The sequence below is a fragment of the Nycticebus coucang genome, chromosome 3, assembly GCF_027406575.1.
Source record: "Nycticebus coucang isolate mNycCou1 chromosome 3, mNycCou1.pri, whole genome shotgun sequence".
Lineage (NCBI taxonomy): Eukaryota > Metazoa > Chordata > Mammalia > Primates > Lorisidae > Nycticebus > Nycticebus coucang.
The window spans coordinates 58,587,040-58,659,128 of NC_069782.1; the positions used below are offsets into that span (position 1 = coordinate 58,587,040).

At 40.7% G+C, this 72,089-nt stretch overlaps 3 protein-coding genes and 1 pseudogene across 14 annotated transcripts in view; 2 read left to right on the forward strand and 2 right to left on the reverse strand.

Annotated features, from left to right (window-relative positions):
* Positions 1-3,090: 3,090 nt before the first annotated feature.
* Positions 3,091-3,690, reverse strand: MBD3L1 (methyl-CpG binding domain protein 3 like 1). The gene has a single exon (XM_053583426.1). The coding sequence runs from the start codon at positions 3,688-3,690 to the stop codon at positions 3,091-3,093; it is 600 nt and encodes a 199-aa protein (XP_053439401.1).
* A 52-nt stretch (positions 3,691-3,742) lies between these two features.
* Positions 3,743-10,011, forward strand: LOC128580959 (poly [ADP-ribose] polymerase tankyrase-2-like; annotated as a pseudogene).
* A 9,225-nt stretch (positions 10,012-19,236) lies between these two features.
* ZNF558 (zinc finger protein 558) lies at positions 19,237-52,921 on the forward strand. Of its 12 annotated transcripts, none has more exons than XR_008378951.1 (10): positions 19,293-19,472; positions 20,112-20,202; positions 23,946-25,469; positions 26,664-26,780; positions 27,328-27,416; positions 28,053-28,179; positions 47,522-47,617; positions 48,490-48,572; positions 49,064-50,983; positions 51,855-52,921. XR_008378951.1 is itself a non-coding variant. In XM_053585370.1 (10 exons), exons 5-10 carry the CDS (start codon positions 26,750-26,752, stop codon positions 49,844-49,846), a joined length of 1,209 nt encoding a protein of 402 aa, XP_053441345.1. In that variant the 5' UTR covers positions 19,293-19,472; positions 20,112-20,202; positions 23,946-24,214; positions 25,141-25,469; positions 26,664-26,749; the 3' UTR covers positions 49,847-52,921. The 12 variants fall into 12 exon arrangements, 11 of the variants coding, with proteins under 11 accessions (XP_053441342.1, XP_053441346.1, XP_053441349.1 ...); XM_053585370.1 differs by having other exon boundaries at positions 23,946-24,214; positions 25,141-25,469; positions 49,064-52,921; XM_053585372.1 differs by having other exon boundaries at positions 23,946-24,167; positions 25,145-25,469; positions 49,064-52,921.
* An 18,840-nt stretch (positions 52,922-71,761) lies between these two features.
* The window catches only part of LOC128582450 (proline-rich protein 23D1-like), a 2,195-nt gene continuing 1,867 nt past the window's right edge, over positions 71,762-72,089 (reverse strand). The window contains exon 4 of the mRNA XM_053586376.1: positions 71,762-72,089. This exon is cut by the window's right edge and continues 683 nt beyond it. The gene's annotated coding sequence lies outside the window, so the exon portion shown is untranslated.

Here is a 72,089-nt window from a genome sequence, read left to right on the forward strand (position 1 = left end):
ATAGCTGAAAATATTAACAAATGGAAAAACATACCATGCTCATGGCTGGGAAGAATCAACATTGTTAAAATGTCCATACTACCCAAAGCAATATATAATTCCAATGCAATCCCTATTAAAGATCATGCTCCACTGTCGTACTTTAAATATCTTGAAAAAATAATACTTCATTTTATATGGAATCAGAAAAAAACCTCGAATAGCCAAGACATTACTCAGCAATAAAAACAAAGCAGGAGGAATCACGCTACCAGACCTCAGACTATACTACAAATTGATAGTGATCAAAACAGCATGGTATTGGCACAAAAACAGAGAAGTAGATGTCTGGAACAGAATAGAGAACCAAGAGATGAATCCAGCTACTTACCGTTATTTAATCTTTGACAAGCCAATTAAAAACATTCAGTGGGGAAAAGATTCCCTATTTAACAAATGGTGCTGGGTGAACTGGCTGGCAACCTGTAGAAGACTGAAAGTGGACCCACACCTTTCACCATTAACTAAGATAGACTCTCACTGGATCAAAGATTTAAACTTAAGACATGAAACTATAAAGATACTAGAGGAGAGTGCAGGGAAAACCCTTGAAGAAATCGGTCTGAGCGAGTATTTTATGAGGAGAGCCCCCCGGGCAATTGAAGCAGCTTCAAAAATACACTACTGAGACTTGATCAAACTAAAAAGCTTCTGCACAGCCAAGAACACAGTAAGTAAAGCAAGCAAACAGCCCTCAGAATGGGAGAAGATATTTGCAGGTTATGTCTCCGACAAAGGTTTAATAATCAGAATCCACAGAGAACTCGAACGCATTAGCAAGAATACAACAAGGGATCCCATCGCAGGCTGGGCAAGGGATTTGAAGAGAAACTTCTCTGAGGAAGACAGGTGCACGGCCTTCAGACATATGAAAAAAATGCTCATCATCTTTAATCATCAGAGAAATGCAAATCAAAACTACTTTGAGATACCATCTAACTCCAGTGAGACTAGCCTATATCACAAAATCCCAAGACCAGAGATGTTGGCGCGGATGTGGAGAAAAGGGAACACTTTTACACTGCTGGTGGGAATGCAAATTAATACATTCCTTTTGGAAAGAGATATGGAGAACACTTAGAGATCTAAAAATAGATCTGCCATTCAATCCTGTAATCCCTCTACTGGGCATATACCCAGAAGACCAAAAATCACGTCATAACAAAGATATTTGTACCAGAATGTTTATTGCAGCCCAATTCATAATTGCTAAGTCATGGAAGAAGCCCAAGTGCCCATTGATCCACGAATGGATTAATAAATTGTGGTATATGTACACCATGGAGTATTATGCAGCCTTAAAGAAAGATGGAGACTTTACCTCTTTCATGTTTACATGGATGGAGCTGGAACATATTCTCCTTAGTAAAGTATCTCAAGAATGGAAGAAAAAGTACCGAATGTACTCAGCCCTACTATGAAACTAATTTAGGGTTTTCACATGAAAGCTATAACCCAGTTACAACCTAAGAATAAGGGGAAGGGGCAAAAGGAGGGGGGAGGTGGGTAGAGGGAAGGGGATTGGTGGGATTACACCAGCGGTGCATCTTACAAGGGTATATGTGAAACTTGGTGAACGGTCTGTGAAGCCAGTGAATGATGCCCCATGAATATATCAATGTACACAGCTATGATTTAATAAAAAAAAAAAAAAAAGGAAAAAAAAAAGAAAATGTCTTTGAACGGGGACGGGGGAGGGTGGAGTCAAGGCTAAGGTTGAGTCATTTTAAAGGCTCTTTCTTATCCATAATGCTTTGTGGGGACGTTGACAAGTGGATCCAAGATGGTGTAGAGAATAATGACAGGAATTGGACGAATGTTTTGTAACTAGATAAAAGTGGTAGTGGCACAACGTTGTGAATGTACTAAATGTCACTAAATTGTTCAGAAAATAAAAAAGAAATACAAAGTACAAAGGGCCTTCTTAGGTAACTCCTTTTGTGTAGATGGTCATGAATCTTATGACCAGTATAAACCCTTCTAAGCTGCCTTACTTGTTGCATAGCTCCTAGCATAATGGGAGGATTGTGCATGCTGAACCTGTGTCTTACGCATTGGATGATGTCATAGAGAAGTCTACCTCACTTGTCAGAAAAGAATTTAAGGCTGCACAAACAGACAGGAAGTGAGGATCTTACTCCCAGAAGAATTCCTGCCAGAGTGCCAGTGGATTCATGTCTTGACTTGACGTGAACACCCTGTATAAATAACGTCTAATAAACTCATCTGACTCGCCAGGCTGCACTCATCTGACTCATTCTTTGGTCTCTCAGCAACATCACAATCTGGGGGGAGGTTTTTCTATACCATCCTGAGATTTTCTCTAAACAAGGTTTTTAATCCTGTAACTATGGAGACAAAGCACTGAATAATTCCATGACTTTGATAACTTCCTATTTACTTTAAGGGAAATGAAATAAGCCATACAAAGAAGAAAATTACTGCATGACCTCATTTGTAGGCAGAATCTTTAAAAGTTGAATACCTAGAAACAGAGAGTAAATAATGGCATTGGTGTGGGAGGATGGGGACACACTGGTCAAAGGATGCAAATTTACAGTTACGTAGGATAAATAAGTCTAGAGATCTAAGGTACAGCCTGAGGACTACAGTCAACAATATTGTATTATGTAACTAATAATAAGTTTCGTGCAAGTCAAAAGTTATATGCAGATTTTTGACTGCATGAGGGCTTGGTTTCCCTAATCCTGGTGTTGCGTAAGAGTCAACTGTGCACAAACATCATGTCATACATCTTAAATATATACAGTAAGAGGTTTTGAAAATAAAGTGAAATAAAATACAAATAAGTAACATAAGTAGTAAATGAAATGGGAGTGTATCATGGATTAGAAAAATCTTCCTTTGCTCACCTGAAACCCCATCTCTCACCTCAAAAAGAAATTACTATCTATATTCTTTTATGCCATGCAAAGGCATTTAATAAAGAAAAGTATTAGCATATTTTAAAGTTTCAAGAGCTCAAAGCAGAAGAAAATCATTTACGGACACTGTGAAGAGATATTAATACATGGTCATGTTTCATCTGCACTATCTTCTCTTTTTTTCATAGTGTTTTTCGGGACACCCTTCTTGGTCTCGCATTTTCTCTGCCTGACTAGCAAGTCCATCTGCAATCAAAGCTATTGCCAGTCTCTCTCTTACTGTCTTCACTTTCCTTTCCTGTTTCCTAATATCCTCCTCTGTGACCAGAAATTGTTTGCACAGGATCTGTGAGATACCCAGACTCACTCTGGGAGTGATCTGTGCCAAATCTGAAGACTGAGCAAAGGTGTGCATGGGACTGGAGCACAGACCAGCAGCAAGAGCCCCTGGCAGGGATGCACCTGTGCAACCAGGTGCAAGCTTCTGCAAGGATTTGGCAAGATCCAAAGCACTTAAAAGTTCTCCCGAGCTGCTGTGGGCCTGGAGTCCTTGAAGTCTCTTCTGCCAGCAGACCTGTTGGGGCTTTTCCAGATTCTCTTCCCATTGGTGATATCTAACCTCATTGCCAGGATGAGATGTGATTCTAGTAACTGGTCTCTTGAATATGTAGCTGGACATTCTCAAAGGGATTGAGATGCTGAAGCCAGAATTTAGTTCGGATTGGTTTACACAGTCGCATTGCTTCCTCTGTGAACTTTTGGCCATCATCCTTCTTTTCCTCCTATGCTATAAAAATAAATCATGAAACTGAATCAAAATGAAAAAGATTCCTTTCTTCTCAGCTGACAATGATCTCAGCTCTTTTGGACTTCCATCCTTCCTCTTCCCTCTAGAGATAGGTCTGACCTGCCTCTTGCAACATCCTCAAGCAGATTTGTATAAAGGACATACAGCTCAAGGTCAAAATACCCCTCCACCATCCTGAAAGCCACTTCCTTGTTTGAGTATCATTTTATTCCCTTTTTGTCCGTATCACTCTCAAATTTGCAAGTCCAGACACCCTCTATTGTGACACACACAATATGTCTTTTTCTAAACATGAAACCCTGGCAGGGCACAGCTCAGGCCTGTGTATAATGCCTGCAATCCTAGCACTCTGGGGAGGCCAAGGCAGGTGGATTGCTTGAGCTCAAGAGTTCAAAACCAGCATGAGCAAGAGTGAGACCCAATCTTTACTAAAAACAGAAAAATTAGCTGGGCATGACAGCGTACACTTGTAGTCCCAGCTGCTCAGGAGGGCGGAGGCAGGAGGATCAACTGGGCTTCAGGAGGCTGAAGCTTTGAGGCTGCAGTGAGCTATGATGATTCTACCTGGGGTGATAGAATGAGACTCTGTCTCAAAAAAATAATCCTAAGTCCTGCCATTCTTGTGTGTGATTTGACTATTCATTTGATTAACCCATTGACCATCAGTGTGTGTTCATCCATAGTGAAATTATCATCTGTGCCACTCTTAGGGACTCACTATCATACGCCAGATATTGTCATCAGTCCAAATGGTCCTGCCCCAAAGTAAATAGTTCAGAAAGCTTACTCATCCTCCACAAGTGTCTACTCTCTACCTTTTTTATTCAAACACCCATGCAATAGATACACATTCCTCAAGAACAAAAGTTATGCCAGACCATCATACCTTCACCTTCGTTTCTCTCCTCCCATTCCTGTCACTCTTGGATTCCGTGATCTGTGACCTCAATAATTCCCTTGGAATAAGCCAACATTCCTTCCCACTCATCATATCTGCCTTGTGAACCTTGGGAGATCCCTGTTGATCCTCAACACTGTAGCTATAGCTGGTCTTATGATAACCACTGAAAAGAAAAAGCACACAACATGCTATTTTGGTACCACTATAAATACAAAATATTCAGCATTAACTGGGAAGAACTTATAATGCCTAGAAATTTTTACTTTCTTTTGTGTGTTGACTTACTATTAACTCCTTAATTTTTCCCCAGAGCCAGTTCCAAATGTTCTCCACTTTTCCTTTTTCCTGGTGTATATTAACTTGCCTGATACAACAAAGGGAATTGCTAACTACTGCGTTGAAATATTATGGGTCTAGTTGCCAAATCTGCAAATACTCCTGATAAGCTTCCTTAGCTTCTAATTTTCTCTAATTTTATTCAATGACTTTCCTTTATTCTCAAATGGTGAGAATACCTATCCCTTCTTCCTTCTTAGTGATCTTGTGCCTTCAATATTCCAATTTAGCCCTCATATCTTCAACTTCTCTTTTTCTACTGAATCTTTCCTTCAGAATTTAAATATGTTCAAATTGGTTGGGCATGGTAGCTTACGCCTGTAATCCTAGCACTCTGGGAGGCTGAGGCGGATGGATTGCTTGAGTTCACGAGCTTGAGAACAGCCCCAGCAAGACTGAGATTTTGTCCCTAAAATATAGCCAGGTGTTGTGCCAGATGCCGGTAGTCCCAGCTACTTGGGAGGCTGAGGCAAGAGGATGTCTTGAGGTTGTTGTGAGCTATGATGCCTGGGCACTCTATCAAGGGCAACAAAGTGAGACTCTGTCTCAAAAAAAAAATAAAGTTCAAATTGTTCCTAACTACACAGACACTGCTCACCTGACTTTCCTGGGACCTCTCCTCAACCACTGCTTTCTATTCCTTCCCCTTGGGTGTGAGCCATCTTCATCCTCTGTCTCTATCCCCTCACCTCCAAGCAATTCCTCAGTTCATGCCAAACTTCTATCTGCCTTTACCATTCCATAGATGTTTTCCCCACCAAGGCCACAATGTCCCCTCTATTACTAAATCCAAAAGGAACTTGTAAATATTCATCTAACCCGGCTGACTTTTCTATTTTTAGTAGAGACAGAGTCTTTCTTGCTCTTGTTCATGCTGGGCTCAAACTCCTGATCTCAAGCAATCCTCCTTCCTCAGCCTCCCAGAAGAGCCGTTACACCCAGATCTGACATGAATCTTTAAGTGGAAAGCTCTAGCAGGGGTCCTCAAACTTTTTAAACAGGGGACCAGTTCACTGTCCCTCAGACCATTGGAGGGCCGGACTATAGTTTAAAAAAAAAAAAAAAAACTCTGAACAAATTCCTATGCACACTGCACATATCTAATTTTGAAGTGAAAAAAAAAAAAAAACACAGGAACAAATACAATCACACCGCCTCATGTGGCCTCATGTGATGTGGCCCGTGGGCCGCAGTTTGTGGACCCCTGCAGTATGTTTGAAACAACTTGGATATGTGAGCCTTATTTTACAAGTGTGGATCTTTTCAAATCTAAATACAGAACAGATCCATCTGATAAAATCCAGCTCATGAATTGAGATGTGTTGTAAGTGGCAAGTACAAACTAGATTTCTGGAACGCAGTCCAAAAAAAGGAAAATACCTTTATATTAATTTTCACATTAGTTACATGCACAAATGATAATATTTTGGCTATAATTGGTTTAAAAATACTTTTAGAATTAGGGAGCAGGCAGAAGGGGCCTTGCCAGCCAGGGCTCCGGCGGCGCGCTCGCGCGGTCTCTGCCGCCAGGGGGCAGCCGGGGTGCGCGGAGCCAAGAGAGGGGTCCGGTTTGCTCCCGAGCTGGTCGAGGCGCGCCGGGACGCGAAACCTGTCAGGAAGCTGGCGACTCCGGTTGAACAGCCGCCGCACCGCGGGCAGGAAATGCATCCCGTTCCAGCTCGCCACAGGTTTGGGTCGGAAAGATATAGTTGAATATTTGCTTCAGAAGGGTGTAAAATTCCAAGCATATGATGGTGGGGGCCTTATTCCTTTTCCTAATGCATGGTTCTTTCGGTCGTGCCAAAGTAGTTAACCTCCTTTTGCGACACGCAGCGCACTCAAATGCACGAGATAATTTGAATTATACTCCTCTTTGTCAAGCTTCAATCAAAGGAAAGATTGGCGTTTGCACAGTGCTCTTACAGCAAGGAGCAGAGCCAACTATCTGAAATACAGGTGTAAGGACACCATTGGATTCAGCAGACTCGTCTGCCAAAGCAGTGCTAACTGATGAATATAAGAAAATGAACTCTTGAAAAGTACCAGGAGTGGCAATGAGGAAAAATGATGCCTCTGCTTACACCATTAAATGTCAACTGCCATGCAGGCGATCGATGGCAGAAAGTCAACTCCATCGCATTTGGCGGCAGGATACAACAGAGTAAAGATTGTACAGCTGTTATTGCAGCATGGAGCTGATGCTCACGCTAAAGAAACGGTGGTCTGGTGCCGTCACACAATGCCTGTCCTTACGGTCACTAGGAAGTAATTGAACTTTTGGTCAAGCACCGTGCCTTTGTAAATGTGATGGACTTGTGACCATTCACTCCTCTTCATGAGGCAGCTTCTAAAAACAGGGTTGAAGTATGTTCTTTTAAGAAAGGGTCCTTGATTGCATTAATGTACACAGCTATGACTTAACAATAAAAAAAAAAAGTTATAAAAAAAAAAAAGAAAGGGTACAGATCCAACACTGCTGAATTGTCACAATAAAAATGCTATATATTTGGCTCCTACACCACAGTTAAAAGGATTAGCATGCAAATTTAAAGGCCACTCACTGCTGCAAGCTGCATGGGCTGCTGATGTTACAGGAATCAGAAAGTATCTCTCTCTGTAAAGGGTGAATCCCAAACATCCTCAAACTCATGAAACACTGTGCTGCTGCCTGTCCACATCCCCAAAGAAAGTATGTGAGGGCTGTTGCTAAGAAAAGGAGCAAACATCAATGAAAAGATGAAAGGATTATTTTTTTTGGCCAGGGCCAGATTCAAACCTGCCACCCTTGCTATATGGGGCCAGCGCCCTACTGCTTGAGCCACAGGCACTGCCCCCAAGATGAAAGGATTCTTGACTCCTCTGCACATGTCAAAGTACTGGTGAAACATCAAGCAACGGTTGATGCTCTGGATAATCTTGGTCAGACTTCTTTGCACGGAGCTGCACATTGTGGTCATCTGCAAACCTGCCACCTACTCCTCAGCCATGGAGGTGATCCTAACATCATATCCCTTCAGGGCTTTACTGACTTACAGATAGGGAAATGAAAACATGCAGCAACTGCTTCAAGAAGGTATCCCATTTGATAATTCAGAAGCAGACAGACTATGCTGGAAGCTGCAAAGGCTGGAGATGTAGGAACTGTAAAAACAAAACAAACAAAAAAAATGTACTGTTCAGAGTGCCAACTGCAAAGACACTGAGGGGTGTCAGCCTACACCACTCCATTTTGCAGCTGAGCATAGTAGAGCGTCTGTGATAGAATATCGGCTGCAATGTGGAGTTGATGGGTATGCTGAAGATAAAGGAGTTCTTGTACCTTTGCACAATGCATGTTCTTATGGACATTATGAAGTTGCAGAGTTTCTTGTAAAGCTTGGAGCAGTAGTCTAGCTGATTTATGGGAATTTACACCTTTACATGAAGCTGCAGCAAAAGGAAAATATGAAATTTGCAAACTTCTACCCGAGCATGGTGCAGACCCTACAAAATAGGGATGGAACTACTTGTTTGGATCTTGTTAAAGATGGAGATACAGATATCCAAGATCTACTGAGGGAAAATGCAGCTTTGCTGGATGGTGCCAAGAAGGGTTGTTTAGCCAGAGTAAAGAAGTTGTCTTCACCTGATGACATAAATTGCCATGATACCCAAAGCCAGTGTTCAACACCTTTATATTTAGCAGCTAGTTATAATAATTTAGAAGTTGCAGGGTACTTGTTATAACATGAAGCTGATGTGAATTCCCAAGACAAAGGAGGACTTACTCCTTTGCATAGTGCAGTATATGATGGGCATGCAGATGTAGCAGCTTTACTAATAAAGTATAATGCATGCGTCAATGCCACAGACAAATGAGCTTTCACACTTTTCCATGAAGCAGCCCAAAAGGGACAAATGCAGCTTTGTGCTTTATTTTTGGTCCATGGAGCTGTTCCTGCTCTTGAAAATCAGGAGAGACAAATAACTTTAGATTTAGTGTCAACCAATGATGTCAGTGCTGTCTTGACAGTAGCCATGCCCCCTTCTGCTCACGTTATAAACCTCAAATGCTCTATGGTGTGAGAATCCCAGAAACACAAGCAGAAGCTCTCTCTTCTGGTCCATCCAGCCCTCCAAGTCTTCCTGCAGCCGGCAGACTTGCAACTTATCTGGGAGTTTATCAGAACTGTCTTCAGTAGTTAGTTCAAGTGGAACAGAGTATGCTTCCAGTTTGGAGAAAAATGAAGTTCCAGTTCAGCATATCTTAATTTGTAAGGAATCTTGGACTTGAGCACCTAAAGGATATCTTTAAGAGAGAACAGATCACTTTGGATGTATTAGTTGAGATGGGGCACAAGAAGCTGAAGGAGATTGGAATCAATGCCTATGGACATAGACACAAACTAATTAAAGGAGCTGAGAGACTTATCTCTGGACAAGGTCTTAACCGGTATTTAACTTTGGAACGATTCTCATAGCTCTGTCTCGTGATAAAGAGTTTCAGTCTGTGGAGGAAGAGATGCAAAGTACAGTTCGAGAACACATAGATGGAGGTCATGCAGGTGGAATACTCAACAGATACAATATTCTCAAGACTCAGAAGGTTTGTAGCAAGAAACTATGGGAAAGATATACTTACCAGAGGAAAAAAGTTTCTGAACAAAATCACAACCACGCAAATGAAAGAATGCTATTTCATGGGTCTTCCTTTGTGAGTGCAGCTATCCACAAAGGTTCTGATGAAAGGTATGCATACTTAGGTAGCATATTTGCAGCCAGGATTTATTTTGCTGAAAACTCTTCCAAAAGCAATCAATACGTATATGGAATTGGAGGAGGAACTGGGTGCCCAATTCACAAAAACAGATCTTGTTATGCCAAGGACAGCTGCTCTTTTACTGAGTAAACTTGAGAAAGTTTTTCCTGCAGTTCAGTACAATGAAAATGGCATGTTTCTCCAACAGTTTCTCCGATTGGTCACTGGTCAGCCCAGTGTAAATGGCCTAGCATTAGCTGAGTATGTTATTTACAGAGGAGAACAGGCTTATCTTGAATATTGAATTAATTACTAGCCCTGAAGTTATGGTTGATGGATAAATAATTGTTTTGTAAAGCTAATTCCACTGAACCTAAAATCATGGAACCAGCTAGTGGCATCTAAGATGTATTCCTTTGCTGAAAAAGATTATCTTGCCCACGGGCCCGCGGCAAAAGGATTAAAAAATGTGAAAGAATTTTAACATTCTGATTTGATGAAGTTTTAATAATGTACAGTGTTTTTTAAATACTTCCTGTTTTTCAGCACTTTAACAGACATCATTTCAGATTAAACTGGGTTTGTCTGCACTAAATTATAAGCACAGTTAACGTGAACCTTTTATACATTATCCGTTGATTCTAACAGAAACTGTAATGCCCTCAACAGAACTCATTTTACTAATACTAATACAGTACTGTGTTATATAAAACACAGCATTTACACTGAATACAATTTCATTTGTAAAACTGTAAATAAGAGGTTTTGTACTAGCCCAATATTTATTTACATTGCTTTGTATTATAGATCTCCTGTTTTGAAACTGCAGCGGTTTACAGAATTTTTTTCATATGTATTGCTCAGCTGTACTGTATCTTGCATTTTCATGGAGTGGTTTTTGCATTTGATTCCAGAGGCTGTGTTGAGTTATTTGCAGAAATGTAGTTGGGAAAGATTGATTTATCACTTTTAATTTACTGATGGAAGCCTTTATTGTCATTAGAAATCTTTATCATTTAAGAACCTATTTTATGAATACTCTGGGGATTTAATTTGTGATATCTTTGTATGCACAAGACTTCTAACTATGGTAGGTTCAAAAAAGTTGAACCTTTGTTCAACTTCAACCTTTGAAGTTGAACCTTCCTTTGTACAAAGGAAGTCTTTGTATGCACAAGACTTCTAACTATGGTAGGTTCTAGATATTAAAGAAGCTTCTTTACTGGCTTCGAACTCTAAATTGCGCATTGGGAAATTTTCTAATATGATTCTGTGAAAATTAAATCAAGTGCTCCTATTTTTTAGAGGGACTAAATCCTGCTACAGAACAATTATGGTGTTCTTTCTGCAGAATACAAATAGGAAGTTAAATTTCAGAGTTAGGAAGGGTGATCCCAGATAATTTCCCAGTCATAGTCTCAGTCCTCTCCTGGCCTCATGAATGGGCAAGTTCAGTGAGATGGGTGCTTCCTGCTCCTGGGTTACCTCTCCATGATGTTATTCCCAGTTGGAAATCTGTTTCCAGTTTGTACACCATATGGTGGCCAAGCCTATGTTCAGTTTGGCAGCTGCAAAAGGAAGTGCTATCCCATAAAATGCTATTCCTGACTATTTTCTTATATAAAACTCTTTTCCAAGAAGGATACTCAATTATCTTGGTACAGAGACATACATACATTATGGCTTGGCAATCTACTTTATTGATTCTAGCTCTCTCTAAAGGCAAGGAAAGATTTTTATTCATTTAATGGGAACATTCCCCTTCATTCTGTTCATCAGTGATATTGGCCTGTAGTTCTTTCTTTTCTTGTAGTATCTTTGGTATCAGGATGATGCTGGTCTTATAAATGGGTTTGGAAGTATTCCCTTCTCTTCAAAAGAGTTTGATAAGGATTGGTATCAAATGTTTGGTAGAACTCAGCCATGAAGCTGTCTTCATCCCGAGCCTTTCTCCGTTGTAGGTTTTTGATCACTAATTCAATCTTCATACTAGTTTAGGTCTATTAGTATTTTGTTTATTTATGATTCAGTTTTTACTATGTTGTTCCCAGAATTGTATCCATTTCACCAAGTTATCCAATCTATTTGGCATATAATTGTTCACAGCACTTTCTCAAAAGATGGAATAAAATAGTTTGGGGACTATTTAACACTTGTCATTTCTGCAAATGGCCTTACACTAGAGGAAGGTGATAGTGGAACTATTGGGTTTTGGTGTGGAATTTCAGCCTTATTATCTCTCTTGTGTATGAGGACCTCTGCCTATCTGATCTTTGCTCCTTCCAACCGTTTCATTCAATTTTCCTTGCCTCTTTCTTGTTCATTAATCAAAACACAGAATGGAATAGTTTATGTCAATTATTTTATTTTCAGGTTAGATAGAAGCCACTGGTTGTTTCCACTATATCAGAGTAGTTTGGCAAAAAGTGACCATTAGGGGGAAATGGGTCCTCTGATCTCAGACAGTCTATGAGAACCTGCCTTGTCTACAGGCCAGTGTGGGGTGCAGGGTGAAGGTCTTTAGCCTATATAACAGGCTGCAGGCAAAACTTTGCATCTACTTTCTGTCTTTCAGCTTCTGTTCACCATCACTGTGGACAGAAAGGGTCCAGGCCTCTTGTGATTGTTAAGCCCTGGAGATTTTTGTTTTGTTTTGTTTTGCAGTTTTTGGCCAGGGCTGGGTTTGAACCCACCACCTCTACCATATGGGCTGGCACCCTACTCCTTTGAGCCACAGGCACAGCCCAAGCCCTGGAGTTTTGTATTCCTAGACTTTCTGTGTTACAAGTGGGGACACACTGCCAGTTCCTTTCTTTAATAATTTTCTCATACCTAACAATATATCCTGCACATAATTCAATGTAACTAAATATACATTGAAATTATTGTTCTAATGCCTACAAATGGCATTTTGTACAAATGCTAAGACTTATTTAGCCATTGTTACTACCCTCCTTTGACAAAAGTTAGACAGCGAATCCTTTTTAAAACGTTTGGAACGTTTCTCTGATTTAGGTCATAATAAAATTACTGGTTTGAAGAATATGCACCTGTGTATGGTTTTTGGCAAACATTGCCAAGTACCTGCCATGAAACCAGCACTTTACAATGCTGATAGCACAGAGTTGGACCATCCATTTTGTAAAATCTTCCCAAACTGTATATTCAGTTTTTTTCGTTACCTGAAAGGAACCAATATAATGCCATCAATTTAATTTGTATTGATTTGTACTGAGATTAGAGAATCTCGATATGGTTGCCTCAGTTTATAGGCAATTGTACATCCTTGTAAGGGCACATGCATATTCATGGCCTTTATCTTTAATGGCATTTCTACTGGGTTGTTGGACTTCTGCTTATTTATCTATAATAGTCTTTATGTAATAGTGGTGTGTGCCCATTGACATTAATTTGATAAATATTTACACACATTATCAGTTTTACCAAGGAATTGTGTGATGGTGTGAAGAACTGAGAAGTGCTATTATTGGTAGTAATTTACCTTTCCACATTATTTAATTATATCAGCTAAAGCAAGAATTTATGTGTATGTGTCTATGTTGAGTTTTTAAATAAAATCCTTGCTACTATGTAGAAACAAAAATCCACTCCAGGTAACTTGCTCAAGATCAAGTTAATGGTGGAGCTGAAATTTGAAGTTGGGTTTGTCAGATATCAGAGCACTGGGCTCCATTGCCATGGTGACCCCACAGCATCTACCCTGCTCATCCGGGGCCTGTCCGGAACTGTACCTGAGTCTCAGGGTTCACTCTGACCTGTAGGATGAAGTGTGGGGCTGACAGCTGACCCCATGAGTTACTTCTAGGGCATCATTCACTCATGCCCAGGATGGAGAAATTTTACCTATTTAAAGTTTTCTGAATTATGTCCATAAGCATTCATGAGGAGCTCATTGGAGGTGTCAGTGGTGACCTACAACTGGAGCTACATGTCTAGACTTCCTTTTTAGACCATGGTCAGCAGAGGTTTCTGTAAAAGGCCAGACAGTAAATATTTTCATACAACACACACTTTGAGAAATGCTACCTTGGCACAGTCATGAGGCCCTGGACCCTTCTTAAGCTGTTGGGTGAATCTACACTATATTCTCGCCCTCACTGCTCTACACAATCAGGGACAGCCCCTAAGCCCTAGAGCCTGCTGAAATCATTCAGATTGGCCAATCTTAAGGCTGCTCCTCCTCACCTAACCCTTTGCCCACCATGGGAAACGCATAAAGGTGCTTGTGCACAGCTCACGGTCTGTCTCTCCCTCCCCCTCCTGACCTGCTGTGGTCATGCAGGCATTTGCCCTGCACCCCCAGGGAACGGTGAGGAGGAAGACTGAAAGTGGAAGACTCAGCTCTTCCCTCTTTCTCTACATATGGCCTCACCATCCCTCCCATTCCCTCCCCTCTCATAGGATGAAATGGTAGCAGCAGTCCATATGGTTTAGGTCACAGCTACTCAACTCCATTGTGGTGGTGATACTGTCCTTACAAACTGACATAGGGGTTCCAGGGAAACAACTAAAGACCCCTAGAACTCTGGGAAGAAGCAGGCTTAGCTCAAATAATGACAATAATCAACCATTGTGCCCTCATTTCTTTGGGAAGAATCACTTTCCTCTTATTTTAGAACATGTGCTGCTGAAGTGAGCACCCCCTTCTTTTTTTTATTGTTGGGAATTCATGGAGGGTACAATGAACCAGGTTACATTGATTGCATTTGTTAGGTAAAGTTCCTCTTATAATTGTGTCCCAACCCCAATTCCCCCACTCACTCCTTTCCTTTCTCTACTCTCACCCCCCACCCCACTCCCTCCTTTCCTTTCTCTACTCTCCCCTTCCCCCACCCTCCACTGTCCTCATATGAGAATTGAGTAGTACATGGGATTCTTGCTTCTCCATTCTTGTGATGCTTTACTGAGAATAATGTGTTCCACTTTCATTCAGGTTAATACAAAGATGTAAAGTCTCCATCTTTTTAATGGATGAATAGTATTCCATGGTATACATATACCACAACTTGTTCCATTCCTGAGTTGGTGGGCATTTAGGCTGTTTCCACATTTTGGCTGCGATAAACAGTCTAGTGCAAGTGTCCTTATCGTAAAAGGGTTTTTTTTTCCCCTTCTGGGTAGATGCCCAGTAATGGGGTTACAGAATCAAATGGGAGGTCTAGCATGAATTCTTTGAGGGTTCCCCATACTTCCTACCAAAAAGTTTGTATTAGAAGCCATGCATAGCTATCCATATAAGAACATCACCTGTTTGGAACCTAAGAGTACTTTTTGATATACCTCCCAAGTCCTGAATTCCAGGAACGCACCCAGCCACTCCAAGACACTGACTCAATTGCTCTTGGACACCCCACCCAAGCTCCTGCACGGTAGTAACGGACACTATTTACTGAAAAGGGGATCTTTCCCCAACAGTGTGTTCCTGTCACCTTTGTCAAGGATGAGTAGACTGTAAGGATGCAGCTTACTTTGAGGAGTCTCTACTCTGTTCCTGTGATCTGTGTGTCTATTTTTATGTAGTGCCATGATGTTTGGGTTGTTATGCCCTGAAAGTATAATTTGGAGTAGGCAATGTGATGCCTCCAGCTTTGTCCTTTTTGCTTGTGGTAGCTTTGGCTGTTCTGGATCTGGCTTTGGTTCCATAAGAATCGAGAATTCATTTTGATAGGGTTGGCATTGAAATTGTACATTGCTTTGGGCAGTGTGGTTGTTTTCATGCTATCAATTCTTCTGATCCATGATCCTGTCTTTTCAATTCTTTGTGTCATCTACAATATTTATCCTCAGTGTTTATAGTTTTCTTTGTAGAGGTCTGTCCCCTGCTTGGTGAAATATATTCCTAGCTATTTTGTTTCTTTTTTTTTTTTTTTTTGTAGAGACAGAGTCTCACCTTATCGCCCTCGGTAGAGTGCCGTGGCGTCACACAGCTCACAGCAACCTCCAAATCCTTGGGCTTAGGCGATTCTCTTGACTCAGCCTCCCAAGTAGCTGGGACTACAGGCGCCTGCCACAACGCCCGGCTAGCTATTTTTGTTTCTTTGGTAGCTATTGTCATCGGGATTTTTTTTTTTTTTTTTTAGCTTACACAAAAAAATTTATTTTCTCACAGTTCTGGAGGCCTGAAATCCATGATTAAGGATCAGTGGGTTTAGTTTCTCCTGCGGCCTCTCTCCTTGGCTTATAATCTTTTCTTGTCCTGTCTTTGTATGGTCTTTTTTTCTGTGCAAGCTCACTCCTGTGTCTCTTCCTCTTCTTTTAAAGACACCAGTCCTGTTAGATTAGGGCCCCACCCTTACAACCTCATATATTATGTATAATGTTGCTATGAACATTCATGTACAAGTTTTTGTGTAGACAAATGTTTTCATGTCTTTTGGGCATATACATTATTTAAAAAAGGTATATCATTACTTTGCTACATTTTTACTCTGATTTTATATTCATAGCCTACTAGACTTCTTGGTTTTAGTTTCTTATTCACATTCTTTTTATGTTAAAGTGAAAGCATAAATCGTTTGGCTATATCATTTCAGGCTTGCTAACACAACAAGCTATAAATCTCCTCTCAGGAAGATTTATGTGTCATGTTCAAAATTTTTTCTGATCCTAAACAGTCATTAATGCAGGTTGGTGTCCTTCTTTGGTTGGAGGGTAACTTGTCAAAGATCTTATTTTCTCTTCTCCACTTGATATCATACACTGAGAAGAACACATAATTTCTATGATTAGAAATAGGGAAAACATCATAACCTACATCAACTCCTTCAAAAATATTAGACAAATCAAATTGAGAGACATTCTAAAAAATTTGACAAAATTATTGGCCTTCAAACTTCAAAGATGCCAAAGTCATGAGAACCAAAGAAAGACTAAGAAACTGTCTAGATCAAGCGTCCTCAAACTTTTTAAACAGGGGGCCAATTCACTGTCCCTCAGATCGTTGGAGGGCCAGACTATAGTTAAAAAAAAAAAAAAAAACTATGAACAAATTCCTATGCACACTGAACATATCTTATTTTGAAGTAAAAAACAAAACAGGAACAAATACAATTTACACCACTTCATGTGGCCTGCAGGCCGCAGTTTGAGGATGCCTGGTTTAGATTAAAACAGACTAAACAGATATGACAATTAAATCCAAGGCATGATCCTGGATTGCAACCAAGAACATGAAAAAAAAACAGTCATAGAAGACATTATTGTCACAACTGGAAAATATGAATATGGATTATGTATTAGATAATACCACCATGTAGTGTTAAACTTCCTGATTTTGCTAATTACTATAGTTTCGAAAGAAATACAACCTGAAGCATTTGGGAGTAAATAAGCATAGTGTCTGCAACTTCCTCTCAAATGGTTTAAAAAAATTTACAAACAGTCTGATAAAGCAAATTGGACAAAAGGTTAACTTTTGATGAATCTGACTCACAGGTATAAGGGCATTATTTGTACCATTCTTGCAGCTTTTCTGTGAATTTGAAATCTTATCAAAATAACTTTCAAAAGAAAGCACTAAATATGTATGATGTCTGAAAACAAACCTAACAAAAGTCATAATATTTCATTAGAATTTAAAATCTGATAGCTTAAAGAAAGGACTATACCAATAGGGGTATGCCACTTTCAAGGATGAAAAAATTAGATGCTAATTCTCCCTAAATGGACACTGAAAAGTTAACATAGGGGGTGGCATCTGTGGCTCAGTGGGTAGGGCACCGGCCCCCATATACCCAAGGTGGTGGGTTCAAACCTGGCCCCAGCCAGCTAAAACAGCAATGACAACTGCAACAAAAAGAAAAAACTAAATTAAAAAAAAAAGTAGTTAACACAGTTACAATCAGCAGTTGCATGTCTTCCAAGACACCCATTACTGACAAACCTGAGTTTCCAAAAGTGCTTAACATAGCAAGTCACAGCCACTGCTGCCCATCATGAAAATGAGCAGCCTTTCACACTTGCAGCTGTTGAAAAGTCTCCAGCTCCCCACCTTGGGGCCCATCCCTGCACTCAATCCAGGTAAACACTGCATACTGAAAGGAGGAAAGGCTATGGCTGGTGGTCTGTCCAGCAAGAGCATAGAAAACAAGAGTGGGGCAGAGGACTCACTGTCTATGGGAAGCTAGATAGGGATCCCAGGGAAGAGAAAAAGCAGGCCAGGGGGGATCACTATAGACTATATCAACATCTAGCACATCCTATACTTTATCACACTCATTGTTCTCTCTCCCTGTCCAACTTACAAGTAAAATGCAAGTTTTCTGACAGCAAGGACTTTTACCTCCTTTGCCTGTGTTTGTGTTTGGTTTCTAGGTTTTTGCTTTTTGGTTTTTGTTTTACTGAGACAGGATCTTGCTCTGTTGCCTGAGTTAGAGTTCAGAGACTTAATCATCAGTCACTGCCTCAGCCACCAGAGCCGCTGAGCCTTGAGGTGCACACCACCAAGGCTAATTTTTTTGTTTCCTAGAGAGAGGGTCTCACTATGTTGCCCAGGATGGTCCCAAACTCCTGGCCTCAAGCAATCCTCCTGCTTCAGCCGCCCAAAGTGCTGGGATTATAACTGTGAAGCACTCCACCCAGCCACTTTTGCCGGTTTTGTTCAGCTCATATCCACACTAAAGCAGCGATTTAGGAGGGCTCAATACGTATGTATTCCATGAGTGACACACTATTCACGGACACACTATATCTGGAAGGAAAGAGGAAGAGAAAACGATGTTCGTTTCTGGACAAAAAGACTGACAGTGGTAGACGTGAGACTATTTTACTGACTTTGTACCACTGTCTGAAGTTTCCCTCCTAGTCTCCTCTTGTCCCCCAGAAATTCTTAAAATAGCGATGAAGCCCTATTTTCTGCCTTAGGAAAGCACGTTGTGGAAAAATGTGCGTATACAATCCAGTTCTACTGGGCTGTGCAAACGTGGAGAGGGAACACAAAACTTCGTTAAGCATCTTTCTCCGTGTTCGTTCAATCAAAGGATTCAAGGAAAGCCCCGCCTTCAGCCCCCGCCCCTGGAGTTGAGTTCCCACAGTTTCAGCCCCTGAGCATACGCCAACTACACCCCACAATTTACATCTGCTTTATTCGCACCTATAGCCCAGTCTGGCGACTGGCCTCTGCACAACTGGCCCCAGCCACAGCGCCGAGTTTGGTACCGCCCACATTCCCGCCCCAGAACTGATCTCCGCCCAGTAGGCCCCTCCCCCAGGCCCAGTGCCGCCCACACTCTGGTCCCCGCCTACATCCCGCCTCCGGGACTGCTCTTTCCGCAGGAGCAGAAGAGGTGCCGCCCATGGCGGGGTCCCCGCGCAGTCCCTCTCCCCGCTGGGGCCTGCTCACAGGACCAACCCTGCCCCCGGCGGCTGACTCAGCCCAGGGCCCGGCCTTGTACTCAGTAAAAAAACCTGACACCTGGGCCGCCCCTTGCTTGTCCGTTGCCTACGTCCAAAATCCCCCCCACCTCCCTGCCGTGGCCAGCCCGAGACCGGAAGCGGACGTGCGAGGAGGCCCGCCCGAGACAGGAAGCGGAAGCGTGGGGCGGTGCCGTGGGAGGGGCCGCGTGTAGCGCACCCTCAGACCGAGTCCCTCGGTCTCCGCAAGTGGGCTCTTTTGCCCCAGCGGGGGGGGCCGGACTAGGTGAGCGGCGGGTGGGGGCTCTGGTGCCAGTCCAGGGAGCGGCGTCGGCTCTGCGTCTTTCCCGGGAGCCGTGTTTCCTCCTTTGAGGCCTCGGGCTGTTCGCTCAGGTTAGCCCAAAGCTGCTGCTTCCTCGCTGTGCCGGGACCCAGTGCCGCCGCCTCCTCAGAGAGCCCCCATCGCCCTTACCTGGGCGATTTTGTGTCCCGGGGGACGCTTGGCCACTTTTGAAACCTTTCTTGTTGTTACCAATTGTGGGGGAGGGGAGGTTGCTAGCTTACTGGTCATCATCCTACGAGACACAGGACAGGCCCCCATAACAAAGAATTATAAATAGTGCCTGGGTTAGAAAACTCTGCTCTAGGGCCTTAAAATCGATGAAGTTCTGCATAAACTATATGCCTTGCTTAAAATTGTTGAGTCACTTATAGGGTCTCTAAGTGAGAAGAGAGTTTAAAACATCTAGAGTCAACCATAAAAATCTCTCTCAAACAAAATGAGTTGAGCAAGTGTCAAATACACACAGCATTAAGCTGCTTACTCCCATCTTGAGTAGCAGGCACCTGCATAGGAATTAGGTAAACCCAGTTACAGGCAATAGGCTGGACCCTGATGATCATATAAATCATTAAGTACCCCCCCCAAAAAAAAAAAAGTAAAAGAATAGTCCTTTTAGCCAAACATTGTATCTAACAACTGTACACAGTATAAAAAGCCTGGAAAGCAATCTTTGTGCCTTTTTTTTCCAGCCAGGAGAACATCTCTCAAGCTCATATTTGTGTTGAAACCAGCCTCATAGTCCATCTGTCCTCACTGATCTCTGGGTTTCTGTGTGACTAGGTGAGTACCATGCAGAACTTGCAATAGGAGGCTCCTTGTATAGAACTGCTAATGGGCTTGTCCTTTGCTCAGATTGTAACCACAAGGAATCACTAAGAATGAGGTTATCTTAAGAATAATTATTTAGTCAGGGGAAAAGTACTAAGGTGTTTTGGTTACATGTGTGAATAAATCAGCAAATACAGTTATATGCAAATAAGTACATATAAAACATATAAGTATAAATATGTGTGACTGTAGAGAAATGTAGATTTTCTCTATGTCATTATAATAAAATTTTTAGGATTTTATTTAAGTATAAATACATAAAGTACTTACATGTATATGTTGTATTACAAGCCTTCCCACTAAAGACTAGTGGAACTACTCAGCAACATTTCTCAGTCCTGTTTGATTTAACTTTAAAGTCGAATAAATCCTCCAGACAGCTTCAAAATACATAAGCACTTAAGAAAAAGATGACTTGAGCTTCCTTATATTAGTAACAAATTTAAAATTGAATTGACCAGCAACCAGATGTGTTTTGAGATTTTTTTTTTCCTAATGAGATTTTAAATCATTTGGGAGAATATTAACTTGTAGATTGAAGGGTAGGGCACTGGTTTCCAAAAAGATTGTCCTCTGTACCATGCTTCCTAATAGTAATTAACTTTTTTTTTAAAACTTCTCTGAAATAACCATATGATGATTTATATTGCAGACTCACATTAAGTAATCATATATTTAATTGTGGAAGTTAACAAATTGTGTGTGTGTGTGCCTTTTTCATTCTAGATGCCCTATAACATTATCAAGGGAATGTTTGCTTATGCAATACATGTGCTTTGAGTGTACAATATAAGGTGACCAACCCCCCTAATTATGCAGGACCAAAGGATTTTCTAGGACATAAGACATTCAGGCTTAAAATCAGGACAGTTCTCAGCAAACCAGGTCACCTCCATGAGCCAATCTAGGTGTACAGGGACCCTGGAGAACCAAATTGACAGGCATGTCTTGTCTCCCTGGAATTTACAGTCTAACAGGGAAGATGGATTTTAAACAATGAATGACAGGACTTAATCAAAGGGAACCAGAGGAACCTTCTTGGGAAGGATATTTAGTTTAAGAGCTAGAGTTCTATGAAACTCTAAGAAAAGAAATAGCTGAAAATGTTAACAAATGGAAAAACATACCATGCTCATGGCTAGGAAGAATCAACATTATCAAAATGTCCATACTACCCAAAGCAATATATACTTTCAACGCACTCCCTATTAAAGCTCCACTGTCATATTTTAAAGATCTTGAAAAAACATTACTTCGTTTTATATGGAATCAGAAAAAACCTCGAATAGCCAAGACATTACTCAGAAATAAAAACAAAACAGGAGGAATCACACTACCAGACCTCAGACTTTACTACAAATCGATAGTGATCAAAACAGCATGGTATTGGCACAAAAACAGAGAAGTAGATATCTGGAATAGAATAGAGAACCAAGAGATGAATCCAGCTACTTACCGCTATTTGATTTTTGACAAGCCAATTAAAAACATTCAGTGGGGAAAAGATTCCCTATTTAACAAATGGTGCTGGGTGAACTGGCTGGCAACCTGCAGAAGACTGAAATTAGACCCACACCTTTCACCATTAACTAAGATAGACTCTCATTGGATTAAAGATTTAAACTTAAGACATGAAACTATAAAAATACTAGAGGAGAATGCAGGGAAAACCCTTGAAGAAATTGGTCTGGGTGAGTATTTCATGAGGAGAACCCCCCGGGCAATTGAAGCAGCTTCAAAAATACACTACTGGGACTTGATCAAACTAAAAAGCTTCTGCACAGCTAAGAACACAGTAAGCAGAGCAAGCAGACAGCCCTCAGAATGGGAGAAGATATTTGCAGGGTATAACTCTGACAAAGGTTTAATAACCAGAATCCACAGAGAACTCAAACGCATCAGCAAGAAAAAAACAAGGGATCCCATCGCAGGCTGGGCAAGGGATTTGAAGAGAAACTTCTCTGAAGAAGACAGGCGCACGGCCTTCAGACATATGAAAAAATGCTCATCATCTTTAATCATCAGAGAAATGCAAATCAAAACTACTTTGAGATATCATCTAACTCCAATGAGACTAGCCTATATCACAAAATCTCAAGACCAGAGATGTTGGCGTGGATGCGGAGAAAAGGGAACACTTCTGCACTGCTGGTGGGAATGCAAATTAATACATTCCTTTTGGAGGGATATATGGAGAACACTCAGAGATCTAAAAATAGATCTGCCATTCAATCCTGTAATTCCTCTGCTGGGCATATACCCAGAAGACCAAAAATCACAACATAACAAAGATATTTGTACCAGAATGTTTATTGCAGCCCAATTCATAATTGCTAAGTCATGGAAAAAGCCGAAGTGCCCATCGATCCACGAATGGATTAATAAATTGTGGTATATGTATACCATGGAATGCTATGCAGCCTTAAAGAAAGATGGAGACTTTACCTCTTTCATGTTTACATGGATGGAGCTGGAACATATTCTTCTTAGTAAAGTATCCCAAGAATGGAAGAAAAAATATCCAATGTACACAGCCCTACTATGAAACTAATTTGGGACTCTCACATGAAAGCTATAACCCAGCTACAACTTAACAATAGGGGGAAGTGGGAAAGGGGGGGGTGGGTAGAGGGAGGGGAATCGGTGGGATCACACCTGTGGTGCATATTACAGGGGTATTTGCGAAACTTGGTAAATGTAGAATATAAATGTTTTGGCACAGTAACTGAGATAACGCCGGAAAGGCTATGTTAACCACTGGGATAAAAATGTGTCAAATGGTTTATGAAGTGAGTGTATGATGCCCCATAATCATATCATTGTATACACTTATGATTTAATAAAAAAATTAAAAAAAAAAAAAAAAAAAAAAGAGCTAGAGTTGCAGACAGATACAGCTAGTCATAGGGCTTGACTGGAGTAGTATGTCCAAGAAATCACTACAGTTGAGGATACTGCACAAAGAAAGCCCCTAAAGCAGGAGAGAGCCTGACATGCTACCTGCTCTAAGAAGACAGGGATAGCTGAAGTCAAGACAAGAACAGGTCAGAGGTGTGTGCCAGACTGACAGGGAGGCAGAACCAAATCAGGCATTATTACAGTGGGAAAACACTGAAGTAATGTGGACAGGAAGGTGATGTTAACATTTAGTCTAATCACACGGATTGAAATGGACTTTCAGGTTCAGAATGAAGACTTTTTAAGAGGCAAGATGGGAGGTGTTAAGAACAAGTTTAGAAATCAGATATTTGTTCCCTAGGCCTAGATTATGGTTGTGAAATAGGAAAGAGATCTTCAGGAGAACTGAAGGAATGTGATAACCCTCTCATTCATCCATGGATGTATCTGACGGCATAGAACATGCCCTGTGCTCCCAGCTCCTGGCTGTGCAAACTTGCCAGTGCCTCCCTCCACCAATCCTAAAGGATCCTTCTTCACATCCTAAAGGAAGTAAGGCCTGAGTATGTCTAAGGCTGTCCTCTCTGTTAATGGTAGCCATTAGCCACGTAGAGCTATTTTAGTTAAACCAGTGAAAATTAAACACAATTGAAAATTCATTTTCTTTAACACACTAACCACATTTCAGTAGTCACATGCCCTGTTAGAGCAGAATTACAGGACATTTCTATCATCATCAAAAGTTCTCTTGGGCAGCTCTGATACAAAGCGGCCAACCCACTGTGACCCTCTTTCAGCACCACCATGTCTAGGGCAGAACAGGAGTCACTGGATCTGTAAGCTGAACAGAGACCCTTCCTTCCCCAGCAGAAGACTTCGGTTGCCAGACAACCCTGAAGAGGGACTTGGAGCCTGGAAATGGACCCAGCACCTGCTCTCCTGGCTTTCCTCTCAAGGGCCAGCCCCTTCTCGCTCTCAGCTCAGTGACTGCAACCACTGTACACCTAACTGCAAGTTAAGTCCCTGGTGGGGAAATAGGAGACATCCTGCACTTTTTTTGTACAAGGTAGGGAAGTTCTGCAGCTCTTGCCTGGATCTGCTGAATTCACACAAAGGCCTCAGGGAAGGTTTGATACAAGAGTCAATATTACCAGTAGTTTCCTATTGTTGCTGTAAAAAATCTATCTCTGAGGTAGATTCCTAGAAGTGAGGTTGATTGGGGAAGAGTAAACATTTTTGCAGCTTTGCTCATCATTGACAAATTTCTTTCCCTAGGGGTTATAACCAGCAGTGTGTGAGAATGCCTGTGATGGCCTTACCAATAAAGAATGTGGCCCCTTGTTGCCTCTGTTGATCTGAAATAGTATCAGTGCACTGCAGTCTCCATCTGTGTTGTTGTGTGTAAGGTCATTGGTGATTCCACCAAGGGTGGAGTGGGGAAAACTATGAGGGAAACTCATTCCTTGAGTTGGTAGTGGGAGAAACTATGTGAGGACTGAGGAAAGAAGACAGAGTAGAAAACTGACTGGAATGAGGGACAGAGACTGGGAAGTAACTGGAAAGAAACCTATGCTCAAGGGTAGGTCCTTGTCACTACAAAGATGTTGGATCAGGCTCTCGTGGTGTGAGGAGGAATCCAGAGTAGGAGAGCTTCAAGGGAAAGGGCAGATGAGAGCATGTCGAGTGCAGGCAGCTCCTCCAAAGCGGGAGGATGAGCCCTGGGCCAGAGCTACAGAGGGCCCTGCAGAGAAGGGCAGCAGCTCCTTGTCTGTGGCAGGAGGAAGGGAGCAGAGCAAGGCGCAAACTGCACTGTTGGTGCCAAGGCAGGAAAGTGGATTCCTTCTCATGACTGTTACTCTGAGAAGTAGGATACGGGACCATCTGCAGAAAGTGAGATGATTTGTTGTCTGTTGCTACCTAGCAAATGATCCCAAACTGTGACCACTTAAAACAATAGTAATCATTTACCATCTCTCACTGGTTTTGTGGCAGGAAGTCTAGCGTGGCCAGGCCAGAAGGTTCTGGCTTAGGATTTTCTGGAGGCTACAGGAGGCTGTCAGCTGGGACTGCATCATCTGAAGGCTCCACTGGTGCTCAAGGCTCACTCCCCTGGCTGGAAAGTCAGAGCTGGCTGCTGGCAGGAAGCCTCAGTTCCATACCTAAGCCTTTCCACAGGGCTGCTTGAGTGTCTTCCCAACATGACACCTGGCTTCCCCTAGACCAGTGTTCAGAGGACTAAGACAGAAGTTGCAGTGCCTTCTAGCTGCACCTGGCCTTGGAAATCACCCATTGTCACCTCTGCCATATCTGCCAGTCCACAGGTCAGCCCTAATTACGTGTGTGTGTGTGTGTGTGTGTGTGTGTGTGTGTGTCTCTCTCAGGGGCTACACTGTGTGTGTGTGTGTGTGTGTGTGTGTGTGTGTGTGTGTGTGTGTGTCTCTCTCAGGGGCTACACTGACCCCAGGAGGCTCAAACCCTCTAGGCCATTTAGGAAAGTGGTCAGCACAGAGGGAAAAGGTGAGGCTATGTGGGGTTTAAAGAGATGAGAGGTGGTCTGAAGAGAGAGAAGCCATGCCGACCTGTAGGATTATTCTCCAGGGCCAAGGTCTCTTTTAACATTGGTGAAGATGCCCTTCTAGAGGCTATAGCATTGCTGCCCTAGTGCAGGCTGCTCTGCCCACATGTCACCGTGGAGCTGTACCTGGCTGGAGCCCTGCTGGGCCACTGAAGGTATTATAGGGAGGAGCAGGTGAGAGCCAAGGGATGGGCTGGCTGAAGGCATAGACAGGGATAAACAGGTCAGCTGCAGTAAGGGCAATGAGCACCAAGGTGGGTGAGCAGGAAATGAGGGAGCGGCTGAGGATGTGGTCCAAGAACGTGTGGTGAGACAGCAGCGCATTCAAGTGCAGCAGAGGTTGGGGTCAGAGAGAGGAGAATTTCTGAATGCTGTTCTGGATGGTAGGACAGGGTCAAGGGGTGACCAGGCCTAGAGGGACTCTGGAAACGTGTGGCCAGGGGGACAAGGGCCCTGGAGCTGAGAAGCTACTGATGTCATCACATGAGGGGGCCTAAAGGTGGAAGGAACATGGAAGCAGGTCCAGAGGCCCCAGGGAATGAGCCAGGTATGGTAGAGAGTGTGGTGTGGCCACAACGTGGGCGGGAAGAGTGTGTCCTGAGCCCTGCAGAGCTGAGGTTCTCAGCATGGACGGGAAGAGTGTGGCCTGAGCCCTGCAGAGCTGAGGTTCTCAGCGTGGGTGGGAAGAATGTGGCCTGAGCCCTGCAGAGCTGAGTTGTCAGGGTGCGGAGCATAAATTGTAGTGTTGGGGACACAGAAAGGTGAGTTTGCTATCAGGTGATCTACCTTTATCACCTGCTCAGCAAAGTAAAGGCCCAGGACAGAAGATGGAACTTGGGTTTTGAAGGAGGTTGTGCTAGACAGGCCAAGGAAGGCACATTCTCTGCAGTCTAAGAGAGAGTGAGGCTGTGGAGACGTGGAGTTTTCCCATCTCTTCCAGAGTGCCATCACGAGAGCCCCCTGGAAACAAGAGAAGAAGCATCCAGCTTCTTCCACTGCCCCATTAGTTAGTGTCAGGGTCACAGGATGGCGGCCATCATGCTACCCCCAACTGGAGGTGAGTCTTGGGGTCCCAGTAGCCCTCAGAGATCCAGGCCTTAGAGGCCCCCACCCCAAAGCATAGACAAGGGAGTTGGCGGGACAGAGCAGGTGAGGTGAGATGGAGCCTCAGGGGCCCTGGGGTCCTGGCTGTCTGCTTGGGTGGCTCTTAGGATTGAAAACTTAGGAGTTTGGGTATCTGTGGATGATCCACCTACATGGTGAATGTGTGGGAGCTCTTGGATTCTCTCATTCTTCCTGTAATAGGTGATAAAAAACATAGTGAAGGTGTTGAACTGCAGTTTCCTTATCTGTGAAATGGGAATAATCTCTTCTTCAAGTATAGTCACAACATCAAACTCTATTTTATGGTGTGGATGAGGCAGAGCTGTGCTCTGGTTTCTTAGGAAAGCTGGGGAGGGGTTGTCTGTGTGGGTGTAGATGTGCTGAAGGGGGTGCCTGTGGGGGTGTGTTGACCTGCTCAGTCACAGGCAGGTAGAAATCTCAGTTGTGTGAGTGCCAGATGCAGGGCAGGCCTGGATTCCTGTGACTCTCTTCTCCTGTAGCAGGATCTTCCCTGTGCCCAGCCTCCCAGCAGAAGGGATGCACAGAGGAGGAAAGGCTGGCGAGTGAGCTCCTGACAAGCTGGTTACAGGTGAGTCAGATACTCTTTTTTCTAAATCATTATTTCTTTGGCCAGAAGTTGGACTTGTTACCTTTCAGCACTCAGAACCTCACAGCCTGTCTAGGTCCTCGGGTATCCCATGATCTCCAGATATCTGATGGAGAGTGAGGGCTGCCCAGGAAATATCAGCCTGTTAACATTTGCAGCAGTTTCAAAACTGGCACCAGGGTCCTTAAGTACATCATGTTTCCTGAGAATTTCAAGAGAAAGCCAAGTAAAGACATGACTGTGTTCCAAACTAAAGCAATTTGTAGTAGCCATGGGGAAGTCATGTATTCCTTTACCAAGAACTTTTGCGATCTCTGCAATATCCCAGGCCCATGCTCATCTTTGGAGGTGGAAGGAAATAAGATCGCAGGAGTTCACAGTCTGAATGGGAAACAACAGTCCCTCTGTGTTAGCAGTGGATTGGACCTGGGGGATAGCCTCTGTGGACAGAGACATTGAGGGCTGAGCCCAGAATCCAGTGAGAGGACCTCTCAGAATCCTGCCCCAACATTTTGTGCTCTGGGGTCCCATCCCTGGTTCTCTCGACCCTGGGACCTCTTCCTGTTCACATTGGTAGGAGTGGTCCTTGGCTAAGCTATGGTGTTTACGATGGTCTAGGACTTGGTAACCTTCAAGGATGTGGCAGTGGAGTTCACCCAAGAGGAGTGGGCATTGCTGGACCCTTGTCAGAGAACACTGTACAAAGATGTGATGCTGGAGAACTGCAGAAACTTGGCCTCACTTGGTAAGCCTGACATCACTTGTGTTCATTCAGTAACTTACATACCAAGACTTTCCTTCTTGTTCATTTATTGTAACGAAATTTATAGAACAAAATTCACCATTTTAAAATACATAATTCAGTAGCTTTTAATGTGTTCACAGTGTTGTGAACAACACATCTAATTTCAGAACATTTTCGTCACCCCTAAAGGAAGCCCCATTACTTTCCAATACTCATTACCTTCCTGACACCTTGCTGCTGGGTCACTGATCCACTTTCTGCCTTAATGGACTTGCCCATTCCGAATATTTCATATAAATGGAATTATAAAATTCATGACCTTTTGTCTCTGACTTCTTTCATGTAGCACAATATTCTAAAGGTTTAGCTATGTTATAGCATGTATCAGTCTTCTTTCCTTTTTATGACCTAAATAATAGCCATTGTATAGACAGGCAAAATTTTGTTGATCCATTCATCACCTGGTAAACATTTGGGTGGTTTCCACTTTTGGCTATTATTATTGCTAATGAATATTTGTGTGCAAGTTTGTGTTTAAACCTCTGCTTTCAATTCTCTTAGGCATATACTAGGTCATCTCTTTCTGTGTTTGGCTCTCTGAGGAACCATGAAACTTTTCCACAGCAGCTGTATCATTTAACATTACCACCAGTGCACAAGGGTTCCAGTATTCTCTGCATCTTTCCTTTTGAGCGTAGCCGTCCTCGGGTGTGTGAAGTGATATCCCATTGCTTTGATTTGGATTGCCCTAATGACTAATGACACTGAGCTCTTTTCATGTACTTGTTGGCTGTTTGTATATCTTCTTTAGAAAAATGTCTGTTCCAGACCTTTGTCCATTTTTTAATTGGGTTGTTTATTTTTTTGTTGTTGGGTTGTAAAAGTTCGTTTTGTATTCTGGATACTGAGCCATAATTCAAAATACAGTTTGTAAATAATTTCTCTGTGAGTATCTTTTCATTTTCTTGATGGTGTCTTTTGTGGTATAAGATTCTTAATTTTGATGAAGTCTGATTATTCTAGGTTTTCTTTTTGCTTGTGCTTTTGGTGTCATACCTAAGAAACTGTTATCTAAACTAATGTCATGGAGATTTACTCCTGTGTTTTCTTCCAGGAATTTCTAGTGTTAGCACTTACTTTCAGGCATTTGATCCACTTTGAGTTAATTTTGCATATGATGTGGAGAAAGACTCAACTTTATTCTTTTGCATGTGTATATTCAGTTGTCCCAGCCCTGTTGTAGAAGAGAGTGTTCATTCCCCACTGAATGGTCTTGGCACCCTTATCAAAAATTATTTGACCATAGACACCAGAGATTATTTCTGTACTCTCAATTCTGTTCTATTGGTCTGTTTTTCTGTCCTTATGCCAGTACACTGTCTTGATAATCATTGCATCGTAGTAAGGTTTGATATCAGAAAATGTGCTGTTTGCTAAGATCTTATTGAATATTTTTGTATCAATATTCATTAGAGATATTGGTCTATAATTTTCTGTGCTTGTTGGGTCTTTTCCTGGCTTGGGGGTCAGAGTGATACTTGTTTGTGAATGTGTTGGAAAGTATTCCTTCTTTTTCTATGTTTTGGAAAAGGTTAAGTAATTCCTAGTTCCTCTTTAAAGGTTTGGTAGAATTCTGATGTGAAGTCATCTGGTCCTGGACTTTTCTTTTTGAGGAGATTTTATGTAGTTGATGTTATTTCAGAACTTGATATAGGTCTGTTCAACATTTCCACTTCTTTCTGGCTAAGTCTGGAAAGGTGGCGTGCTTCCAAGTATTGGTCTGTCTCCTTCAGATTTTCCTATTTCTAAGAATAGAGTTTTTGGTAACATTCATTAAGGATGTTTTGAATTTCTAAGGAGTCTGTTCTTATTTCACCTCTGTCATTTCTGATTGATGAAATTAGGGATTTTACTCTTTTGTTTCTGGTTACGTTAGCCAAAGGTTTATTGACCTTTTCAAAAAATCAGCTTTTTGATTCATTGATCTGTTGTATAATTCTTTGTTTTCAATTTCATGTAATTTTGCTCTAATTTGGTTATTTCTTTTTTTCTGCTGGGTTTGGGGTTGGAATGTTCTTCTTTTTCCAGTTGCTTGAGATGTCTGTTAAGTTGTTGACTTCCTTTCTTTCTGTTCTCTTGAGGAAGGCTTCAGTGCTATAAATTTCCTCTTAGGACTTCCTTTATAATATCCCATAGGTTCTGGTAGTTTGTGTCTTCATTATGGTTTTGATCAAAAATTTGGTAATTTCTTAATCTCATCTATGACTCAGCTATCATTTTACATAAGATTTAGTTTCCATATCTTTGTGTGAGTTTATAGATTCCTGTTGTTACAGTGTTCAACTTTTATTCCATAATGGTCCGACAAGATACAAGGAATAATTTCTGTTCTTTTAAATTTGCTGAGATTAGACTTGTGACCTAAGATGTGATCAGTTTTGGAGGATGTTCCATGGGTTGATGAGAAGAATGTGTATTCAGTTTTGTTAGGATGAAATGTTCTATAGATATCTGTTAAATGCAATTGTTGAATGGTTAATTTTAAGTCTAAAATTTCTTTGCTTAGTTTCTTCTTGGAGGTTCTATCCAGCATGGCCAAAGGGGTGTTAAAATCTGACAGTTATCATGCTGGAGGAAATTAAGTTGCTCGTGTCTATTAGAGTCTCTGTTATAAAGTGAGGTACATTCTGGTTGGGTGCATAAATAATAATTGAAATCTCATCGTGTTGAGTATTGCCCTTAACAAATATGAAGTGACCATCATTGTCTTTCCTTGCTTTTTTTGGTTTAAAGCCTGTTGTGTCTGCTAATAAAATTGCAACACCTGCTTTTTTCTGATTTCTATTTACCTGAATTATAGATGACCACCCCTTCACCTGAGTCTGTATTTATTTTTTAAGGCAAGATGAGATTTTTGTATGCAGAAGATATGTGGGCTGAGTTTTTGTATCCAGTAAGCCAACCTGTGCCTCTTTAGAGGTCAATTTAAGCCATTCACATAAATTGAGAGTATTGATAAGCCGGTAGTATTTTGGGTGTCAAGTTTTTCAAAAATCCAATGGACATTTCTAATCCTTTCACCACCGTGGAAGTTGGGATTTCATCAAAAGTTTTTGAGTGAATTACTTTGGTGGTAGAGCATTGTGCTGGTCATTGTGGAAGATGGGTCTGAGAATATCCTGGAGAGCTGGTTTAGTTATGGAAAATTTCTTCAGCATGTGAATGTCATTAAAGTATTTAATTTCTGCATCATAAATGAAACTCATTTTAGCTGGATACAGGATCCTGGGCTGAAAGTTGTTTTGTTTTAGGAGGTTGAAGGTAGATGCCCATCCTCTTCTGGCTTGAAAAGTTTCAGCAGAGAGATCTGCAGCCATTCTAATATCCTTCCCCTTGTAAGTTATGATTTTCTTATGCCTGGCTGCTTGCAGAATCCTTCATATTAACTTTGGCAAAGTTCATTATAATGTGGCTGGAGATGCTTTATTTGGATTGAGTCGTGCTGGGGTTCTAAAACTGCTATCTGAATTTCAGAATCTCTTGCTACGTTTGGGAAGTTCTCCTTGATTATCTCTTGGAGTAAAGCATCTGGTCCTTTGGAAGCAACCTCATCACCTTCAGGAATTCCTATAAGCAAATATTAATTTTCTTGGAATTATCCCAGAGCTCTCTGAGAGAAGGATCTGTTTTTGCTCTCCATTTCTCTTCCTCTTTGAGCATTTGGGAGTGTGCAAAAGCTCAAGGATGTCAGAAATCCTTTCTTCTGCCTGCTCCATTCTGGTACTGAGGGATTATACAGTATTTCTCATATCTTGGAGAGCCGCAACTTCTTTTCTCAATGTGTCAAAATCTTTGGTGATGTTGTCTTTGAATTCTTTGAATTCTTAAGACAACTTTTGAATTATTCCTAGAATTTCTAATTCCATCTTTACTTCTATTCTGTTAATCTCATTTGCCATCCAAATTCTAAACTCGATTTCTGAAATCTCAGCCATTTGTTTGTGGATGGGATCTTGTGTTGCGTCTGCCTTGTCATTCCTTCAGGGAGTTGATCTACTCTGATTATTCATGTTGCCAGATTTTTTTCCACTGATTCCTCCCCATGATTGTTTTTCACCATTTGGCTAGATAAGCAGGTAAGATGAGATTGGATTGGGGGCTCCTGGAGTTGTGATTAACCAGCCATTTGCCAAAGAGCGGGGACTAGTGTCTGCAGCTTTTGCCCTACAGCTATGCAAAGGACCCGTACAGTACTACAGCCTGAGAATCTAGGGACCTGCTTGGTGTGGTGGGGCCAGGTGGCTCTGTCTTATATTCAGCTGATATCTGTCCAATCCTAGTGCATCAGTGACTCTGGGTTGAAGTCTCGGCTATGGAGAAATACAACCAACTAAGACATCCCACCCGCCATGGGCAACAGCTGGAAGAGGAAAATCAAACCTTCCCACTACAACACAACCAGGGTCCTAGAATATGATCAATTTTGGAGGATGATCCGTGGGCTGTATTCAGTTTAGTAGGATGAAATGTTTTATAGAGGTCTATTTGTTCTTGTGTCATATTTAAGTCTAATATTTCTTTGTTTAGTTTCTTCTTGGAGGATCTATCAAAAACTGTCAAAGGGGTGTTAAAATCTCCAACTATTATAGTGCAGGAAGAAATCAAGATGTTCATATCCGTTAGGGTTTGCTTTATAAATTGAGGAGCATTCTGGTAGAGTGCATAAATGTTAATTATCAAAATCTCTTCATATTGGGTGTTTTCCCTGACAAATATGTAGTGACCATCCTTATCTTTCTTTATCTTTGTTGGTTTAAAGCCAATTTTATCTGCAAATAAAATTGCAACCCCTGCTTTTTCAGGTTCCGTTTGCTTGCATTATAGATGTCCATCCCTTCACCCTGAGTCTATTTTTATCCTTTAAGGTAAGATGAGATTCTTGTATGTAGCAGATATCTGGTCTGAGTTTATGTATCCTGTCAGCAAGCTTGTGCCTCTTTGCAGGACAATTTAAACCATTCACATTAGTTGAGAGAATCGATATGGTTGTGTTTTGGGTGTCATGATTTTCAGGTGTCCAAGGGACATTTTTAATCCTTTCATCAAAAGCAATTAATGTAACCTGCTTCTGTGTACCCTTAATGAATCCGCAACAATAAAAAAAAAAATCCTTTCATCACTGTGGAAGTTGGGTTTTGTTAAAAAAAATTCTGAGAGAGTTTACTTTGATGATAGAGCATGGTGCTAGTCTTTGTGGAGGATGGGTCTGAGAATATCCTGGAGAGCCGGTTTAGTTATGGCAGATTTCTTCAACATTTGTATGTCATTAAAGTATTTGATTTCTCCATCACAAATGAAACTCAGTTTAGCTGGATAAGGGATCCTGGGCTGAAAATTGTTTTATTTTAGGAGATTGAAAGTCGATGACCATCTTTTTTCTGTCTTAAAAGGTTTTGACTGAGAGATCTGCAGTCATTCTGATATTTCTTCTCCCTTTGTACATAATACTTTTCTTATGTCTGGCTGCTTGCTAAATTTTCTCATTCGTCTTACCTTTGGCAAAATTAATCACAATGTGTCTAGGAGATGCTTTATTTGGCTTGTGTCTTGCTAGAGTTCTGAAGCAATCTACTATCTGAATTTCTGTATCTCTTGCAATGCTTGGGAAATTCTCCTCCACAATCTCTTGGAATAGAGCATCTGTACCTCTAGGACCATCCTCTTCTTTGGGAATTCCTATAAGACAAATGTTTGATCTTTTGGAGTGATCCCACAACTCTCTCAGAGAATGACAAGTTTTTGTTCTTCATTTGTCTGCCTCTTGGAGTGTTTGGGAACATTCAGAAGCTTTGTCTTCAGTTTCAGAGATCCCGTTCTTCTGCCTGGCCAACTCTATTACTGAGGGATTCTACTGTAGTTTGGAGCTCCTTGACTAAGTTTTTTGTTTCCTTGAGCTCTGCTATGTCTTTTCTCATTATGTCCATATCTTTGGTGACTTGGGCTTTGAATTCATTAATTTCTCAAGACAATTTTAGAATTACTCTTTGGATGTCAATTTCTAATTTTTCTCCCATTCTATTCATCTTATTTGTCATCCATATTCTGAATTCTATTTCTGAATTCATGCATCTTCACTTGTATCTCCTTCATCATTCCTTGGGGGAGGGGGTTGATCTACTCTGGTTATTCATGTTGCCAGAGTTCTTCTGTTGGTTTCACACCATGTTTATTTTCCAGCATTTGGTTATTAGAACTGATAGAGTGAGATTGGATTGGGGTTCCCAGGTAGTAGAGATAATCAAACACTTACCAAAGTGCTAGCCTTTGTAATTGTGGCTTATTTCTTACAACCTTACAAACTCCCCTTACAGAGTTTTGGCCAGAGACTCTGAGGACCTAATTGGCGAGATAGTACAAGCTAGCTCTGTTTTGATATTAGCCACCTCTACTCTATCCTAAGAAGCCACAGTATTAGGTTTAAAATCTCAGCTGTTAAGAGATACAACTGCGGTGCCCCCACCCTTCAGCTCTTATCCACTACAGAACTTTGAAGGTCAACCTCAGAGTGTCCCCAGGTAGACAGCTCCAGACACAAGCTCCAATTAAATTGTTTTTTTTTCTTTTTTCTTTTTTTTTTTTTTGCAGTTTTTGACTGGGGCTGGGTTTGAACCCATCACCTCCAGTATGTGAGGCATGCGCCCTACTCCTTTGAGCCACGGGTGCCACCCCTCCAGTTAAATTGTTTCAGACAGTATAAACCCTGCTCAACAGAGAGGGATCCAAGGGTCTCCAATAGCACAGTTGGAGCCAGGGATCCACACCCCCATCTGCCAGACTCAGTTCACACTGTTTTCTGCTTCTCTGCTCACAGGCCCAGTTGGAGCCAGGGACCACACCCCCACCTGCCAGTCTTAGTCCACACCCAGCAATGGGTGCTTGTCAGACTAGTTGGAGTCAGGGAACCACACTCTGCCCGTAGGTCTCAGTCCACACCGGGCAAGCCTCTGCACACCTGCCCAGCTAGAGTCAGCGGACCACACCCCACCTGCAGGTCTCAGTCCACTCCCAGAGACTTGTAGGCTCTGTAGGAGTCAAGGGACCACACCCTTGCACTCAGGTCTCGGTCCACACCCAGCAAGCCTCTGCTCAAGGGTTCTATTGGAGTCAGGGGGACCAGACCCTTGCCAACAGGTCTTGAACCACCCCTGTCAAGGCTCTGCTCGCAGGCCCCACTGGGGCTAGACACCAGCCCTGCCTGCCAAACTCAATCCACAATGGGCAACCACTCTCCTGCTGTGGGCGCCATCAGAGCTGGGGTTCTGTACCCCGTCCCGACAGACACAGCCCAAACAGAGGGTCAACACAACCATGGCCAGGCAAAGTCGTAACCAAGGGACTGCTCCTCCTCCCTCTGAGAGTCCCTTTCTTCCCACCCCCAGTTTTTTCCCACTAGTCACAGATTCCATCCTGCTGGCTGGTGGTCTACGCTATGCCCGGATCTCTCAGGAAAAGACCAAACACTCTGCACTCTGCGGGTGGCAGAACTTCAGACTGCCATGCAAAGGGGAAAGGGCAGACTGGGAGTTTGGAATTGTGGGGGAAAATATCTGTTCAATTTTATGCCTGGTGGTGTGGTGTCTAGGTTCATAAGTGGGACCTCCTTGGAGAAAGAGACCTGGTGTTCAGCAGCTCTCTCCAGTGAGGTAAAATGAGAGGTCTTTTGTTCCCTACTTGCTTGCGGAGAGCCTGCGGCTATCTCCCACTTGGGGGAGGGGTCTCCCATCTTCTAGTTGATAGGCTTTGTACCTGTAATTTGTTTTCTTGAATCCTCTTCTTTGGAGTTTCAGCTTCCCAAACTTTTTTCTTGGCTCAGCTCACCACCTTTGGCTTCATAGTGTCTTAGTCTGTTCAGTTTTTCCCCTTCTGGTCAGGAGCCTCTGCCAAGGGTTGCTACCTGTCAGCCATCTTCCCAGAATCCCCTCCCTTCAGTAGTTTCTAATTCATCATTCAGTTTTTCATCCTCTATGTCTACTGTGATTGACACCTTTTCTTCCAACCTTTCTCTTTGCACCAGAAATGATGTCACTAATTTTTTTGTCTCCATTTAAAGTAGTCATAGAAACCTGAGCAGTTTTCTTCAGGGGTTGTTACAGATTTAGACTGGTTTAGTTCAGCAGTTACAGGATCAGTAGCTAACGTCACACTTCTGTTGAAGCCTTCCTTGGCAATAGACATGCCAGTAGTGGTCCAGCCTCTTCATTTGTGTTATTGGCAACATCTTGAACAAGTTTAGCCCCAATATTTTTATATTTAACCTTTAAGTCAATTGACTTTGTGACAGTCACACCATCTTTTGTTACTTTGGGACTTCCCCAACTCTGTTCAGTAATCACTATTCTTCCCTTTGGCCCCATTGTAACGGCTACAGCATCAGCTAAAAGGTCTACACCTTGAAGCATTGAGGCTCAGACATATGCACCAAATTTTACATCTTTGACGTAAGCTCCAAGTGAGATGGGGAGCCAGTCCCCCCGACACTGATGTTACCTAGCAAAGAACTGTGGGTAATGGAAGCATTTAGATGATCCCTTCTAGCACTAGCCCTGGGGTGACATAGGACAAACATGTCCGCCTGTGCAACAGAAAAAGTAACATTAGACCTGAGCCTGGCCTACTCCAACACCCCTACACCTGGGTGACAAGTTGCACTGAAGCTTCATAACATCAGCACTAGCAGCCATCACCGGCAACTCCGTCCCCATAACCACCTATTCCTGCCACCAAAAACAAGTTAATCTTTCACCACTGAAATGTCCCACAAAGCAGACCCATTCCAAGTGCCCCACTCCCCAAAGAAACCAAGTCAGCAGAAGAGAGGCAATTTATAAATCTGAGTGATCAGGGAAGTAAAAGTATTCCTGAAGGTGCAAATGCTGTTCAGAAAAGTATCTCCATGTATCCCTCCATGGCTACTCTATCAGAGCAGCCAGCAAGGCTGTGTGTGATGCTGGGAGAGACAGCTCGGCCAGCCCATTCAGTGCGACCATGGGTCTTTCCTTCAGAAGCCCCCAACAATGTCAAGAGAGGAGGCCCAGTATCCCTGCTGCCTTCAGGGCATAAAATGATTTCCTCACCCATCCCACCACCCTCTCTAGTGTCCTGAAGTCAGCCGAGAGCAGGTTGCACCAAAGGGCACAAGTTAAGAGGCTACACACCCCCTTGGATAAGCCCTCAGTCCGCACCGCCCGTGGTGGAATCACGTGGACTTTGGAGGCCTGGATCAGTGGGCCTGCAGCACCTTAGAGTGTCCCAGCTCTCACCCCCTGGACCACAGAGAAGGAAAGTCCGCTCTGGGGTGTAGGTGCCAGGGGAATGCAGCAGCATGGAGCAGGTTAGGTGGTAGCCACTGCGAGTGAGTACAGGGCACATTTACCCCACGCGCCTCCTCTCTTTCTGACAGCCCCCCACCAGTCAGCAGCAGCCCCACCCCTCCACACCTGCCAGGGCTAAGCCCAGTGGCCCAGCCTCCTACTTCTTTTTTAAGACTCTTTTTTTTCTACTTGGGAACTCCTGCAATTTCATTAATTTTCAGATTGGCTTGTCCATTTCTGAGGGAAAAAAAAGCTATTGGAATTTTGGTAGTGATTACATTACCTCTAGATCAATTAGGGGTGATATTGTTACCTTAACTATATTAAGTTTTTCAATACATATCCTGTTACTCATCTTTTATTCCATTGGGGTTAGAGAAGATCTCTATATTATTTCATTATTTTTAAATTTAGTGAAACCTGTTCTGTGGCCTGCCATATAGTATATCCTGGAAAATGTTCCATGTGCATTTGAAATGAATGTGTTTTCTCTTGTTGGATGAAGTGTCCTTCATATGTCTGTTAGGTCTAGTGGTTTTAAAGTTCTCTCTTTCCTTGTTGATCTTCTAATTAATTGTTCAGTCTTATTGAAAGTGGAATATTAGGGCCATGCCTGGTGGCTCACGCCTGTAATCCTAGCACTATGGGGACTGAGGCAGGTGGATTGCTCCAGCTCAGGAATCTGAGACCAGCCTGAGCAAGAGCCAGACCCCATCTCTACTAAAAATATAAAACGAGCCCTGTGTTGTGCCTGTAGTCCCAGCTACTCGGGAGCCTGAGGAAAGAAGATCACTTGAGCCCAAGAGTTAGAGGTTGCTATGAGCTATAATTATTCCACCACACTCTACCCAGGATGACACAGTGAGACTGTGGCTCAAAAAAAAAAAACAGGAAGGAAGGCAAGTAAGAAGGAAGGAAGGAAAATAAATAAAAAAAAGTGGGATAATGAAGTCTTAAACTGTCATTATTGAACTCTTATATTATGGCAGTTTTTACTTTACATGTTTTGGAGCTCTGTATATGTATTTAGATTAATATACATTTATAAATGTTGTTTTCTTTCTCACTTTGTCACCCTCAGTAGAAAAACACATTTCATATACCCAACCTAGCTTAGACTACCTTAAACCTACAGTTGTGCAAATACACAAAGCCTATTTTACAATAAAGTGTTGAATATATCAGGTAATATATTAAATACTCTACTGAATGTAAAAAACAAAATAGTTTTATGGATACTTACAGTATAGTTTCTATTGAATGTGTATGATAGAGTCAAAAAATTGTAAGTTGAAACATCATAAGTCAAGACCTGTCTGTAATTGGGTTATTTTTTAATCAATTCTGCCAAAATCTACCTTTTAATTGAAGGGTTTAATTCTTTTTCATTTAATGTAATTACTAATAAGGTAGGTTCTATTTCTACCTTTTTACTATTTGCTGTTAATCTATTTGCTATGTGTTTTCTATGTGTTATGTAGATAATGCTATGTCATATCATTTCTTCATTTCATTTCTTCCATTATTTGTTTTGGGTGTGTTAGATATTTTCTATCTGATTCCCTTCTCAATTCTTTTTCTGTTTTTGTTATTTTCTTAGTGATTGCACTGGAGATTTTAGCTAACATTTTAATTTATAAAAATCTAGTTTGATTTATATCAACTTAGTTTCAGTAATATACAAAAACATTGCTCCTGTATAGCTGCGTCCCCCCCTTTAGTTGTTTTGCCGTAAATTACATCTTTATGCATTGTGTGCACATTAATGTAGATTTATAATCACTGGTTTATGCAGTTGTCTTTAAATCACGTAGGAAAAAAAGGAGTTATAAATGAAAAATGTATTATCAGTGACTTTTATGTTTACCTCTTTATTTATCTTTACCAGTGTTCTTTATTTGTCTGTTTGGATTTGAGTTTACTATATGTTATTCTTTCATTCCAGCCTACAGGTCTCCCGTTAGCATGTGTTTATGGGAGGATGAGAGTAGAGTGGATGTACTAGGGACACATACTCAGTTTTTGTTTATGGGAATGTCTTCATTTCTTTATTTTTCAAGGACAGTTTTGACAAATATAGAATTTTTTTTTTTTTTTTTTAATGAGACAGAGTCTCACTATGTTGCCCTTGGTAGAGTGCCGTGGTGTCACAGCTCACAACAACCTCAAATTCTTGGGCTTGAGTGATTCTCTTGCCTCAGCCTCCCAAGTAGTTGGGATTACAGGTGCCCACCACAACGCCCAGCTATTTTTTTTGTTGTTGCAGTTGTTGTTTACCTGGCCGAGGCCAGGTTTGAACCCACCACCGTTGGTGTATGTGGCTGGAGCCATAACCACTGTGGCTATGGGCACCAAACCCAAATATAGGATTTTTGATTGACATTTTTCTTGGAATACATCATCTCAACTGCCCAGTGGCTCTGTGGTCTCTAATGAGGAATTGGCTGTTAATCTTACTGAGAATCCTTTACACACAATGAATCCTTCCCTGTTGCTGCTGTTAGGGAACTCTTTGCCCTTCAGTTTCATTAATGTATATTTCAGTGTGTATCTTTTATCTCTTTGACTTTATCCTACTTAGGTTTATTGAGCTTTTTGGATTTGTACATTTGTGTATTTTATCAGATTTTTTGAAAGATTTTTGCCACTATTTCTTCAAATAATGTTCCTTTCTCTCATTTCTCTGCATCGGGGACTCCCATTATTTGTATTTTGGTATGGTTGATGGCATCCCACATGTCTTAGACTCTTTAAAATTTTTTTTTTTTTTTTTTATTGTTGGGGATTCATTCAGGGTACAATAAGCCAGGTAAAATTTCTTTTTATTCTCTTTTTCTTTCTGCTTTCTAGACTAGGTAATATAAATTGTCCTATCTTCATGGTCACTAATTCTTTCCTTTGCCTGCTCAAATCTGCTTTTGAACCCCTCTTCCAAATTTTTCATTTCAGTTATTATACTTTACAAATCAAATTTCTATTTGGCTTATTTTTATAATTTCTATCTCTGTTTATTATTATTATTATATTAATAGCTGTGTACATTAATGCAATCATGGGGCATCATACAATTTCTATCCCTTTTTTTTATTGTTAAATCATAGCTGTGTACATTAGTGCAATCGCCTGTACCCATTCTAAGATGCACCATAGATGTGGCCCCACCCATTACCTTCCCACCCCCACAACTTCCCCCCTCCCTTTCCCTTCCTTGGCCCTTTCCCCATAGTCTTGTGCTATAGTTGGGTTATAGTCTTCATGTGAAAGCTATAATTTAGCTTCATATTAGAGCTGAGTACATTGGATATTTTTTCTTCCATTCCTGAGATACTTTGGTAAGAAGAATATGTTCCAGCTCCATCCATGTAAACATGAAAGAGGAAAAGCCTCCATCTTTCTTTAAGGCTGCATAGTATTCCAAGGTATGCATGAACCACAATTTGCTAGTCCATTCATGGGTCGATGGGCACTTGGGCCTCTTCCATGACTTAGCAATTATGAATTGGGCTGCAATAAACATTCTGGTACAGATGTCTTTGTTATATTGTGACTTTTGGTCTTCTGGGTATAAAACTAGTAAAAGAATTAATAGGATCAAATGACAGGTCTATTTTTAGGTCTCTAAGTATTCTCCAAACATCCTTCCAGAAGGAACATATTAGTGGGCATTCCCACCTGCAGTGTAGAAGTGTGCCCTTTCCTCCACATCCACTCCAACATCTCTGGTTTTGGGATTTTGTTATGTGGGCTACTCTTACCGGGGTTAGGTGATATCTCAGAGTAGTTTTGATTTGCATTTCTCTGATGATTAAGGATGATGAGCTTTTTTTCATGTGTTTGTAGATTTTGCATCCGTCTTCTTTAGAGAAGTTTCTCTTTAAGTCCCTTGCCCACCCTGAAATGGGGTCACGTGTTCTTTTCTTGCTAATAAATTTGAGTTCTCTGTGGATTCTGGTTATTAGACCTTTATCGGAGGTATAACCTGCAAATATTTTCTCCCCTTCTGAGGGCTGTCTGCTTGCTTTACTCACTATGTTCTTGGCTGTGCAGAAGCTTTTTAGTTTGATCATGTCCCAGTAGTGTATTTTTGATACTGCTTCAATTGCCTGGGGAGTCCTCTTCATAAAATATTCACCCAGGCCGATTCCTTCAAGAGTTTTCCCTGCACTTTCTTCAAGTATTTTTATAGTTTCATGTCTTAAGTTTAAATCTTTTATCCAGTGAGAGTCTATCTTAGTTAATGGTGAAAGGTGTGGGTCCAGTTTCAATCTTCTACAGGTTGCCAGCCGGTTGACCCAGCACCATTGTTAAATAGGGAATCTTTTCCCCACTCAAAGTTTTTAATTGGCTTGTCAAAGATCAAATAACAGTAAGTAGCTGGATCCATCTCTTGGTTCTCTATTCTGTTCCAGACATCTACTTCTCTGCTTTTGTGCCAGTACCATGCTGTTTTGATCACTATGGATTTATAGTACAGTCTCAGGTCTGGTAGCATGATTCCTCCTGCATTGTTTTTATTGCTCAGTAATGTTTTGGCTATTCGATGTTTTTTCTGAGTCCATATAAAACAAAGTATTATTTTTTTAAGATCTTTAAAGTATGACAATTGAGCTTTAATAGGAATTGCATTAAAATTATATATTGCTTTAGGTACTATAGACATTTTAACAATGTTGATTCTTCCCAGCCACAAGCATGGTATGTTTATCCATTTGTTAATATCTTCAGCTATTTCTTTTCTTAAAGTTTCATAATTCTCTTTGTAGAGATCATTCACATCCTTTTTTAGGTATACTCCCACAAATTTCATCTTCTTTGGCACTACTATGAAGGGAATAGAGTCCTTGACTGTTTTTTTTGGCTTGGTTATTGTTGGTATATATAAAGGCTACAGATTTATGGGTGTTGATTTTGTAGCCTGAGACATTATTGTATTTCTTGATCACTTCTAAAAGTTTTGTAGTAGAATCCCTAGTGTTTTCCAGATATACGATCATATCATCTGCAAAGAGTGAAAGTTTGATTTTTTCTGACCCTATGTAGATACCCTTGATCATCTTTTCTTCCCTAATTGCAATGGCTAAAACTTCCATTACAATGTTAAAGAGCAATGGAGACAATGGGCAACCTTGCCTGGTTCCTGATCTAAGTGGAAATGATTTCAATTTAACTCCATTCAATCCGATATTGGCTGTGGGTTTGAGGTAGATGGCCTCTATTAGTTTAAGAAATGTCCCTTCTATACCAATTTTCTTAAGTGTTCTGATCATGAAGGGATACTGGATATTATCAAAAGTTTTTTCTGCATTGATTGAAAGAATCATATGGTCCTTATTTTTTAGTTTGTTTATGTGCTGAATTACATTTATAGATTTACGTATATTGAACCAGCCTTGAGACCCTGGGATAAATCCCACTTGGTTGTGGTGTATAATTTTTTTGATGTGTTGTTGGATTCTGTTTGTTAGGATCTTACTGAGTATTTTAGCATCAATATTCATTAGTGATATGGGTCTATAATTTTCTTTTCTTGTTGGGTCTTTCCCCGGTTTGGGGATCAAGGTGATGTTTGCTTCGTAGAATGTGCTGAGTAATATTCCTTCTTTTTCAATATTTTGGAAGACGTTTAGTAGTATAGGTACTAGTTCTTCTTTAAATGTTTGGTAGAAGTCTGACATAAAGCCATCTGGTCCTGGGCTTTTCTTTTTAGGGAGATTTTGTATAGTTGATGCCATTTCAGAAGTTGATATAGGCCTGTTCAACATTTCCACTTCGTTCTGGCTAAGTCTTGGTAGGTGGCATGCTTCCAGGTATTGGTAGATTTCTTTCAGATTTTCATATTTGTGAGAGTTAGAGTTTCTAGTAGTATTCGTTAAGGATTTTTTGGATTTCTGAGGGGTCTGTTGTTACTTCATCATTACCATTTCTGATTGATGAAATTAGAGATTTTACTCTTTTTTTTTCCTGGTTAGGTTGGCCAAAGGTTTATCTATTTTATTGATCTTTTCAAAAAGCCAACTTTTGGATTTATTGATATGTTGTATAATTCTTTTGTTTTCAATTTCATTTAATTCTGCTCTGATTTTGGTTATTTCTTTTCTTCTGCTGCGTTTGGGGTTGAAGTGTTCTTCTTTCTCCAGTTGCTTGAGATGTTCCATTAAGTTATTGACTTCCTCTCTTTCTGTTTTCTTGAGGAAGGATTGCAGTGCTATAAATTTCCCTCTTAGGACTGCCTTTGCAGTATCCCAGAGGTTCTGGTAATTCGTGTCTTGATTGTTGTTTTCTTCCAAAAATATGGTAATTTCCCTCTTAATCTCATCTATAACCCATCTATCCTTCAGCATAAGGTTGTTTAGCTTCCATGTTTTTGTATGGGTATGCAGGTTCCTGTTGTTATTTAGTTCAACTTTTATTCCATGATGGTCTGAGAAGATGCAAGGAGTAATTTCTATTTTTTTAAATTTGCTGAGGTTAGATTTGTGGCCTAGGATGTGGTCGATTTTGGAGTATGTTCTGTGGGCTGATGAGAAGAATGTGTATTCAGTTTTTTGGGGATGAAATGTTCTGTAGATGTCTGTTAAGTCCAGATGTTGAATGGTTGAGTTTAAATCTAAAATTTCTTTGCTTAGCTTCTTTTTGGAGGATCTATCCAGGACTGCTAAAGGGGTGTTAAAATCCCCAACTACTATGGAAGTGGAGGAAATCAAGTTGCTCATGTCTGTTAGAGTTTCTCTTATAAATTGAGGTGTGTTGTGGTTGGGTGCATAAATATTAATAATTGAGATCTCATCATATTGAGTATTACCTTTAACAAATATGAAGTGTCCATCCTTATCCCTAATTATTTTGGTTGGTTTAAAGCCTATTGCATCTGCGAACAGAATTACAACACCTGCTTTTTTCTGCTTTCCATTTGCCTGGAATATAGATGACCATCCCTTCACCTTGAATCTATATCTGTCTTTTAATGTAAGATGCGATTCTTGGATGCAGTAGATATCTGGCTTGAGTTTTTGTATCCAAACCGCCAACCTGTGCCTCTTTAGAGGACAATTTAAACTATTCACATTAATTGAGAGTATTGATAAGCCTTTCAAGAGTCTGGTAGACATTTTTAATCCTTTTGCGACTGGAAGTTGGAATTTGATCAAAAATTTTTACGGTGGGTTTACTTTTGTGGTGGAGGATTACGCTGGTCTTTGTAGAGGATAGGTCTAAGAATGTCCTGGAGAGCTGGTTTAGTTGTGGCAAATTTCTTCAACATGTGAATGCGTTGAAGTATTTAATTTCTCCATCATAAATGAAGCTCAGTTCAGCTGGGTACAGGATCCTGGGTTGAAAGTTGTTTTGTTTTAGGAGTTTAAAAGTTGATGGCCATCCTTTTCTAGCTTGAAAAGTTTCAGCAGATTGATCTGTAGTTATTCTAATATTCTTCCCCTTGTAGGTAATGGTTTTCTTTCGTCTGGCGGCTTTCAGAATTTTCTCCTTCATATTAACTTTAGTGAAATTGATTATGATGTGTCTGGGGGATGTCTTATTTGGGTTGAGTCATGCTGAGTTCTGAAACTGTCTGCTATCTAAATTTTGGAATCTCTTGGCATGTCTGGAAAGTTCTCCTTCATAATCTCTTGGAGAAGAGACTCTGTGCCTTGTGAAGCCACTTCGTCACTTTCGGGGATCCCTATAAGACAAATACTGGTTTTCTTCAAATTATCCGAGAGCTCTCTGAGAGAGTGGTCTGTTTTTGCTCTCCATTTCTCTTCTTCTTTGAGGGTTTGGGAGCATTTGAAAGCTTTGTCTTCAATGTCAGAAATCCTTTTTTCTGCTGCTCCATTCTGTTACTGAGGGATTCTACTGTGTTTCTCAGATCTTTGAGGGATGCAGCTTCTTGTCTCAATGTGTCGAAATCTTTGATCATTTGGTCTTTGAATCCGTTGAATTCTTGAGATAACTTTTGGAATTCTAATTCGATCTTATTTGCTATCCAGATCCTGAATTCAATTTCTGACATCTCAGCTATTTGTTTGTGCATGGGGTCTTGTGCTGTTTCTGCCCCATTGATCCTTGGGGGAGTTGATCTACTCTGATTATTCGTATTGCCAGAGTTTTTCTGTTGATTTCGCCTCATGATTGTTTTTCACCGTTGCCTCTGGCTGTCCTCAGAGTTCGGGAGGTGTCTCTCCAATATTAGACCCCAGCGGGATCACTCTATTGTTGCTGGATCTTTGTAGGGAGTGACCCTGTGTAGTTCCTCTGGGGCTGCTGTAGCTAGGGAGTTCTGGTTGTCCAATTTCTATCTACTGATGATGTTTTCTATTGATGAAAATTTTCATTTATGGTTCCCTTCAGGTTTTTGTACATTGTTTCCTGTAGGTCATTGAACATATTTAAAATAATTGATGTATTTTTATTTGTTTAGTAAGTCCAATATTTAGGTGTCCTCTGGGACAGTTTCTGCCAGTTTCATTTTTCTTTTAATGGGCTATGCTTTTGTTTGACTACCTCATAATTGTTGAAAAGTCAGTATTTAGAATATTATAACATAGCAGTTCTGAAATCAGATTTTTGCCCGTCTCTGAGGTTTGTTATTGCTTGTTGTAGTTGGTGCTGTATGTTTGTATCCTTAGTGACTTTTCAGATCTAATTTTTTATTGTCTATATTTGTCATGTATGGTGTCACTGATAGCTATTTTTTCTGTTAGTTTATTGGTCATCTAATGATTTTTCATTATATTTTTTGAAGACCTAGAACAAGAAAAAAATAAAAATAAACCCCTAATCTCTTCAGATGGGCTCTATGTATACTACATTGGGATGTGCCTTTAAGATGCAGCCTGGCAGTTTACAATTCTGCCTTGGCCTTCTCTTCCTGCTTGTGCAGAGACTGAAGATCAGCCAGAGGTGAGGGGTTGGTGCCTTCTCAAGTCTTTCCCAAGCATGCATCCAGCCCTGGGTGTGTGCTCATATGAGAAAGCTTTTCAAAGCCCTGTTCTCCAAACATCTTTTCCCTTATTTCTCCTTCCAGGCTTTTTGGTTAACCTTTTATTTGCTTCTGCTTTTTTCTCTGGCATCAGGCAATATGTTTGCCTTTAAATGTATTGATCATGTGTGTTCGAGGTAGCCAGTTCATCCCCAAAGAATTTGAAGTTAGGTAAATAAAGGCAAGCCATTTAAGCCAGTTTTTCAGGAAGCCACCAGACAAGTAAGGAAAAAACAACCACAAAAGATTTGTTTGCTCCTCTAGCCCCAGTGTTAGGAATGAAGGCTGTGTATCTTCAAGGTTGTGGCCAAAGCAAGGGACAGAAAAATAGGGTTAGAGTTGGCTAAAATGTCATACAACACCATTACCCAGATTCAGCTTGTTGGGTTTATTCTTGATTAGACATTCTACTACTGGTTGCTGTTAACTTAATGGTAAGTTTTTAAGAGTTCCAATTAATTTGATTATGACAGTTTTGCCAGTTTAATCACTGTTTCTGTAGTGATGAACGTTTAGAGTTCCCTCCTGTGCCATTTTCACTAATGTCACTTCTCACAGGACTTTTAAGCACTTATGTGTTCCTAGGTGTGTGCTGGGGTTTGAGGGTACAGAGACAAACGAGACAGACATGGTCTTCACCCTCATGCAACTGTCTAATACCCTCCCTGTGAACTGAAAATATATTTCTTTCCCTACTTTATATTCTCCATGGTTTGGGGGCTTCTAAAGTGTATTTTTTGAAGACCTAGAACAAGAAAAAATATAAAAATAAAACCCCACTATCACCCTGAAAATTGGGTTGAGGATCTTGCATTTTTATTCCTTTTGAGAGTTACTATATTCATTAGAATTTAGGTGTAATTCTAAAATATGAAGGTGTAATGCTCCTAAAGTCACACCTTGGCCATCTTCAGAACCGTTGGCCACAGTTTCATGGAGTTGGCTTGTTCCTAACAAAGTTCTCCTACATCATATGTATTTTTTCCATAAATAGGGTGTCATGTTGATAAACCAAATTTGTTGTCCCAATTGGAACAAGAAGAGAAGGTAATGACAGAGGAGAGAAAAGTTCTTCCAAGTCTCTGTCCAGGTGAGCACTGCATGAATGTAATTTATTGTGAAGAATAGCTCTGGCAGGCTGGGTGCAATGGCTCATGTCTGTAATCCTAGCACTCTGGAGGCTGAGGCAGGTGGATTGCCTGAACTCACAAGTTCTAGACCAGCCTGTGCAAGAGCAAGACCCCATCTCTAAAAATAGCCGGGTGTTGTGGTGGGCACATGTAGTCCCACCTACTTGGGAGGCTGAGGCAAGAGAATTGGTTGAGCTTGAGTTTGAGGTTGCTGTGAGCTGTGATGCCACAGTACTCTATTGAGAGTGACAAAGTAAGACTCTTTCCTAAAAAAAAAAAAAAAAAAGCAGAATAGCTTTGACCAGTGACTTTTGGGGGTCAGGAATATTACATTAGTTAATGTCAATCAGGGAACTTTGTAGAATTCCCTTTGTCCTGACAAAAATAGACAAGAACATTTGGTATGACCTTTCTCATGTACTTTTTTTTTCTTCTTTAACCCTCTGTTCACCATCTCATACTTTACTGTAGCTTCAGAGAATGAAGATTCATTTCTTTTCCTTTTTCAATTTAAGTCCAATTCCTTCCCATTGTGCATTCCTGATAATTCCTTCTGTTTTCAATCTCTGAGCAGTATCAGTTTTTCTAGAATCCTTTTTCCAATTAACATCCCAAAATTTTTATTATCAATTCCTGTTCATTGCAAATGTTTCAAAAGCCTAATCCCTTAACAGTGGTTCTCAACCTGTGGGTTGCAACCCACAGGAACTGTATTAAAGGGCTATGACATCAGGAAGGATGAGAACCACTGCTTAGAATTTGCTTTTACTCATGTATGCGATTTTTCATTTCTTTTATTTATCAACCTAAATTTCTTTTCAATTTTTTTCAGATGTGCAGACCCTACTTAAAGCCAAATGGCTAACTCCTAAGAAGCATGTTTTTAGAAAAGAACAGTCTAAAGGTGTAAAAGTGGTAAGATGGATAAGTATGAATTCTAGTTTTCTTCAGCAGGAGAATGCCATAAATTTAGAAAGGTCACAAAATAACCAAGAGAGTCATTAAAGGAAAGTGTCATTTACACTCCAGAAAGTTATGTCTGTAGAGAGACACTGAAACTTGGGAATTTAGAAAGGGGATGTTAGTTACAAATTTGTTTCTTCATTGGGAGTGCCTATAAGTAACTTGTTCCCTAAATATGATGCGAATATTGACTGTTTGAAACATAAGTTGGCCTTACACTTACCAGAAAGTGTTTTGTGAATATAATGAGGAGTATGGCAAAGCATCTGTCTTTTTTTAACTTCCTGCCTAGGAGCTCAAACTGGGAAAAACCATATAGTGGAAGTAGCTACAATATCAATTATAATAACATAACAGTTTTCCTGGGAGAGAGAATTCCTATGACAGCATTAAATATGAATAATATTATGAATTAAATTTATCATTCATCTCTTAACCAATAGGAAAGAAGTCATCATGGAGTGAAACTCAATGAATGTAATCAGTGTTTTAAAGTCTTCAGTACAAAATCTAACCTTACTCAGCACAAGAGAATTCACACTGGCGAAAAACCCTATGACTGTAATCAATGTGGAAAATCCTTTAGCAGTAGGTCTTACCTTACTATTCATAAGAGAATCCACAATGGGGAGAAACCCTATGAATGCAATCACTGTGGGAAAGCATTTAGTGATCCCTCCTCTCTTAGACTGCATGTGAGAATTCACACTGGAGAAAAACCCTATGAATGTAACCAGTGTTTTCATGTCTTCCGCACTAGTTGTAACCTCAAAAGCCACAAGAGGATTCATACAGGGGAGAATCACCATGAATGTAATCAGTGTGGAAAGGCTTTCAGCACAAGGTCCTCCCTTACTGGGCACAATAGCATTCATACAGGAGAGAAACCTTATGAGTGTCATGATTGTGGGAAAACCTTCAGGAAGAGCTCATACCTGACACAGCATGTAAGAACTCACACTGGAGAAAAGCCTTATGAGTGTAATGAGTGTGGGAAATCCTTCAGCAGTAGCTTTTCTCTTACTGTGCACAAGAGAATACACACCGGAGAAAAACCCTATGAATGCAGTGACTGTGGGAAAGCCTTTAATAATCTCTCGGCTGTTAAGAAACACGTCAGAACTCACACTGGAGAAAAACCCTATGAATGTAATCATTGTGGAAAATCTTTCACCAGTAACTCTTACCTTTCTGTGCATAAAAGAATACATAATAGATGGATATGAATTTCTATGGGAAAGCACCTTCTGATATCTCATCCCTAAGACAATGTATCTGTCACAGCATGACAAATTACCCCCAAAAAACACTTTGTGGTTTCAAACAACAAACATTTATCATCTCACAATTTCTGTAGGTCAGGAATTCAAAAATAGCTTAGCTCTGTAGTTACGCCTCAAGATCTTCCATGAGGTTGCAATGGAGATGTCAGCCAGAGCTCTGGTCATCTGAAATCTTTACTGTTTAAGGATTTTTTACCCGCTTCCAGGATGGGTCATTCATGTGTCTTGAAAGTTAATGTTGGTTATTTCAGGGGACCTGCAGTTTCTCACTATGTAGGCATCTCCACAATAGTAATTATGATTAGGCAGCAAGTTCTCCCCAAAGCAAGTGATCCAAGAGAGGACCAATACTAAAGCCACAATCTCATCTGTGAACCAGCCTCAGAAGGACATATTTTCACTTCCTATCATAACTGGTCACACATACCAATCCTGATACAGAATGGGAGAAGACTACATAAGGTATGACTACCAGGAGACAGGGAACCACTGGGAAACATCTGGGAAATTTGCCAAGAAATTACTGAAGAAAAACCTCTAGTATACCCTCATCCTTTTTATTTAACCAGTATGAAATAGCATTCAACTGACCTGTTAATTTGGGGAGAGTATTGACTGTATGGTAAAGTTTTTAGCTCATATGCCTATGCTCATGTGCCCAAAAGATTATATACTGAAAAAAACCAACAAAGGGGGTGGCTATATTCCTGGAAAGCCTCCAGTGTTATTTCCAGGGATTCCCATGATGGTTCACACTGAGGGAGAAGCCTTTTGAAGGTCATCAGAATGGAGCAGCCTTCAGGGACACTTAAGATATGCCTGGGAATGTGAACCCTACACAGGAAATGTGAACAACTCTACAGCAAAAGGGTCAACATTACTGAGCAAGAGATAGTGAGGCCCTTTGACCACAGCAACTGTGGAGAAGCATAAATGTTCTCTCAATTTTTAAGAGATGTGAAAATAATTCTGGAGAGAAAGTCCCTTTGAATGACATTGGTCTTGGAAACTTTCCATTTTTCCACATATATTGGGAAATGTATGGGAACTCACACTGCAAAGAAATTCACAATAAAAAGTGTAAGTGAAAGTCTTCAATGATGCCTCCATGTTAAGAAAAATATGAAAATTTTCCCTGGATGCAAAACCTCTGAGTATCAATTTTGGAAAAATTTTCAGTGATTCCTGTCTTTGTTTTATGGAAGAAGCTCTAGAAATGCAATCAGTCAGTATTAGGGCACCTTATCCCATCTCTTTCTGAGTGGCCACATAGTAATTTATACTGGGAACAAAAAGTATAAATGTTGAGAGTATGGGATCACCATTATCAATGTCTTATTTGTAGGTTGGGCCACTAGCTCATTAATTTCCAGTCTTTTTTGTTTTAATGTACGTTTACATGTCTATAGTCCCTAAAATAAACTTTAACTTACATTCCATAATTACAATGCAATATTTTTTATCATAATGTACTCTTTAAAAATATCAATACATTATATATTCATAAAGTTATTTCTCAAGCAGCTAAGGCACCAGCCACATATGCCAGAGCTGGTGGGTTTAAATCCAGCCCGGGCCTGCCAGACAATGACAACTACAAGCAAAAAATAACCCAGCATGTAGTCCCAGCTACCTGGGAGGCTGAGGCAAGAGAATCACTTAAGCCCAGGAGTTGGAGGTTGCTGTGAGCTGTGATGCCATAGCACTCTACCCAGGGAAACAGCTTGAGGCTCTGTCTCGAAAAAGAAAGAAAAGGAAAGTTATTTCTGAATAGTTCTGAGTGATACAGTTTCTCATAATGGAAATTAGACAGTATTTATGATACAATTTTTTCTAATTTAATGGGATTTTTGTCAGTAAATTGGGCTTTATGATACTGATTTTATTTCTTTTTTCTTAGTGTGATAAATACTGATAGTTTCTCATTGTCCATTCTTCCCACTTGGTTCAGGTTGTCTGTGAAAAATACTGAAACTACTCAATTTTTCAGGCTTTCCTGAAGCCCAGACAGACTTCATTGCACTCTACCGGCCATGAGAAGTAGACAGAAGTCGGGGGGGGGGGGATGGTGAGTAGGACACCATCTGGCCTTTTCTCACCTATTATGTATTTATTTTAACCACGATGACAAAAACTACAGTACAGAATAAAGGGGGGGCTCCCCAAAGCCTCTCGTTGACTTTATCAGCTCTGAGTTGCTTATTAGACTTCTGCATACATGATTAAAAGAAATCCTCAAGTGGTTGAAACCAAAGTGATTTGTTGTTTTTTAGTTGGTGGTTTGTTAACTTCCGACTGAATACATTCTCAAGCTGGTAAACATATCAATTAGTCGAATTTTATCCATATTTTATGTTTCTCTGAAAACAATGTATATGCTGTGATATTTGGATATAGGGCATATGCACAGTAATGCAAGCTAATTATATTTCAAATACAGTACATATGTATAGGTTTTTTTCTCTTGAGCTTATTTAGTGATAGAGGTGTAGTAAAATCTTTCATGATTATGGATTAATACATTTCTTTGTTATTCTGTCATTTTTAGTTATATATTTTGACGTAATGTTACTAGGTATATCCAGGAGTAGGTATTTCATTGTGAGTTGTTCCTTCTTATGTAGAAACTTTTTATATAGCAAAATATTACAAAGTGTTAATAATGAATGGTTAGACATTTATATGGCCCTTCCCATAGACCAAATACTCTGTAAGGCATTTGAACAGCAACCTCAGTGAATTGGAACAATGAGTCATATGAATCTCTAGTAACAGCAAGTCTTGGCATGCAAGATCCTACGACTTTGGGGGAAGGAGGCTTCCAATCTAAAATTCTGTAACCTAAGAAAACATTCTTCCATGATTCCATATGGACATACATAAATATAGGAATTAAGATCGGCAGGAGCACAAAATGCAAGTAATTGCAAATGAACATTGGTAGTATAAAAACAACCCTGTATAGTTTTATAACTCTTAGGTATATCTAAACTTTTTCAAAATAAAATGCTTTTAAAAACACATTGATCTGATTGCCCAAAACTAGAGGTGTTAAAAACCCCTGCAAAGAGATGCCCCATCCACCCCTACAAGATTATGGGAGCCTCAGAAGTGTTGCTTACAGTCTGTATCCAATAGCAGAACTGACGAAATTTCTGGTAACCGACCACCAGAGCCCCCCTCCCAAAAGAAGAGGCAGCAAGACCTCAGATATCAAGTGTCATCTACACACAAAAGATGGGGTCCGAGCAAGACCTCCATCTTCCCAACATTCCACACCCCTAGTTATTTCTAATACTTTGAACTGACAGCAGCCCCATAGGTGACCCTCTTGGCTGCCCCTCAACACTAGAGAATGGGGAGCCCAAGCCCAGGGACCCACCCAGTCTATTCTAACAATACAGGCCAGGGGAGACCCAGAAAGTGCCTTGACTAGCCCCTCCTCACTGACTAGATAAAGGAGGGTAAAAGGGATCCCTGCAGTCTCACTGAGTAAAGATAAGTGGAGCCCCATGAAATAACCCCCTCAATCCTCTCCCCAAACTACAGACATCCTTCCCTGGCATCTCAACAGGTGGGAAAGCCCTAGGCAGTGATCCTCCATGCCCCTGGCAAAAGCAGCTCAAGTACCAGACCTCCCAGGTACTCTCCAACATTATGGGCATTCTGTTGGAAACTCCCATAGATGATTCCCCCATATCCTTCCAAGGTTAGAGATGATGGGAACCAAGAAAGCAGCTCTCAATGCCCTACACACTAAAGAAAGCCCCAGCTTTCACACTACTCTCAACCAACACAACCCCCAGCCTGCCTCCCTTGTCTCCCCAAGACGAGATACAAGTATCTGCAGCAAGGGCACCCAGCCTCCCCCAAGAAAAGCAATCACTAGTGTCTCAACAGACAACCCAACAGATTCTGCAACATGAACATCAAACAGAAACCTGCCTCTCCTTTGATCATCACAAACTAAGAGTTGATGGAAACATCAACAAGCAGCAGTCTCAACAGAAATGGGGAGAAGCCACAGTGCACGCCCCCCAACATGAGATGTTTGCCCTTGGAGTGACCCTGCCTTTGTCCTAAACACAAGAACAATCTGGGCCTACAGTGGGTAAGTCCTCAACCTCCTCTTGCAGTACGGACACAAGACTGCTGTGTCCAGCCAAATTCCCGCTGCCCCTGGGAATGTCTGCCCGACCTGCACCGCCCGGCCCGCATGCTGTCTGGAGGCTGCATGAATATCGCGCTCCCGGGCACACCCTGGGGGCAGCGTCAGAGGATCAGGGAAGCCGTGCAGTGAAGTGACCAGACACCCCGCCCCCCAGCAGGAAGCTGGCTGATGGGAGCCTGATGGCTGTACCAAGGCTGCAGAACTGGGCTTGGAGCCTCCCTGCGACAGTGGCTGGCCCCTGCTGCCTCTGCCCACACCCCTCGCAATCCGAGCACTGCTCCTGCCTCCAGATCCAGGGCCGGCGTGGGCGCGTCTGATCCACAGGATCCAGTCGTGGCCGCAGCAGAGAGGCTGCAATTGGAAGTGTCTGGCATTTTGTGCTTTTAAGTTGGGAAGCTGGCACTGTCCACCCGCAAGGTGACAAAACGGGGAAGCCCCCAAACACAAGGGACCAGCCTAGCAGAAACCAGAAAGTGTGAATCTTCACTAACATTTACCTGAGAGGGTTAATTTACATTGCAAGGGGAAAAGACTTTCCAGGAAAGGGGTGGACAGGGTAGACTTTCTCATAAACAGTCACTAAAACTCACAAGTTGTTAAAAAGGGGGGGGGAGGGACCAGGCAAGATGGCCGACTGCAAGCAGCCCCTGAAAGAGTCTTCTCTCCAAAAGGGAAGATAACGTCCAAAAATAGCCCAATTAAGCTGAAGACTGGGAGCCCAGCCAAGAAAGAAATGGTAACTGCAGGTCACCTCTGCTGAGGTAAGGTGCAACTTCAAGAAACCAAGCTTCAGGTACAAAATTCATCTGAAAGGGAAAGGGTCCATTCCCTACCCCAAGAAAGCTGGGGTCTTTTTCTTCTGTCTCCTTTCTTTTTTCTTTTTGTTTGCTCCTGAGACTTTTCTACAGACAAACGGTGAACTGTGGACCTCTTGTCTCACCCCACGGATGAGTGCTGTGGGAAGTGAGGACTACTTCAGAGTTACCCTGCTGTAACTCTGAACACTCTGTCACTAGGCAGAAAAATTGAACTAAAGTCTTCCCTGCCATTCTGAACTTCCAGTACAACATTCCCACTTTACCCGATGAACCAGAAGCCTAAACTTTGCTGAGACTGAGGGAGAAGGTTCTTGAGCAGTGCCCCTTCTCCCTGTATGCCGGACCAAGCAATCCTCTAGCAAGACTCCAGGGGCTGTGTGGAGTAACCCCTCCACCTCGTAGCCCCTGCACCAGGGACTCCACGGGCACCTGCACAAGCCAGCCACCTGTGCCCGTGCCAGTGCCCAGCACCCACCGGGCCTCTGCATGACCTCGCCAGGGACTCCGGAAGCTGTGCAACTTGCAACATCCCTCTTGTACCCTCCCTGCCTCTACACTGGCCCACCCATATCACCAGGGACTCTGGTACCTGTGCAACCCATGCCCTCCCTCCGGAGCCCTTCCTACCTATGCATGGAGCCCTCCTCCTGGCCAGAGACTGCTGGAATCTTGGGCTCTCTGTGCCAAAGTCACCTGGCGCCAGACACTCCCTGAACCATGTGCACCATCCCCCGCCCTGTTGCTGGAACTGGGTGTGCCACACTCTGTAGCTGCTTCCACAGCTAGAACTCCCTGACTGGGATAGTCCCAGAGGAGCTACACAGGGTCACTCCCTACAAAGATCCAGTAATAATAGAGTGATCCCGCCGGGGTCTAATCTCGGAGAGTCACCACCCCAACTCTGAGGACAGCCAGAGGCAATGATTAAAAACAAACATGAGGCAGAATCAATGGAAAAACTCTGGCAATGTGAATAATCAGAGTAGATCAAATACCCCAAGGAACCACAAGGCAGACACAGTACAAAATCCCATGCATAAAAAATGGCTGAGATGTCAGAAACCAAATTCAGAATCTGTATAGAAAATAAGATCAAATTGGAACCAAGCAGTGATGCAAAAGATATCTCAAGAATTCAACAAATTCAGAAACCAAATGACCAAAGATTTTGACACATTGAGACAAGAAGTTGCAGCCCACAAAGCTCTGAGAAATAGTGAATCCCTCAGTAACAGAATGGACCAAGTAGAAGAAAGGATTTCTGACATTGAAGACAAAGCTTTTGAATACTCCCAAACTTTCAAAGAGGAAGAGAAATGGAGGGCAATAACAGATCATTCTCTCAAAAAGCTCTGGGATAATTAAAAGAAAAGCAATATTTGCCTTATAGGCATCCCTAAAAATGACAAAGTAGCTTCACAAGGCACAGAGTCTCCTCTTCATGAGATTATGAAAGAGAACACTCCAGACATGCCAAGAGATTCTGAAATTCACATAGCAGCAGTTTCAGAACCCCAGCACGACTCAACATGAATAAGACGTCCCCCAGACACATCATAATCAATTTCACTAAAGTTAATATGAAGGAAAAATTTCTGAAAGCAGTCAGATGTAAGAAAACCATAACCTACAAGGGGAAGAGTATTAGAATAACAGCAAATCTTTCTGCTGAAACCATTCAAGCTAAAAGAGGATGGTCATTGACTTTTAACCTACTAAAACAAAATAACTTTCAACCCAGTATCCTGTATCCACCTATACTGAGTTTCATTTATGATGGAGAAATTAAATACTTCAATGATATTCACATGTTGAAGAAATTTGCCATAACTAAACGAGCTCTCCAGGATATTCTCAGACCTATCCTCCATAAAGACCAGCATAATCCTTCACCACAAAAGTAAACTCCCATGACTTAGCTATTATGAATTGTGATAAAAATGTGTCAAATGTTTTATGAAGCGAGTGTATGATGCCCCATGATCATATCAATGTATACAATTATGATTTAATAAAAAAAAAAATTCTCATGGAAAAAAAAAAAAGTAAACTCCCCAAGAAACTTTTGACCAAATTCCAACATCCACACTCGCAAAAGGATTAAAAATGTCCACCAGACTTTCGAAAGGCTTAACAATATTATCAATTAATATGAATGGTTTAAACTGTCCTCTAAAGAGGCACACATTGGCTGACTGGATACAAAAACTCAGGCCAGATATCTGCTGCATACCAGAATCTCATCTTACCTTAAAAGATAAATATAGACTCAAAGTGAAAGGATGGTCAGCTATATTCCAGGCAAATGGAAAGCAGAAAAAAGCAGGCGTTGCCATCCTATTCGCAGATACAATAGGCTTTAAACCAACCAAAATAAGGAAGGATAAGGATGGACACTTCGTATTTGTTAAAGGTAATCTCAATATGATGAGATTTCAATTATTAGTATTTATGCACCCAACCACAACACAGCTCAATTTATAAGAGAAACTCTAACAGACATGAGCAACTCGATTTCCTCCACTTCCATAGTAGTTGGAGATTTTAACACCCCTTTAGCAGTCCTGGATAGATCCTCCAAAAAGAAGCTAAGCAAAGAAATTTTAGATTTAAACTTAACCATTCAACATCTAGATTTAACAAACATCTACAGAATATTTCATCCCAACAAACTGAATACACATTCTTCTCATCAGCCCACAGAACATACTCCAAAATCGACCACATCCTAGGCCACAAATCTAACCTCAGCAAATTTAAAAAAATAGAAATTACTCCTTGCATCTTCTCAGACCACCATGGAATAAAAGTTGAACTAAATAACAACAGGAACCTGCAAACCATTTAATCCATACAATAACATGGAAGCTAAACAACCTTATGCTGAAGGATAGATGGGTTACAATGAGATTAAGAAGGAAATCACCAAATTTTTGGAACAAAAGAACAATCAAGACATGAATTACCAGAACCTCTGGGATACTGCAAAGGCAGTCCTAAGAGGGAAATTTATAGCACTGCAAGCCTTCCTCAAAAAAAACAGAAAGCGAGGAAGTTAATAACTTAATGGAACATCTCAAGCAACTTGGAAAGGAAGAACACTCTAACCCCAAACCTAGCAGAAGAAAAGAAATAACCAAAATCAGAGCAGAATTAAATGAAATTGAAAACAAAAGAATTATACAACAGATCAATAAATCCAAAAGTTGGTTTTTTGGAAAGATCAATAAAATAGATAAAACTTTGGCCAACCTAACCAGGAAAAAAAAGAGTAAAATCTCTAATTTCATCAATCAAAAATGGGTAATGATGAAATAACAACAGACCCCTCAGAAATTCAAACAATCCTTAATGAATACTACAAGAAATTCTACTCTCAGAAATATGAAAATCTGAAAGAAATCAACCAATACCTGGAAGTACACCACCTCCCAATTCTTAGCCAGAATGAAGTGAAAATGTTGAACAGGCCTATATCAATTTCTGACATAGCATCAACTATACAAAATCTCTCTAAATAGAAAAGCCCAGGACCAGATGGCTTTATATCTGAATTCTACCAAACCTTTAAAGAAGAACTAGTACCTATATTACTAAACCTCTTCCAAAATATACAAATTGAAGGAATATTACCCAACACATTCTACAAAACAAACATCACCTTGATCCCCAAACCGGGGAAAGACCCAACAAGAAAAGAAAATTATAGACCCATATCACTAATGAATATTGACGCTAAAATACTCAATAAGATCCTAACAAACAGAATCCAACAACACATCAAAAAAATTATACACCACAACCAAGTAGGATTTATCCCAGGATCTCAAGGCTGGTTCAATATACGTAAATCTATAAATGTAATTCAGCACATAAACAAACTAAAAAATAAGGACCATATGATTCTTTCAATCGATGCAGAAAAAACTTTTGACAATATCCAGTATCCCTTCATGATCAGAACACTTAAGAAAATTGGTATAGAAGGGACATTTCTTAAACTAATAGAGGCCATCTACCTCAAACCCACAGCCAATATCGGATTGAATGGACTTAAATTGAAATCATTTCCACTTAGATCAGGAACCAGGCAAGGTTGCCAATTGTCTCCATTGCTCTTTAACATTGTAATGGGAGTTTTAGCCATTGCAATTAGGGAAGAAAAGGCGATCAAGGGTATCCACATAGGGTCAGAAAAAATCAAACTTTCATTCTTTGCAGATGATATGATCGTATATCTGGAAAACACTAGGGATTCTACTACAAACCTTTTAGAAGTGATCAAGAAATACAATAATGTCTCAGGCTACAAAATCAACACCCATAAATCTGTAGCCTTTATATATACCAACAATAACCAAGCCAAAAAAACAGTCAAGGACTCTATTCCTTGCACAGTAGTGCCAAAGAAGATGAAATATTTGGAGTATACCTAAAAAAGGATGTGAATGATCTCTACAAAGAGAATTATGAATCTTTAAGAAAAGAAATAGCTGAAGATATTAACAAATGGATAAACATACCATGCCCGTGGCTGGGAAGAATCAACATTGTTAAAATGTCTATAGTACCCAAAGCAATATATAATTTTAATGCAATTCCTAGTAAAGCTCCATTGTCATATTTTAAAGAACTTGAAAAAATAATACTTCATTTTACATGGAATCAGAAAAAACCTCGAATTTCCAAAGCATTACTCAGCAATAAAAACACAGTAGGAGGAATGATGCTCCTGAGACTGTACTGTAAATCGATAGTGATCAAAACAGCATGTTACTGGCACAAAAGCAGAGAATTAGATGTCTGGAACAGTATAGAGAACCAAGAGATGAATCCAGCTACTTACCGTTATTTGATCTTTGACAAGCCAATTAAAAACATTGAGTGGGGAAATGATTCCCTATTTAACAAATGGTGCTGGGTCAACTGGCTGGCAACCTGTAGAAGATTGAAACTGGACCCACAACTTTCACCATTAACTAAGATAGACTCGACTGGATAAAAGATTTAAACTTAAAGACATGAAACTATAAAAATACTTGAAGAAAGTGCAGGGAAAACGCTTGAAGGAATCGGCCTGGGTGAATATTTTCTGAGGAGGACTCTCTAGGCAGTTGAAGCAGTATCAAAAATACACTACTGGGACCTGATCAAACTAAAAAGCTTCTGCACAGCCAAGAACATAGTAAGTAAAGCAAGCAGACAGCCTTCAGAATGGGAGAAAATATTTGCAGGTTATACCGCCAATAAATGTCTAATAACCAGAATCCACAGAGAATTCAAAAGTATTAGCAAGAAAAGAACACATGATCCTATGTCAGGGTGGGCAAGGGACTTGAAGAGAAACTTCTCTGAAGACAGCCACATGATCTACAGACATATGAAAAAAAGCTAATCATCCTTAATCATCAGAAATGCAAATCAAAACTACTTTGAGATATCACCTAACTCCTGTAAGATTAGCCCACATAACAAAATCCCCAAACCAGAGATGTTGGCGTGGATGTGGAGAAAACGGCACACTTCTACACTGCTGGTGGGAATGCACACTTATATATTCCTTCTGGAAGGATGTTTGGAGAATACTTAGACACCCAAATATAGAACTGCCATTCGATCCTGTAATTCCTTTACTATGTTTATACCCAGAAGACCGAAAATCACAATATAACAAAGACATCTGTACCAGAATGTTTGTTGCAGCCCAATTCATAATTGCTAAGTCATAGAAGAAGCCGAAGTGCACATCAACCCACGAATGGACTAGCAATTGTGGTACATGTATACCATGGAACATTATGCAGCCTTAAAGAAAGATGGAGACTGTACCTTTTTCATGTTTGCATGGATGGAACTGGAACATATTCTTCTTAGCAAAGTATCTCAGGAGAAAGTATCCAATACATTGGAGAAAAAGTATCCAATGTATTCAGCCCTACTATGAAGCTAAATTGTAGCTTTCACATGAAGGGTATAACCCAACTATAGCACAAGACTATAAGGCAAGAGTCAAGGAAGAGGAAGGGAGGGGGGAGGTTAGGGTGGAGAGAGGCCACACCTACGATGCATCTTAGATTGGGTACAGGCAAAACTTACCAAAGGCAGAATGCAAATGTCTACATACAGTGACTAAGAAATGCCATGAAGGCTACATTGAACAGTTCGATGAAAATATTTCAGATTATATATGAAACCAGCACATTGTACCCCTTGATTGCACTAATGTACACAGCTATGATTTAACAGTAAAAAAAAAAAAAAGAAAAAAACATGAAGCTATAAAAATACTTGAAGAAAGTGCAGGGGAAACTCTTGAAGTATCGACCTGGGTGAATATTTTATGAGGAGGACTCCCCAGGCAATTGAAGCAGTATCAAAAATACACTACTGGGACCTGATCAAACTAAAAAGCTTCTGCACAGCCAAGAACACAGTAAGTATAACAAGCTGACAACCCTCAGAAAGGGAGAAAATATTTACAGGGTATACCTCCAACAAAGGTTTAATAACCAGAATCCACAGAGAACTCAAATGTATTAGCAAGAAAAGAACAAGTGATCCCATCTCAGATTGGGCAAAGAACTTAAGACAGACACATGATCTACAGACACGTGAAACAAAGATCATCATCCTTAATCATCAGAGAAATGTAAATCAAAACTACTTTGAGATATCACCTAACCCCAGTAAGAGTAGCCCACATAACAAAATCCCCAAACCAGAGATGTTGGCATGGATGCAGAGAAAAGGGCACACTTCTACACTGCTGGTGGGAATGCACAGTAATATGTTCCTTTTGGAAGTATGTTTGGAGAATACTTAGAGATCTAAAAATAGACCTACCATTCGATCCTATAATTCCTTTACTAGGTATATACCCAGAAGACCAAAAATCACAATGTAACAAAGATATCTGTACCAGATTGTTTATTGCAGCCCAATTCATAATTGCTAAGTCATGGAAGAAGCCCAAGTGCCCATCGACCCACGAATGGACTAGCAAATTGTGGCACATGTATACCATGGAATATTATGCAGTCTTAAAGAAAGATGGAGACTTTACCTCTTTTATGTTTACATGGATGGAGCTGGAACATATTCTTCTTAGCAAAATATCTCAAGAATGGAAGAAAAAGTATCCAATGCACTCAGCCCTACTATGAAGCTAATTTATAGCTTTCATATGAAGGCTATAACCCAACTATAGCACAAGACTATGAAGAAAGGGCCAAGGAAGGGGAAGGGAGGGGGAGGTTGTGGTGGAGGAAGGGTAATGGGTGGGGCCACACCTACGGTGCATCTTAGAATGGGTACAGGTGAAACTTACTAAATGCAGAATACAGATGTCTTCATACAATAACTAAGAAAATGCCATGAAGGCTATATTAAACAGTTTGATGAAAATATTTCAGATTGTATATGAAACCAGCACATTGTACCTCTGGATTGCACTATTAAATCATACACAGCTATGATTTAATTCATAAATAAATAATTTTTAAAAAGGTTTTTGGGGTTTTGTTTTGTTTTATTTCATTTTTTAGTACTGTCCTGAAAAAGTTCTTAAGAATACAGGAAAGCAAACTTCCCCTCCTTCAGAGAGAGGGAAGAAAAAACTAATTCCTATCAATCTGTTAATGATAAACAGAAAAACCAAAACAGCAACTTCTCAGCTGTCTCTGCTACTTTGGCTACAGTCCACCCCTCCCCAGCCTGCCATAATGAAGAGTCAGAGTCGTTTGGCCTCAGTGCCTCGAGTTTTGGTGCTGTGACCTCTCTGGGAGATAGGGTAAATGAACTTACTGTCCTAAACTTTATCTGAGAAGTCTTCCTCACCTGCATATAGACATCACACCCTAATCCCCTTTCATTACCCAAGATGTTCCGGTTAGGACCAAAAGTTTCCCTATCTGTCATCCGCCAAGCTGTGCGCTAAAACCTGTGACCCAGAAATGAACTTAACACAGTCACTCCCCTGCTTTATTTTAATCTTGGTTAAAGGGAAGTGAAAGGTTCCAGACCCATGGATAAAATCATTCTGAGAGGAGAGAGGAAAGAAACATGGAGATCCAATTCATGCAATTAAAGTGGGTTTTATTCCACGTGGAGTGCAGGTGGGGTGATATTCCTGACTAGGGAGAAATCCGCATGTGGGCTATGGCAGACAGGGATTTAAAGGTTTAGGGCAGCCAGGATTGGTGGCATTCCTATTTCCTGGGAGGGACATGAGTCTGACCCTTATTGGGTGGGCCATGAACCTGAACCTGCCTGGGCAGGGCAAATGTATTTGGGCAGGTACACCTGATTCTCTCATACCTGTCTCTCTAGTTTATTATATGGAGATAGGATGATGGGCGTGGCATCTCTTTGACTGCTTCTTGGTGGGGGAGGGGCTTTGTGGGCTGCCTGCGAAAAGAATGAGAGGGGGAGAGGAATAGGGAGGGGAATGGTGTTTATAGGAATTCTTTGGCTTTTTCAGTCTGAGTTAGTTGTTATCCAATAAGGCGAGGATATGAGCAGTTTTCCGGTGACTGCTCAATAAATCAAGAGATGAAGCAAAGAATTGCTAATCTGTAACTGAGAAGGAGGAGGATTATAATTAGTGATTTTATCATCAGTTGAGGTTGATGGATAGGGAAGCAAGGCCAGAATTGACAGGAGGGGTAGCCAGAAGGAAAAAAAGAAGGAATAAGAAAATTGGGTTTCTTCAGGGAGAAAAATCTTGGAAGGTGCCCTGTAGCCACAGATTTTTAGAGGCTTCGAGGAGGTCCTTCCAACCTTGAACGTGTGAGAGTAGCCAGGTATCCTAAGAAAAGTTATAGAGAAAAAGAAAAAATCAGGGAGGAATGTTATACATTTATTAGGAGGTGGATTCTTCAGGGATCCTGGTGAGTTTAAGGTGGTGGGGGACAGTATTCGTGACTTCCAGTGATAGTTCTTCAGCATTGGAAGTTTTTCTGTAGGATACTGACCAGAATGACCAAAAAAACTCCAGGCCCATGGTAGGGCTTGTGAGGCTGGCATTGAGGGATTACCCGGACTCTACATTTATGACTTCAGTTAAAGCAGGGAATTGCCTCTGTACATGACCTTAACCGGCAGAGGGACCTGGGCCCACAGTAGGGCACCAAGAGGTAAGATGGAGTAAGAGGGAATTCAGCCTCTGAGTGCATGTAAAGGGAATCGAGAGATCATATAAAAATAAGCAAGAGTGCAAAAAGTCGGAGTGAGGGGAGAGGGTAAGGTAGAGTAGGAATGGGAAGATTAAAGAAGTGCAGAAAAAGTTTTTAGATAAGGGCTCACCTTAGTATGAAGTGCATGAATGGTAGGTAAGGTCAGAGAGTGCACCAGTCCTCTTCGTCTCTCCAGCATAAAGGCCATTTGGTTAGGTTCAGTGGGGTGTATTTTCAGCCCTGCAAAGGGGCATTTCCCCAGGGGGTCACATGCAGTATATGAATGGTTCTGGACCCAAAGATAAAATCATTCCAAGATGGGAGACAAAAGGAAAACAGAGATCCAATTCATGCAATTAAAGTGGCTTTTATTCCACCTGGAGTGCAGGTGGGATGAGATTCCTGACTAGGGAGAAATCTACACATGGGCTATGGTGGACAGGGCTTTAAAGGGTTAGGGCAGCCAGGATGGGTGCCATTCCTATTTCCTGGGAGGGACATGGGTCTGACCCTTCCAGGGAGTGCCATGAAACTAACCCTGCCTGGGCAGGGCAAGTTTATTTGGGGAGGTACACCTGATTCTATCAGGAAGACATAAACAGAATGATGAATTTTTCATGTAAAAGTAGCTATAATTAAGTGCTGTGATGAAAGACAAGGTAGAAAGATAGGGTGGGGAAGGGAGATGAAGGGTGGGAGGAGGGAAGAAAAATGAAGAAAAGAAATTAACTCCAATTAAGGGTGATGAGAAGATTAGAGAAGGACTAACTGGCACGTGATATTTGAACCGAATTGAAAACAAACAACCACATTCTGGTTAAGGAATTTTCCGGAGAAAAGAATAGTTTGAACAAAGCAGGCTCAAATGCTACTCCTCTTCCAAGTGATGTTTTTGGTTAAAAAAAAAAAAATCTGGTGGGTGGTGCCTGTGGCTCAACAGAGTAGGGCGCCAGCCCCATATGCCAGAGCTGGTGGGTTCAAACCCAGCCCTGGCCAAAAACTGCAAAAAAAAAAAAAAAAAAAAATCTGGACTGTTATCCCAAGAGAGCTCCATACAGAAAAGTGGAGTATCTTGGATATTTAGTAAACAAACACAAACACCTAGTAAGTAACTTTCCCTAAGATAGCACCTTGTTTTAAGACCTACTGTCTGCTAACTTAAAGAAGTTATAAAGATGGGGAAGGGATATGAAGAAACCCTCTTGTGATCACTGTGGATTAGGCTTGCTTCCAATTCTACCACCAAGGAGGCACGGGTTCCCTCTTTGTGGTAGAATTTGTCCTGCCCACTCCGCTCCTGACATGCAGACCACCTGCTGGAAAATGTGGTGAACTTCCTCATCTCACTCCCCTTTTATGGAGGAAGGGAGTGGGTAATCTAATTAGTGGAAAAATCCACAGGAGGTGTTCTGTGTCCTCGCCACAGGATTTGAGGGCTTCCCAAATCATTGCATAGAAACAAAGCAATGTGAAGTTATTGATGTTGTCAGGTACTGTAGGTAGATGAAAAACTTTAATATGTCCACATACAGACAGGAGTAGTATTTGCAGTTGATGTCAGTATTTTACATGTTTCCTTTTCCTCCCACTGTTTCAATATCTTTGAACACATTCTATAGAAATGGGAATGGGAGTTTCTATGTACAGAGAAATTCAAATGACATTGGTTTTAATACGAAAAAATTTGGAGACCATTTAAATGTCCAACAGTAAATGTCCAGAACACTTATAACAATTGCATCTTACAAGGGAATATGTGAATCCTAGTAAAAGTGGAATGTAAAGGTCTTAGCAAAATAACTAAGAAAATGCCACGAAAGCTATGTTAACTAGTGTGATGAAAATGTGTCAAACGGTCTATGAACCAAGTGTGTGGTGCCCCATGATCATACTAATGTACACAGCTATGATTTAATAAAAAATAAAATAAATAAAAAATAAAACAATTCTATAGAATAATCACACAACCATTGAAAAGAAATAATTATTTGTTCATTAAACTTTCATGTACAAAACGGCAAATTTGAGATTCTTTTAACTATCTTATTCTTTCCCTACCTATGATGTAACTGATTAATGTTCCTTTAGTCTCTTGACTTTCAATTAAATATTTTATTATTCTATTGTTCCCTATACAAATTTGTTTATTAAAATCATACACAAATCTTCATGTAGTTCTACTAATGATTAAACTGTGGATTCTTTTTAATGCAATCTAATACAAATACTTTCACCACCTTTTCTCAAATGCTCATACCCGTTGAACACTTTTTTGGTTCTTTTGGCTGCTGACTACTAGCAAATTTTAGGTGTCTCATTATTGTATAACACAAGGTTGGGATTACTAAAAATAATAGCAACTTAAAATTATTTTGCTTTTTGTCTTGGCAGTATGTCCCTGAGCAATTGAAGTCTGGTGACGCTCTGCCCTTGTCCTGGTTTAATTCCTCAGTATCTCTGAGGTGTCATGGTGATGGCTCTCATCCATCCAGAAGCTTGATAATGTTCTCTCTGGAGCTGATCTGAGAACAATTTGGTCAGATGAAAAGGTCACAACTAAGCAACAGGATGAATTAGATCTGCATACAACATTCCATTTTCTCCAGGACAAGCTTGCAGTCCATATGTTTTCATTTTGTCTGTGTCTTGGTAGCATTTTTTTTTTTAATTTCAGATAAGATGAAGGGACAGATGATTAGGTTACACTATTTGTGTTTCCTGGTGGAGTTCAGGTTGTAGTTGTGCCACTCACCCAGGAGGTGTGCAATATACCCCTTACATTGTGCCTGTTAGGTGAGAGCTTACCAATCCTCATTCCTCCTCCCGTCTCCTTCCCAATTAAAATTGTGTTTTTCTCTTGAATGGGCATGTACTTGTTCATCTACTGGTTTCATATTAGTATTGAGTACATTGGATACTTGCTTTTCCATTTTTGTGATGATTTACTAAGTAAAATGTTATCCAACTCCATCCAGGTTAGTAAAAAAAGTACAAAGCCGCCATCATTTCTGTGACTGAATACTACTCCATGGTATACATATGCCACAGTTTATTAATCCACTTGTGTGTTGATGGGCCCTTGGGTTGATTCCACATCTTTGTGAATGTGAATTTAGCTGTGATACACATTCTAGTGCAAGTGTCCTTATGGTAAAATGATTCTTTTCCTTCTATCAAGAATTCTTCATACTTCTTTCCAAAGTTTGCATTCCCACCAACAATATAAAAATGTTTGGAATGCTTTTAATTCAATTTTTATCCTTTGTGACCTTTCTTTTACCATTCTCACTCCAATGAATTCTATAAACACTTCAGTCTCCACATGGCATTGGAGTATCACCTCACCTTATAAAACAATGTTCATATGTATTCATCTATATATTGTGCTTTCTATTTCTCTTCATTCCTTCCAGTTCCAGTTGTCCACTGGGGAATGTTTTTTCCCTTTCGCTGTAATCATTTACTCTCACATATTTATTTTCCTAATTCAAGATTGCTAACAACCAAATGTTTCACCTTAAGTTTTCCTTGATGTATCTTTATTGTGGGGCTATGTTGCTGCTCACTATAGAATTATGGTGTAGCAGATTCCTTTTAGCACTTTAGCAATACTGTTCCATTGATATCTGTCTTTTTTATTTATGTTAAAATGTTGACCATCAGTCATTTTTTTCTTGCTTACTTGGCCTCTGTATTTTCTAAAATCATTCTCAGTACCTTTCTTTCTCAGGCCATATTATAGCTAGTTTCCTGTGTATTTATTTTGCCTAGGGGGATGTGGATTTAATTGATTCTGTGGGTCCATGACTTTCATCAGTTTGGAAAATGCTTGTATATTTTCATTTCCGATAGCTATTCATTCCCAAGTTCTCTCTACTCTCTTTTTAATCACATATCCTTTGTCTTTTTTTAAATTTCAAAATAAAACGAGGGTATAAATGTTTTTGTTATATGGATATATTACATAATGCCAAAGCTCCCTTCCATTTTAATAGTCCTAAATTTTCCAGTGCTGTTCACCCTGTCCTTCTTTTGAGATGTTTGTTCTTGAACCCTTCCAATTTAGTAATCTAGCCTTTTGCTGAGTTAAATATTGTCTCAATTTTAATTTTTCTGTTTTGAGACAGGGTCTTGCTGTGTCATCAGGCTAAAGTGCAGTGTCATCATCATAGCTCACAGCAACCTAAAACTACTGGATTCAAGTAATCAATCTGCCTTGGCCTCCCAAGTATCTGGGACTACAGGTGCACACCACCATGCTCAGCTAATTTTCTATTTTTTCTCAAGACAGAGGACTCACTGTTGCTCAGGATGGCTTCAAACTCTTGGCCTCAAGCAATCCTCCTGCCTTAGCTCCCCAAATTGCTAAGATTATAGGCACTAGCCAGAACGCCCCTCCAATCCCGTCTTAATTTCCTATGTTCTTAATTTCAGTTCTAAACAGAAAACACAATAAATAGGTTTAATTGAAAATATAACAGCTTCATACTTATTGAGGACACAATTTTTATTTGATACAATAATACTCCATATGGAAAGGAGAAAAATATAATTCGGATCCTATGAAGATAGATAATGTTAATAGATCATATTAAGATGTTTAAAGACCAGCTGTTAAAAAGGAGGGTCTGGAAAACCACAGAGTGGGAGAAAATATTTGCATTATTTACATCCACTAAAGTATGTCAAGCCAAAATATATCAAGAATTCTGTCCAAGAAAAATAACGACCACTCACTTAGAAAATGTATGACAGACTTGAATAGTCTCTACACAAACCAGGATAAGTAAATGGCCAATAAAAAATAATGTTTAACCTCTTTATCTTCACAGTGAGATACTATTATGCACACAGCAGTTTAGCTAAAATGGAAAACATGGCAATACAAAGCACTGACAGGTCTATAGAGCAAGCAGACCATTGAAATTGCTACTGCATTGAAATTGGTGGAATCACTTTGAAAAACTGACAGCATCCAAAGCTATGTACATGTTTACACTGTTTCCCTGCACACAAATAATACCAACATTGTGTACACACACCCATGACAGTCAGGTTCTAGTTGTCACAGAACCTGGAGTCATAATAGCTCTGGGCTGGAAAGCAGCTGTTCAAACGAAAATCCAGTAGCATCTGCACCCTACGGAACTGCACACAGCAATAGGAATTCAACAATAACAACATTAAGGAGGAATCTCACGAACCTGAATCCACATCCAAGACGCTGCATGCTCTCGGATTCCCTCTGCACCTAAAACATATACACACATCATTTCATGGCTGAATAGTACTCTGTGGTATAAATACACCACAGTTTATTAATCCATTCATGGGCTGATGGATACTTGGGTTGATTCCATGTCTTGGCAATTGTGTATTGACCTGGGATAAAGAATCCAGTGCTTCATATATTTTGTATTCACATGGATGGAGTTGGGGAACATTCTCATCACTAAAGGATCACAAGAATGCGAAAACCAGTGTCCAATGTACTCAATACTAATATGAAGCCAGTAAAAGAACTAATAGATATCCACACATGAGAAAAACTCAATGTAATTGAAGATGGGGGAAGCAGGAGGAGGGAGGGTGAAGGTGGGATGAAGGAGGGGGCTTGGTGTGCGCTCACTAATGGGCAGAATGTAAGGGTATATGGCACATCTCCTGGGTTCAGGATGCAACTACAACAGGAACCCTACCTAACAAATGCAAACATTGTAACCTAGTCATTCATACCCTAATATTAACCTAAAAGAGAAAACATACACACACACACACATTCACACTCAAAAGAAAAACTCAACAAAACTAGTCTGTGGTGCTAGTACAACAGATGGGTCCCTGTATGGTAGGTAGCCAGGACAGGGTGGCCAGAAAAGGTTCCTGTATATGAAGCTGCTATTCACTTCATAGATTACAAATCTGGGGACATAAATTCCTTCACTTTGTGAAAGTTCATGGAGACATTTGTGTCAGATTTTTATACTTTTCCCTTGATAAGTTCTATTGACATAACAATTCTGATGTAGAAATACATAATCTGACATGCATCATTCAGCAAACATGGGAAAGAACAGAACCATCTGGATCATGTGATATCATACTTGTTAAGAATATCCTATGATGTGCATTCAAAATAGGAATGAGAAAGTATTCATATGGCCACACAAAAAACATTGTAATTGCGTATGAATGGATTAATAAACTGTGGTAGATGTATACCATGGAATACTATTCAGCCATAAAAAGATGTAGACTTTACATCCTTTATATTTACCTGGAGAGATCTGGAGAACATTCTCCTAACTAAAGTATCACAAGAATGGAAAAGCAGCTATTCAATGCACTCTATACTAACATGAAACTAGTACATAAAGTAGTCCCTGGACAAAAGAAAAGCATAATAAAAATCAAGTTATGAAAAGGGAGAAGGAGGGAAAGAGGAGACAGGAGTAGGTAGGGAAATTGCTGTGTTCTCAACTAAGAGGTACAATGTGAGGGTATACAGCACACCCCCTGGATGAAGGGCTCAGCTACAACTTGAACTTCACCTAACAAACAAAAACAATATAACCTAATCACTTCTACCCTGAAATTAAACACACACACACACATATGTTTTATATCCCTTTAGTCTTCATGGGTTACATATATACATAAAATAATTGCACTACATGATTTTATTTTTGTGAAATTCTAGAAAATGCAAACTCATCTATAGCAACAGAATGCACGCCAGTGATTGCAGCCAGGACACAGAAGAGGACCGCCTGTGTAGGGTTGTGAGGAATTTTGCATGGTGATTGAAGTATGGGGTGACTGTTATTATTATATTTTGTTTTTGTTATCTGGGTATATAACTGTAAATGTAATTAAATTTTAGAAAAAGTAGATAACATAAATACATTTCATTCTCTCTGCTTGACTTTCTGCACCAGATCATGGAGCTTGTGTTCATACATTCATACATCTAACCCACACAAATTTGTAATGCTTTTATTTGTCTGCTACTTAATCCTGTCCTCACCAGAAGAAATGCAGCAATGTGCCCTGTCTCAGCCAAGACTCCCACAATGTATCTGTACCTGGGAGGTGGAGCCAGCGTGCCTGGGTGGAGTCCCAGAGTTGCTCTGAGGAATTGAGGGCCTTGACAAGGAAGAGCTCGTGGAGGAGATTGATCTCCAGGGCTTCCTGTGGCCCCAGAGCAGGGAGGGCCCAACCCTATGAGGTCATGTCCAGCCAATCAGTGCACTGGGGTCCCACTTCCGTTAGTGGCCATGCCCCTTTACAAACCGTAGCTCCGAAATGCTCCACAAGATGGATTTAAGACATTTGCACATCTCCTCTTCTGGCATCTTGCAATACCAAACAGCTGACTTCTAACAAAAGAAAACAAAAAAGGAAAGTGCCCCAGGCAGCAACCTGTAGCTCAAAAGAGTAGGTCACCGACACCATATACTGGAGGTGGTGGGTTCAAACCCAGCCCTGACCAAAAATGGCCAAAAAAGGGGGGGGTGAGGGGTGGGGATGGTTTGAATAAAAACATGGAAGCAAACACAAACAAAGATAATTTTTAACATTTTTACTTAAACCAATATATACAAATATAAACAACAAAAGGATAATGCACATCACAATAATGAATAAAAACAATTATACACAGTATTTAATTCTCAGCATACTTCATTCTCCCCTGTCTTCTTCCAGGTAACAACTTAACTCAATTGTCAAGTTAATTTTCCGCAGAAATGTTTTATGTATATGAAGAATCATAAAATTAAAGGTCCCCATAAGTTTTACACAGCTGCATTGTGCTGATTCAATACCTTCATGTGTTTCAGTAACTGAATCACCTCTCAGGTCTGAGAACAGAATTTATAAACACAAGTCAATGAGTCACAAGGTTTGGTCGAGAGGACACAGCATTTCTCTACTTGTCCAGTGTCTACTGCTTCTCAGTCCCAACAGGCACAGCAAGTTCTGCTAAGAGACACAGCCCAGCAGCAGCAGGTGTCCACGATGCT

Excerpts from the sequence above, each read along its gene's own strand:
- MBD3L1 (XM_053583426.1), bottom strand. The coding sequence starts at position 3,690 with ATGGCCAAAAGTTCACAGAGGAAGCAATGCGACTGTGTAAACCAATCC.
- ZNF558 (XM_053585367.1), top strand. The coding sequence starts at position 26,750 with ATGGCGGCCATCATGCTACCCCCAACTGGAG. Across the intron at positions 28,180-47,521 it reads CAGAAACTTGGCCTCACTTG|GGTGTCATGTTGATAAACCA; the intron begins GTAAGCCTGACA and ends TTCCATAAATAG. Across the intron at positions 47,618-48,489 it reads TCTTCCAAGTCTCTGTCCAG|ATGTGCAGACCCTACTTAAA; the intron begins GTGAGCACTGCA and ends AATTTTTTTCAG.